Raw genomic sequence first — 72,089 nt, 5'->3', positions numbered from 1 at the left:
CGGTATATATTTGAATACATTATTCCCTATCTAATGAATGTCTATAGCGAGGAGCTTGTTTGCGATAGGAATACCACGTTACACCAAGTAATTTAAATAAATCGGTCAAATCTCAACAGTGGAACAACAGTAGTAACAGCAGTAAAAGAATACTCGTAAATCGGTTTATTCTGTAAAAAGTCTCTGCCTAGCGCTAACTTTGAAACTGTAAAATTTTTCGGCGAACCTTGTCAAGCTTGGATGAAGAACAATTTACGATTGTAGATCATTCATTTAAACTAATTTAATAAATATATTTAGCCACCTATATAATCCAAATATTTTTATTTATTAAAATTGTTTTATTGTGGCCCACTCGGATACAAAAAAAAAAAACATTTTTCTTGTATTTTTCGAACCTTAGTCTTATCATGGCAACAATGTTTTGTGGCATACTGGAATTGTAAATAATAACCTTAAGACTTCAAAACATTTTTCAAAAATTTGCGCGCTACATAATTTGTAATTACTAGTCAATGGTAAAAAATATTAGTCAAGGATTCGCTTGCATTTCTTACAATTTAAAATGTAAGAAAGGATACACTTATACCAAAGACACTAGAATTCTAGTGTCTTTGCTTATACACTTTTATATACAATATTCCATTAATTCTACACATGTATATGGTTATTATCAAAGACACTATAATAACAAGATGCGTACCGCCATACAATTTTGTGGCACACGAGTTTTTTGGCGTTGCTCTAGAGGTGGCTCCAGGCTCTCTCGAATTTATGTTCAAGGGCGAGAGAGCGGAGAGCTCAACAACGAACAGCTCTTTTCTACGCATACAATGACAGCAGACAACTGTATGTGTGCTCACGTATGCTCATGCATTGCAAATTTGACAAAATATGCCCTTCACCTTAGAAGTTCTTAGACTTTAAATGTATATGTCGGAGCACAATTATTATTATCCATTTCGCGCAGCGAGTTTCGAACGCACCGAAGATCTACACACAATTGATTTGTGTCACTCACTTCTTCTCCGTGCTATCCTTCGAACCACACTCGGCGACAGCGACCACACGCTGCCGCCGCGCGCTGTAACGGGAGATGCCAAAGCTGCAAAAATACAGCCGACCAATAGAAACGCAGTATGCAAGAATGATTTCCCCGAAATGATGAAATTACTGTACTTCTGGAATATTCTAACACACAATACAATATGATGACATACCAATGATTTCCCCGAACTGATAGAATTAATATTCCTGTGAAATATTCTAGCACATCCACCAGCTTACAAATGTATGCGCCGACACGGCCATCCTGACCTTTACACGTCCTCGTGAAATATTACCAAAATGATTCGTTCTCTATAATTTTATTGTAAAACTATTTTTACATCATTTTAAAAAAAATATGAGCCCATTGACAAATCAAATTTCCAAATTTAAATTTCCAATAAAAATTTCTTTTCTTTAACGTAATTCATTTTCTTCTTATTCATATGTAATGCGCAACACGCCATGATCAAGACATTTGCCTTGCACTTGTGCTTACATTAACATTATACTTAAAAATTTCATTATTAGCCCTTCAGGCATCCATACTGTCTCTTTCAACAGCTTCAATAATTTCGCTACTGTCTCTTTCAACAGTTTCAACAATTTCACTACTGTCTCTTTCAACAGTTTCAACAATTTCACTACTGTCTCTTTCAACAGCTTCAACAATTTCGCTACTGTCTCTTTCAACAGCTTCAACAATTTCACTACTGTCTCTTTCAACAGCTTCGTTACAATTTTCAAATTCTGCTTGTACTTGCCAATTTGGCATTTTCCTTATGTCATCGTGAGCATATTTATATTTTCTATTATTTGTCAGTGACCTGAGCATATACCTGTCTCCGTCTAACAATTCAGTTATTTGATAAGGCCCTCTGAACTTCGGGCTTAATTTTGTTTGATGCCTCTCCTCATTCTTTAACAATACAAAATCTCCGACTTGACATCTATCAACTTTAGCTTTGTTTTTATCAAATTGCGCCTTGTTATATGCTGCTGCAGCTGAAATACTCTGAACTGCACGTGCTCTTACTTCTTCTAGATCAACCTCATCTACCTCATCGCAAGGTGGAACCAACCCCAACGGCCGAGCAACTTTGCCAATAAACAATTCTAAAGGGCTTGCCTTTGTCACTCGACTAACAGTACAGTTTAATGCTAGCTGAACCTCACCCAATGCGTCTTGCCAAGAGCGACTGCTAGTCTCGACTGCGGTTAGTAAGTTTTTTAAGGTGCTCATAATGCGTTCTACTTGACCATTTGCTCTACTTGCACCAGTCGCAATCAAGTGCAAATTTATTTTCTGTTGCTCACAGAAATCACTAAATCTACTGCTGGCAAAACACCTACCCTGATCTGCAATAATGCGATTTGGTACTCCAAACAGAGATATAGCCGACGTCACTGCACTTACGCAATTCTCTGCGTCAATTTTATGCGTGTGAGTTAAATAAACAAATTTAGTAAAGGCATCCACTTGAACGATGATATACTCTTTCTGATCAGACTTGCCGCTTAACTTTCCAGTTATGTCGATGTGAACAGTGTGCCAAGGGATATTTACTTTTGGTATTGGATGAAGGCTAGCTTGAATTTTGCCCGAGGAGGTCTTTGACATTTTACACGTAATGCAGTTTTCAACGAATTTTCGAATATATTTAGACATGTTATCGAACCAGTAATAGTCATAGGCCTTGTCTAACGTCTTCTCCCATCCCAAGTGCATGATTGACTCATGAATTTGGTTTATAACAGACCATCTAAATACCTTGGGAACAATTGATAACGATCGAGTTCTACCATTTCGCTGAATTTTTCGATATAATATTCCTCCTCTTAACTCATAAGTTTTTGCAACGTCCTCAGCCAGGGAATTGTCTTTCAATTTATTTACAATATTTACTATTTCGATATCTTGACGCTGTTCAGCCAAAAGCCAATTACTTGATATTTCAGCCAAATTAATTCGTTTTTCAAGAACTTTGGGAGTTGTAATACTCAAATCAGCTGAAGGCACATTTCTTGAAAAGAAGTCAACATGCGCCATTCGTTTGCCTTCCCTATATTGTAAATCAAATGTAAATGATTGTAAATAAGACCACCATCTCTGTACTCTAGGAGATAGGTCTTGTTTTGTCCTTGAGGCCTTAAGAGAGTTACAGTCAGTAAAGACAACAAAGTTTCTACCCAGTAAATAATGGCGAAAATGTTTCATTGCTAAAACAACAGCAAGAGTCTCCAGTTCATATGAGTGGTAACGTGACTCAGCCGGAGAAGCTGCCTTACTAAAATATTCAACGACATGAGGCTTGTTGTTAATTTTGTGTAATAAGATGGCACCGTATCCACGAGAACTTGCATCTGTATGCAACTCGATGGGATGCTGTGGATCAAAAATGACTAAAACTGGCTTCTGGGTAAGAATAGAAATAACCTTTTGTCTTATTTCTTCATGCTCTGGCTTCCAAATAAATTCATTCCTTTCTGAAGTCAAAAGATATAACGGCTTCATAAAACAAGAAAATCCTTGCATAAATTGTCGAAAGTAAGACGCTAATCCTATAAATTGTCGCAAAGCAGGGACCGACTGAGGAGGTGGTAAAGCAGTTAACGCTGCAATTTTAAGCGAATTTGGCCGGATTTCACCTGCACTCACTTCGTATCCCAAATATTGAACCTTTGACTTTAAAAAAGAACATTTGTTTATATTGAATGAAAATCCAGCTTTTGTGAGACAATCAAGAGTAATCTGCAACCTTTCTAAAGCTTCACTTTTCGTTGAAGCAGCCACCATTACATCGTCCATATAAACGACTACAAATTTATTTGCAAGGTCTCCGAGAGCTTGCATCACTGTACGCTGGAAAACAGATGGAGCATTTCTGAGCCCAAACGGCATTGCCAAGAATTCATATTGTCCATCTGGGGTGACAAAAGCTGTACACTCTACTGAATCTGGGTGTAATGGAATTTGATAATATCCACTTGCCATGTCCAGACATGAAAAATATTTCGCTCCATGAAGTCTCGCTATTTGGTCTGATATAAGGGGCAAGGGGTATCTGTCTGATACCGTAATAGAATTTAATTCTCTATAATCAACACACAAACGATGAGAGCCGTCCTTTTTGTTGACTAACATTATGGGACTTGCAAAAGGTGAACAGCTTGGTTTTATAATGTTACACTCTAATAATTCATTAATTTTGTCTCGCACTAATTCCCTTTCATTTGGGCTAAGTCTATATGGTCGTCTTTGAACAGTTCTTTTTGGGTCAACTAATTTAATTTTCATTTCCCCCGAGCTAACTCTGGTCAATGGAATTCCGGTAATAAAAGATTTTGAGTATTTTTCCACTAAACTTTTTAGTTTATCTCTGTCTTCACCAACAAGATCAGTATTTAACTCAGAAAATTTCTCATCATTAGAACAATAGTTTACAGTTTTTGATCTGACAATTTCAAATTTATTTTAGTTTTTCAAATATATGTCATTCAAGACATGAAACAATATTTCAATACAATGATTGTTAATTATTACGTTACTAAGTATCTGCAATGTGCTACAAATACTACCATTGCCAATACCTTTTAACATCACTACATTGTTAATTCTTTTACCAACTAATTTGCTACTTAGCTTTTGTTTAATTAAAGAACATTCCGCTCCAGAGTCAAACGTTGTTGAAAATGTCTCGCCTTGATGAATCATCTCTCCCTTGGGTTCGACAACCTCGCATAGCTCCAACCTCTTCACTTGATGAGTGCCTTTGTCCTTTTTGGGCTTGCTGCAGTGTGTTGAAATATGACCGCGCTCGCCACAATTAAAACAAGTCACATCCGGTTTTTGACGGTGAGCAAAAGGGTTCCTGTCGTTGCTGTCCTTGGCATTAGACGAAAATTGCTGCTGCTGTTTAGCTCTACATTCGATCATCTTGTGACCGAGTTTTCCACAGAAATGGCACTTCACTGTTGAAAGTCGCTGGCGCTTTATGTCAGCTGGAGGCATTTCTTCTTGCGGAGTTTTCTTTCGTTTATTAAACGTAAATGCTTTAAGCTCAGTTTGTAATTCACTTCTTGTGCGCACATTTGAAGTAAATGTTAAACGTTGCAGCCTGCTATCTACATGAGCCAACTTAGCAAGCGTCACAGAAACAGCTATTTCCTCCACATCCATCTCACGCCACTTCGTAATAAGCGACGTCATCATGCGACTAGCATAATTGGAGAGACATTCGCCGTCAGTTGGGCAACCAGCTAGCATTGCTAAAAACATAGCCGCTGGAGTTTCCACACTAGCAAAACGTTGCACGAAAAGTTCCTTAAACTCGGCCCAAGTTATTTCCGGATAGCATATTTGAGCAAACCACTGCGACGCGCTTCCTTCCATCGCTGCACTTAAAGCCATAACTAACGCACTGCCTTTTATAGTTGATTCAGCCAAGATGATATTTGCCGTAGAGCACCGCGCCGTTGCGTCTGCGCCATCAAGGTCCGCGTTGAATTTAGGTAACACCACAGTATTTTTGTTTGTTGATTCGGATGCCGTTGATTGTATTGCTTTAACAAGTTCGATCAAGTTTTTATTTTGCATTTCCATTAAAACGCGCCACGGTCCATCTATGGTGTTAGGCAGCGAGCCAGATCCCACTTCTGATGTCGGAGCACAATTATTATTATCCATTTCGCGCAGCGAGTTTCGAACGCACCGAAGATCTACACACAATTGATTTGTGTCACTCACTTCTTCTCCGTGCTATCCTTCGAACCACACTCGGCGACAGCGACCACACGCTGCCGCCGCGCGCTGTAACGGGAGATGCCAAAGCTGCAAAAATACAGCCGACCAATAGAAACGCAGTATGCAAGAATGATTTCCCCGAAATGATGAAATTACTGTACTTCTGGAATATTCTAACACACAATACAATATGATGACATACCAATGATTTCCCCGAACTGATAGAATTAATATTCCTGTGAAATATTCTAGCACATCCACCAGCTTACAAATGTATGCGCCGACATATATTATTTTTGATCAATGGGCACCATTTGAAAAATTATTGTTTTGCATTTCTTTAACGTTATTATTATTTAAATATAGCTTAGAAATAGTAATACCCGAATCTATGTACATAATATACCAAAACAAATTTCAAAAATAATTTATATTAGAATATTTGTCACTAGAGAATTCAGCTTGCGACGTGTGAAAAATTAATAAGGCAATGATTGTTGAGTGTTTTTGTCCACACTTCGTACCACTTTTGCAATAAACAGTTTTCATATTTTTATTTATTTTATACATTTTTATTACTTAATAGACTCGGACTTCGGGAAACAAAAGGCACCAACTGATCTTTTTTTAATATTTGTAATATACACATTAAAGTTTTTGAAAAATATTTAAAAATAATAAAAAAACAAATGTGTATAAAAAATGTATTGTTGAGCAATGCATTAAGTGCACTGCCCCACAGGGCAGTGTTCACGGACCGCTACTATATTCCTTGTACACTGCTGATATCCCTTGCCCGAGTTTCGAACACATGGCAGCACCGAACAGGACTCTTATTGCAACCAATGCAGATGACATCGCAGTTGTATATAACTCTAGGGACAGCAGAGAGGCAGCTAACGGACTACAAGAATATATTAATGCTCTGGCAGCCTGGTGTAAACGGTGGAACCTAAAAATAAACCCACTGAAAACAACAAATCCATGCTTCACATTAAAAACGCTTATCCCGAACACCCCTCCAATTCGGCTAGAACATTTTCGAACAGAAAATGTTCGAACAGAACACGTTCGAAGAGAACAAGTTCGAACCGAACATGTTCAAACATATTCGAACAGAACACGTTCGAACCGAACATATTCGAACAGAACATGATCGAACCGGACATGTTCGAACAGAACATGTTCGAACAGAACATGTTTGAACAGAACATGATCGAACAGAACATGTCCGAACAGAACATGTTCGAACAGAAAATTTTCTAACAGAACATGTTCGAAAAGAACATGTTCGAACAGAACATGTTTGAACTGAACATGTTCGAACAGAACATGTTTGAACTGAACATGTTCGAACAGAACATGTTCGAACAGAACATGTTCGAACAGAACATGTTCGAAAAGAACATGTTCGAACAGAACATGTTTGAACTGAACATGTTCGAACAGAACATGTTTGAACTGAACATGTTCGAACAGAACATGTTCGAACAGAACATGTTCGAACAGAACATGTTCGAACAGAACATGTTCGAACAGAACATATTCGAAGAGAACATGTTTGAACAGAACACGTTCGAACAGAACACGTTCGAAGAGAACATGTTCGAACAGAACATGTTCGAACAGAACATTTTCGAACAGAACATGTTCGAAGAGAACATGTTCAAACCGAACATGTTCGAACAGAACATGTTTAAACAGAACATTTTCGAACCGAACATGTTCAAACAGAACATGTTCGAACCGAGCATGATCGAACAGAACATGTCCGAACAGAACATGTTCGAACAGAACATGTTGGAAAAGAACATGTTGGAAAAGAACATGTTCGAACAGAACATGTTGGAACCGAACATGTTCGAAGAGAACATGTTTGAACAGAACACGTTCGAACAGAACACGTTCGAAGAGAACATGTTCGAACAGAACATGTTCGAACAGAACATTTTCGAACAGAACATGTTCGAACAGAACATGATCGAACAGAACATTTTCGAACAGAATATGTTCGAAGAGAACATGTTCAATCCGAACATGTTCGAAAAGAACATGTTCGAAGAGAAAATTTTCGAACAGAAAATGTTCGAAAAGAACATGTTTGAACAGAACATGTTCGAACCGAACATGTTCGACAGAACATGTTCGAAGAGAACATTTTCGAACAGAAAATGTTCGAACAGAACACGTTCGAAGAGAACAAGTTCGAACAGAACATGTTCGAAGAGAACATTTTCGAACAGAAAATGTTCGAAAAGAACATTTTCGAACAGAAAATGTTCGAAGAGAACATTTTCGAACAGAAAATGTTCGAAGAGAACATTTTCGAACAGAAAATTTTCGAACAGAAAATGTTCGAACAGAACACGTTCGAAGAGAACAAGTTCGAACCGAACATGTTCGAACAGAACACGTTCGAACCGAACATGTTCGAACAGAACATGATCGAACCTGACATGTTCGAACAGAACATGTTTGAACAGAACATGATCGAACAGAACATGATCGAACCGGACATGTTCAAACAGAACATGTTTGAACAGAACATGTTCGAACAGAACATGTTCGAACCGAACATGTTCGAACAGAACATTTTCGAACAGAACACGTTCGAAGAGAACATGTTCGAACAGAACATGTTCGAACAGAACATGTTCGAACAGAACATGTTCGAACAGAACATGTTCGAACAGAAAATGTTCGAACAGAACATGTTCGAACGGAACATGTTCGAACAGAACATGTTCGAACAGAACATGTTCGAACAGAACATGTTCGAACAGAACATGTTCGAACAGAACATCTTCGAACAAAACATGTTCGAACAGAACATGTTTGAACAGAACATATTCGACAGAACATGTTCGAAGAGAACATTTTCGAACAGAAAATGTTCGAACAGAACACGTTCGAATCAGCCCCTGAATCAGCCCCTGCAAGCAACATATCTAGGTATCACCCTGGATAAACGGCTCACCTTTGGGCCGCATCTCAAAAAGACAGTAAAGAAATGTGGTCACAGATCACAACAGCTGAGATGGCTCATGAATAGAAGGAGCACTCTTTCGATGAGGTGCAAAAGAGCTGTGTATGCGCACTGTATCGTACCGATATGGTTGTAAGGGATCCAGATTTGGGGAATTGCAGCCAAATCGAATTATAATCGTATCCAGGTGATGCAAAATCGCGCATTACGACAAATAACCAACTGTCCCTGGTATGTAACTCTACACTCCACAAAGACCTCAATATTTACACAGTTGAGACACAAATTGGGAGACATACAAGTCGATATAGTGACAGATTACTGAGCCATAGCAGTCTTCTTGCAAGACGTCTCATCCCCGCTCGACCTCTGAGACGACTCAAACGGCAAGGCTTCGCCAAGACAATTGGGCAACAGTAAAAACTCTTCATTTATGTTCCTACTTCACTTATTTTATTTTTATAGTGTTTGGTAATTCATAAGAATATTTCTCCACACAGTGATGTTAAGATACAATATTATGATGTACTTCACTTAATAGATATTAATAAAAAAAAGTGCTTTCTCATTAAAATTTTATGTAAATAATGAATGTTATATAGTAACGTAATTATGCCTTCCTCATAATTTACTTATACAAAAGACCTACAGCGGTGGTCCTCCGTATTGATTCTCGATATTGCGCATCCACTCAAGCCGTAACCAAAACCATAGCCACGTTGTACATAAAAATTCATTTTCCATAAAACAGTAAACAGCCCACTTATCCAGTACATCTAAGATTTTATCACACCATTTGTTTGAGTCTTAAGCAGCGACATTCAATCAATAAAACGCAAAGCGGATTCAATCGGAGTTTTTATTTATTTCGGCGTTGATCTTAGTTCTCCAGAGGAGTCAATGTCAGATCACAGACTTATCCGTTTTAACATAGGGTTAAATCTGGAATGTAGCGAGCGTAGGTGCAATCCCAGGAATACGAACTGGGAAGGGTTCAATGCCTCCTTACTGCGGAATCCAGCTACTAGGGTAACCAGGAAACTCCGTACCACTCTAGAACTGGAGGCCGCCGTAAAAGATATTAACTCGTGTCTTACTAACGCATTTGAAGAAAACTGCTCCCTTGGCCAAGCCAAGAGGGAAAAAGATGCTCCATGGTGGAACGACCAATTGGAGAAGTTACGGAAAGCGACCAGGCGTCTCTTTAACAAAGCAAAAAGAAAAGGGAACTGGGATGCCTACCGGAATAAAATGACCATGTATAACCATGAGATCAGGAAAGCCAAACGAAGGAACTATAGAACCATCTGTGAGGCAATAGTAAACACATGTGAAGGCGCAAGACTTCACAGAGCAATCTCCAAAGGAGTGCCAGAATCAGGCACTACGAAAGGAGGATAACTCCTATACTATAGGAAGTAAGGAGAAACTTGAGCTACTACTGGCAACTCACTTTCCGGGAAGCACGCTTCAAACAGATGGGAATACCCCGGTAACGGCACAAAGTAGACCGTGTGCTACTGATTGGGCCAAAGCAAAATCAATAGTAACAACGGAGAGACTAAGATGGGCAATTGGTACATTCAAGCCCTACAAATCTCCTGGTCCAGATGGAATTCAGCCAATCCTGCTACAACAAGCGCTAAATCAGCTCGCAGTGCCGATCAGGAAAATACTGATCAGCTGCCTAGCCTTAGGACACATACCTACTGCCTGGAGTATAGCAAAAGTGGTCTTCATTCCAAAAGCTGGAAAGAAAGACATCACTGATCCGAAGTCATTCAGACCCATCAGCTTGACATCGTTTTTGCTAAAAACGTTGGAAAAGCTAGTGGATGTCAGCATTAGAAGCACTCTGCTTGTAAAGCATCCGATCCAACGAACGCATCATGCCTACAGGGCGGGCAGATCAACTGATACTGCCCTTTATCACCTGAAAAGCCTTATTGAGGATTCACTTACTCATAAGAAGGCGTTATGTGCCTTCTTAGACATACAGGGTGCTTTCGACAATACCTCCCATAAGGCTGTCAACGCATCCCTGGCAAGATGCGACAACCAGCAGATGGATCAAGTCACTACTGGCGTCTAGGCGAACCATGGCCACTATAGGAGGACAGTCATCCACAGTATCTACCACAAGGGGTTGCCCCAAAGGGGGTGTCCTCTCGCCTCTCTTGTGGAGCTTGCTGGTAGACGAGTTGCTGGACAGACTGACCCGCAGAGGTATACTTTGCCAAGGCTATGCTGACGATATTGTATTTATAGCCAGAGGTAAATATGAGGAAACACTCTGCGATATCATTCAACTGGGCTTCAATATGACCAGCGAATGGTGCAAGGAAGTAAGCCTGTGCCTAAATCCTAGCAAAACTGTTATTGTTCCTTTCACTAATAGGTACAAGCTACAGAGAATAAAGGCAATAACCTTGTCAGAATGTAGCATAGAGGCCAGCAAAGAAGTTAAGTATCTTGGGATAACCCTCGACTCCAAACTTAGCTTCAAAACTCATGTCGATAACACAATTGATAAGTGCACCAGAGCACTTTTCACGTGTAGGAAAATTGCTGGAAAGTCGTGGGGAACCTCACCACGCATAATAAGATGGCTGTACCTCATGGTAGTCAGACCCATACTAACCTATGGGGTAATAGCCTGGGGTGAAAGAGCACGCCTTAGCACCACTAAGGTGAAACTTCATAAGCTGCGAAGAATGGCCTGCATATGCATGACAGGGGCAATGCGTACCTGTCCCACTGCAGCCCTCGTCATTGAAATGAAACGGAAAGCCACCCTAATAAGAATTGAGGGAGCAGGAAATGACTGCAACCTTACAAGTAAGTATGCTGAAAGCCTAAAAAGGGGTATCTCTTTGCTGATGCAACCAAGGGATGAGATGCCAGCTGAGCACAGGTTCGCTCAGAACTTCAGCAAGTACAAAGTACACCCTATGAAACCACAAACAATAAAGTGGTATACAGACGGATCCCTCACCGACGATGGAAGTGGGCTGGGGGTTGCAGGCCCCAGGTTAAAATACCACGAATCAATGGGCAGATACACCAGCATTTTTCAAGCTGAAGTCTGTGCTATTGGACGCTGTGCGGAGTTTAATCTGCAAAGGAACTACCGTGGCAAGGACATTGCTATACTGTCTGATAGTTAAGCAGCCATAAAGGCGCTCAGCAAAGCTAAGATAACATCTAAACTAGTAAATGAATTGGTGACAGCCCTAGACAAACTAGGAGCTGGTCCCGGGTGGGACCCGGGACACAACAACATCTTGGGAAATGAGCTAGCGGACAACGTAGCCAGGAAAGGGGCAGAGAACCCTCTAATTGGGCCCGAACCATTCTATGGTGTTGGTCACCACAGAGTACTGGGCTTACTTAAGTCAATAGAGGAAGAAAAACGTCTGTGCTTCTTGGAACACCTACCAGGACTTAGGCAGTCTAAGATTCTCCTTCGTGAATATAACCATAAAAGATTCAAGACTTTAATGACACACGGGAAAAACACCGTGCGCATTTTTACCGGCCTTCTTACGGGGCACTGCCGACTTCGCAGTCATTTGCATAAGATTGGCATTGCAGACAGTGAACTCTGTCTGACTTCATGTGACTTCATGGCGCTTTCCATCGGGAGGAACAGACTCCTGGGCATGTATGTAGTCCCACGAAAAACAATTGCAGCCCTGAACCCCAATAAAATTCTGGCATTTATACAGTGCATTGGACTTCAGTGAGATCTTTGAGTCATGAAGGGGTAGTACATAAAGATCAGAATGGGTCGCAGTACACATAGAAACCCACTTAATAATAATCGTAGTTCAAATACGGATCATTTATTCGACTCAAAACAAAAACTATTTTACTATATATATTACACATAATTAATTATCAACATAAATATAAATATGTATTTAAACGGTAGTTAATTCGAGGGGCGATTTTATCAAACGAATTTAAAAATCTTTAAAAGTATAATAGTCATATTGCTACGAAATTACATCACAAAATAATTTTCGAAAATGACTTTATATTAGAATACTTGTCATTAGGGCATTCAGCTTGCGACGTGAGAAAAATTAATAGAGCAGTGATTGTTGAGTGCTTGTGTCCGCACTTCGTGCCTCCAGATATGACTTTTGCAATAAACAGTTTTCATATTTTTATTTATTTTTTATTAATTTGTATTTTCTACTACATATTATTTTTATGAAATATTTATTTCTCAATGTAATGTCTTCTTTTTGGAAAATTTATGTTTCAAATTACAGTAGCTAAAATAATTTCCTTTGTATTTGCTTTAATTATTTAGTATATTTATTAAGTCATTTGACTTAATATGATGTATGTAAATAAACCATTTTTATTATTTAAAATGCGCATTAGATTCAGTTATTTTTCAGTTTCAGTTTTTTTTTTATATTCCAATTTGATATTTTAAAAAGTGCGCAATATCATCATATTGCTACGAAATTTTCCAAAACTCCAAACGTGTAAATTTGTTTCTTCGATCAGAATTGATTTCGGCCCGAAAATCGTCTTCTAGCACACAAGCAAGAAAATTATATTTTTAGATTTCTTACACTCTCAGCGTAAGCGAGCGGATAGAGAGCAATTTCGTCCGTCACTAAAAAAGTGGCTGCATAGTTCCAAACCAATGTATGGCCGTTACGCATCTTGTTATGCTAGTTTCTTTGATTGTACTCTATGTAAATATGTACTCTGGTTGCCACGCCAGTAGGTATCACAAGGGGATCAACGCGCCACCAACGGTGGTACGCGCCTATTATTTAAAATGCGCATTATATTTAGCTTTCAGTTGAATTTGGTCTATTCCAATTTGATATTTTTAAAAAGCGCGCACTTTTGGGTGGGAAGAAAAGCGTGCCAAATTTTTGGTTTTTCCTTTTAATTTCCCTTAGCCCGTTTGCTTAAAGTTGTCTAATGATGAACTCCAATTAAGAACACAAGTCCATTTTAAAGAATGCAGCCGTCGTGCTGACTTTATATTTATTGAATTTATTCTTTTGATTTTAGAGTAGGCAGAAATGGTTCTGCCAGCTCAACGTCTACAGAGTATCTGATTTTACAGTTTTGAATATATTTGGACTTAGGCTAATCCGCGTAGCTGCGCTGCCGGGTACGCCAGCGGCGGAGCGGCGTTCGTATGTATATCTTATATATCTAGGCTTATCGGGAGAGCGAGCTAAGTATGTACGTATGTAATATGCATTTGGTCGGCGTGTGAATGCTGACCATGCACTTATACTTTTGGCCTTCAAGTGGGCAATGCACTTATACTTTGTGGCCTTCAAGTGGGCGATCATGTTACATCCGCCCTGGGCCTAACTGCGTGCATAAACATAAACATAAACATAGCAACAAAGTGCTGCCATATGTAAGTATGCTATTTTATTTAATTGTTCTTAATATTGCATAGGCACATACTACAGTTGACTATACGCAGAGCTCCTCGATTTTTTGATCTTTTCGCATATAATCGAGTTTATATTCAACTTTTTTTATTTTATTTATTTATTTATTTAGAAGCGATGAATCCCTACAATGCAGTAACAGTAACATAACAGCGTAATTAACAGATAAATAATAAAACCAAACCTCGCGCACTAAGCATGTGAGGACTTTCAACTATGTCTCATATTTCGAGGGGGTAGTTTATATTCAACTAAAATCGTTTTGTTGCAATAGTGAAGTACGGAAATATAGTTCGAGCGGCGATTTTAACAAACGAATTTAAAAAATCATATTGCTACGAAATTGGCCACAACTCCAAATATGTAAATTCGTTGCTTCGATCACAATTGATTTCGGCCCGAAAATCGTCTTCTAGCACACGTACGCACACATATACATGTTCTCGTCTATTGTTTTTACTCACACAAGCAAGAAAATTCTATTTTTAGATTTCTTACGCTCCCAGCGCACTATGGGGCATTTGGCCTGTTTTTTTTGCAAAAATGTGTTTTTCACAAGTATGCAAAATTGAAGTATTGTAGTATTAATACATTGGAAATACGTTAAACTATTATGTTATAGACGGCAAAAGTAATTTTAACAGTGTACTGTTATAATAACAGCTGTTAAAGTCGGCTGTTACTAATATAAACGACGTGGCTGAAATGCGCGCAGAATTTAGCTTAACTTTCAAAGTGTTAAAATTTAAAAAGAAGACGAAGAAGAGTATAATTTGAAATTGATAATCAATCTTTAGGTTTTTATTATGTGTTGCTATTAATATATTGTTTATTGTGTGCGCCTATTTCCAACAATTTGTACATTTAGCAAGTGGTGTCAACATGTAGTTGTTTGAAACAAATTTGAAATTGAAAAATATATCCATGTTTTAGTGTGTTCAATTCCTAACTCATACCAGGTAGTCTCTATGTGCGTTTTTTGCGGGTTTTTGAGAAATTTCATTTTTTAGGGAGCAATATCTCGATTGCCAATGCTGCCCTGCTGGAAGTGTGGCGCAAGCAAAAGGGTGTTCGTCAAAAGGAAAATTCTTTTTGCACTTTTATTAGTGGTCATTTTTCTGATAGCAAGCTAGACTTTAATGAACGATTAACGAATAGTAATAATAACGAATGTTTTCAGTCAATCTTTTGCGAAATTGGAGAAAATGCAATCGAAAAATATATGAACTTTCGAAAGTTTTTTTAAAGTGGTTAGAAGAACACCTAGTCCTGAAGGTAAAAGAGAAAACTAAAAAGGAAAGGAAATTAGCTGGATGCCCGAAAACGTCATATTATTTTAAAAGTTTGAGTGGCCGAAGACAGCAAGTAGATGAACTCGTATGGGCGCAGAACCACAACGAACGTGTTTTGGGTCAAGCTGCAATGCTAGCTGCACGGAAGCGCGGCCTGCTGGATCTTGCAGACATACTTAAAATTCTTTTTTTGAACCCAGCCAAGTCAAATAAAAATAATATCCCATAATATCATCAATAAATATAAAGAGGCGCGTTCGAAAACATAAGCGACTATCTCTTCCACCAGAAGTCATTCAAAATTTGAATTTCAAATGTTAGCTTGCGAATTTGAACCTGACACCGATTCTTTAGACTCTATTGATTGTAAAGACGAAGACGAATGTGAATTTGTATACAATATTAAAATTAAAAATTAACTTTTAAAACTTAATATTAAAAAAAAAAAAAAAAAAAAAAATTGGGGCGGAGTTGGGGGCACGCCCACTTTTCCAAAATATTCCTGGGGGCATATGTAACACATAAAAAAAAATTCATCCAAATATCTCCCATAGTTTAGGAGTTATTAATTTTTGTAAAAAAAACAGGCCAAATGCCCCATAGTGCAGCGTAAGCGAGGGGAAAGAGAGCAAATTTGGCCTTCACCAAAAAAGTGGCTGCATAGTGCCAAACGAATGTGTGGCCGTTACGCATCTTGTTATTCTATTGTCTTTGGTCTAAATAACTGTTCGATAAGACGCCTTTCTCAAAACAACATCTCCTTCGAAATATATAAGTTTTCACACTTATAAACAAATTCATTTTATATTTTAGTTACAATTCTATTTCTACAGAAATGTGTGTAGACAAAACATGGTTTCGGTTTGTACCCAAATATGCATGATTGTAAAAATATGAGCAATCGACTAATTTCGTGTTTCTTATTTTCCTTTAAATATTTAATGCAACTAAATGCATTACAGTAAAGCACGAAGAAGCCATCTATTTAATTCTTCTAATAAAATTATTTGTTCTTAAAGAAGTGGTCCCTGTTCTGTGAGAAAGAAGCAGTCTACAATACTTTTTTTTAGACCTGTAAGGGTATTCTAGTTTAAGGTAAAATTGAGGAGAAGCCTCAGTGTCTTAAAAATATGTTAGTGTATTTTGGGAGATCATTGCTCTTGAATGCCCTTGGCGCTGCTTCAGAGACAGCACGCAAAACTGCTTACATAAGCAAGGCTTTAAGATGTTTAAGTCGATAAGTGCCGTTGCCAAAGAATTACTTATTAGAACGCATACAGCGCTGAAATGGAATGTATGGAAAGCAATTAAGTGCTCTATTGTTTGTGGTTCTGCCATATGATTGAATTGGCAGGTTTGGGTTGGACAAAGGTTACAATTATAAATTTCAGTATTGAACAATTATAAATCTTTAATGTTAGACGATTGTATTTTTGTTTTATGTAAACAAATTTTGTGCTTACATAATGTTTGTAAGCTAAACTAGTAAAAAGAAGTGAAGCGAAATTTAGTGCTCTTAACAATACTTACCTTTTAACCCTCTTTCTTACAGTCTAAAATAAAATCGATTTTTAGCCATGTGCACTCTTAATAGCTTTTTAAGCTGTCCGAGTTGTCAGTTCCGTACATCTAAATGCTCCTTTGAGACGTTTGACATTTGATATATAGAAGTTGATGCCATAATTGGACACCTAATAATTCTCAAAAAAAGTATATAAAACAGGAGCAATAGCCCTGCTCCGCTGATTCAAGATGCATACGTTTCTGGCATTGGGCCTGCTGTCCTACCTTTTGGGATTGCTAAACAGTACAAGGCTGACTTTTATTGCTAACGATGAGTCAGACACTGCAATAGGTTTGTACACAAGTTATTCTCATTTTTTGTAAGCAAAAAGTTTTCATAGCCTTTGTCTTCTAGCGCTCACCCAAATTATAAGAGGCTTGCAACAACCTTCTCTTGCTATATTGGCGCTACCAAGCCTCGCTCTTTCTGACGGAGTTTGTCAGAAAGAGCGCAGCGTTTATCTTGACGATTTTCTGCAGCGTCTTCATCGCAGTAACTACAAGTCGGTGGTATTCAGCCAGACGGAGCTTTTTTTTCAACACATTGAGGAAAACCTTCAAGGTGCAAACGAGTGCATCAGCCTGATTTTGGACGAGCCCAACCAGCTGTTGAATAGCCTCCACGATCGTCATCTTGGACATCGCTTAAGCCTATTTATTTTCTATTGGGGAGCACGCTGGCCACCCAGCTCCCGTGTAATTCGTTTCAGAGAGCCGCTTCGAGCGGTAGTCGTAACTCGTCCTCGCAAGAAGGCCTTCCGCATCTACTACAACCAGGCTAGGCCTTGTAGCGACAGTCAGTTACAGTTGGTTAATTGGTACGACGGCGATAACCTTGGTCTGCAACGAATTCCCCTTCTTCCGACTGCATTATCCGTGTACGCCAACTTTAAAGGTCGTACCTTTCGGGTGCCTGTATTTCACGTAACGCTTTTAGGCTTGAAACAACAATGCAGGTCCTAATCTATGCTATATTTGATTGCAGTCTCCGCCGTGGTTTTGGGTAACGTATTGCAATAACAGCTTCGAAGAGGACGAGGAGTTGAACAGCCTAGACAGCATAGAGAAAAGAAAGGTTCGGGTCACGGGTGGTCGCGATCACCGCCTACTCATGCTGCTATCTAAGCATATGAACTTTCGGTTTAAGTATATCGAAGCACCCGGTCGAACCCAGGGCTCAATGAGGTCAGAAGATGGCAAGGATTCCAACGACAGTTTCACAGGAGGCATTGGATTGCTGCAAAGTGGAGTAAGTGGTTCTGAACCTATTCTTAAACAGTTAAATTAAGATATTTTGGCTCAACAGCAAGCAGAATTTTTTTTGGGAGATGTCGGTCTAAGCTGGGAACGGCGGAAGGCCATCGAGTTTTCTTTTTTCACACTGGCTGATTCAGGAGCGTTTGCTACACACGCTCCCAGACGCCTTAATGAGGCCCTCGCCATTATGCGCCCGTTTAAGCAAGACATCTGGCCCCATCTAATCCTTACGATAATTTTCTCCGGACCTATTTTTTATGGCATTATTGCCCTGCCTTATATTTGGCGTCGACCATGGGTAAACTCAGATGTGGAACATCTCGGAGAATTATGTATCCACATGACGTATTTAAAAGAGATAACCCCACGCTTATTAAAGCTCAAACCCAGAACTGTGATGTCTGCCTATCAGATGCCCCACCAACTTTTTCAGAAGTGCATATGGTTCACTTTACGTCTGTTTTTAAAACAATGTAAGTAATAATTATTTTTAAGATAATATTTCTTAGGTAATCAATTTAATTAATCTATCAGCTTTGTTCCGAGCTTTAACTCTACAGTTATAGCTCCCGTTACTCAGGCAGTGGGTGTGTGAGCAAGAACGATCAACGAGTACCTAAAGGCTTGTACCTAAAATGGCAAACTTGAACTCTAGAAAGGCTAAACTATAAACCAAACTAGCAAATACTATTACTTTAAGAAGTTAAATTCGAACCAAGCGAGAATGTCTCTTTTTTGTAATGAGGGGTTCCCATAGTGGATAAATTGGTTTAGCACCAAATGATTATGTATTCATTTTCTAAACTTATTAAACAAAATATATCACTTTATACTTTACCACCAGAAAAGAAAAGGAAATTCAACAAATGAAAGCTACAAATGTCGCTCTGAAGGGTATTGTGATTGTTCATAATCGCCACTGAAAGGTTAACTTTGTAATTGAAATTATTAATTGAAAGAACTTATATTTATCTTTAATTCCGTTAATATCTATAAATGCATAAGGCATCTCCTTCTTTGTGTTTTAAGAGTCTGATTCTATAATAAAACTGTTTATTATTTTAATCTTTTAATTCTTTTTAATCATCTTCAGTTTATGTTGTAAATAAATGTTTATAAGAGATTCCTTCTAAGTTAATTAATCCTCGTTGTTGTCTCTGTGACGAAACTAATACCTTGATTTCATATTTTAAATGAAGTAGTGGTAAGGCATTATCGGAAACGTTCTTTAACTGGTTTTCGTGCTATTTTAAATTTTGAGATGCTTCAAATATTTTCTTTTGATTAATTTTCATCATATGATGCTGATAGTTTAGAGGTATTTCTTTCCCTGTGTTCAAAAGTAAATAACCGTTATTCCAAGTTATGGAAACAATACTAATTTGTTATTCTCTCGTCAATGATATTTTCGCCAACTTCACTATTGCTTTTAATTATAAAAGCAGAATTGTCAGATTTCCTGCATTGGCGTGATAGAATTTCTTCCTTCGCGTTTTACAGCCTAATGATCTCTATAAGTGCTAGTGCCTTTCGCCTTTTTGTTCTAAAGGTCCTGTATTTCAAAATGGATTTATTACATAGCTTCTGTTTCATATCATTATAGCCGTTACTAGTAGAGTAAGAGGGTATACTATATTCGTTAAAAGTATGTAACAGGCAGAAGGAAACGTTTAAATTATATATAAATTAAATTACGTATAAATTATATGTATATTCTTTATCAGGATCAATAGCCGAGTCGATCTAGCCATGTCCGTCAGCGCTGTAAAAGCTTCAACCTTCTAGTTCAGAATACAGATTCTAGATACAAAGACGCAGCGCAAGTTGGTTGACTCATGTTGTCACACCGACTCTATTTTTTTTCACATTTCTATAAATCTTGTAAATTTCTATCGATTTTCCAAAAACTTTTTGACACGCCCACTCTAACGCCCTAAAACCGAACCAAACTGCCACTCCCACATTTTGACAAAATATTATTATATCAAGATCTTACGTTACCTTATTCCAGCCATACTCCTACGCGGTATTAAATTCGAATTTAATATTTTGTGCCTATGTAAAAATATTTTTGATATACTTATCCGCAACGGGACTTATTTTGCACCAGCAATGATTGAGAACAGGTATCTTCGAACAGGTATCCTGATCATCCCTCCAGACAGGGTGGTGGATTCTGTGCGGAAGCCTTGAGCAAGTCTCTACCCAAGCTATTCTCTAAATTGTCGGATATCCCTAAGCTTTTTGAAAATGTTATCACTCCTTATTTGTAGCAATTATATCGCCATGTTATAAACATTATAACGGTAACTTCCTTTGATATACAGGGTTTCAAAAGTAATCTTCAAACAGAATTCATCTACGCTGACGTAGTAATTTGACTCATTGATTGCATTTGACTTTGTTAATTATTCTCTTCTAGTAAGGAAACTTGACTTATTATTCTTCACTGTTGAACTTCTAAATTGGATATTGAGTTATCTGAATGACAGTATCCAACGGGCCCTCTTCAAAAGTTATCTTTCTTGTATTCTCCGGGTCACATGCGGTGTTCCACAAGGGAGCCACCTTGGTCCGCTTATTTTTAGCTTATTTGTTAATGACCTTCCTTAGTAATAAGTCATTCTCGTGTACTTATTCGACTATTGTCAAAAGGTCAGTGCTTGGTTTTTTAAAAAGCTGTTCAAAGGAATTTGATGATCCTGACATGGACAAAACCTTATTTATTTCGCTAGTCCGTCCGATTCCTGAGTATGGATCACCTGTTTGGAGATCTCAATCCGTAGTTAACTCGGACCGCATTGAATCGGTCCAAAAAGCTTTTTACTGTTCGCCTTGCGGCGCCCAAGTGGGGATGCAAACCTTATGTTACCTCCGTATTCCAGTAGACTAATTTTAATTAGTTCCATTCCCTAGCTAACCGTAAACCTATGCTTGCAACAGCCTTCACTTGTAAGCTTATTCGTGGTGAAGTTGATAGTCCCGACTTGGTAAGGTAGATGGTAAAGTAGCCAAGTATATTCACTAGAAACCACATACTCCCAATCTTAAATCATTGTAGACCTAACTATGTGGTCAGATTGAGACGCCAGACAACTGGCGGTAGCACCAAACCGAACCCGTCGGATCGTCTAGCTTCAAATCGAATGGTTATGTTTTTTTCTGCGCTCCGAATTTATTTTTGCGTTTGGTAAATCCAGCTGCGTTTTTTTTAATAAATACTTGTATAATATTTTCTAAACATAATTATAATTATGTTTTCTAAACATACATAAATATTTCATTTCCGTTAGCTTCGCGACTGAATCTCTCTTGATTTGTGAATTTGTCTCGTGAGTTGTGAGTTTAAGCAAACTAACTAAATTTGTTGCTTTTCTGCCGTTGTGTTTTGTTATGTCTCTATTTCTTGCGTTGTTCGCTCTGCTTTTTTGTGTTGTTTTTGTATGCACATAAACTGCACTGTGCACCCACTCTCTCGCTCTCCCACAAAAAATCTGAAGATCTAAGCGTGTAAACTGCTCTCTTGCGGTACTTTTAACAGCTCGCTTGCAAGTTTTCCGCCAAAATAATCTCTGCTTCTACATACTCTGCCCGGTTATACCAAATCCATAGCTTGCGATCAGTTTGACACCTGTTATGTTTTTATGCCTCCTAAAAACCTCCTCTTGCATAAGAATAATTCGACTGGCGGGCAATATACTTGGGCATAGGTCTCTGTCACATGAACTCCCACAGGTCTACACGCTAATTTAGCTTCTCTGACTTTATTATACGATGGATAAATGTCGCTAAATTGTGTTTTGTTCAAAGCTCTCATGTCGTTGTATTGGGCTTTGGTTAGAGAGCTGTCAATCAAATTGGTGTGAGCTGTACTGGCTCTGAGAATATAAATTTCTTTCTAGACGCTAGAATAACAAGATGCGTAACGCCATACGATTGGTATGGCGTATGGTATGGAGGTGGCTCCAGGCTCTCGACTTTTTGTTCAAGGGCGAGAGAGCGGAGAGCTCAGCAACGAACAGCTCTTTTCTACGCATACAATGACAGCAGACAACTGTATGTGTGCTCACGTATGCTCATGCATTGCAAATTTGACAAAATATGCCCTTCACCTTAGAAGTTCTTAGACTTTAAATGTATATTATTTTTGATCAATGGGCACCATGTGAAAAATTCTTGTTTTGTATTGCCTTAACGTTATTATTATTATACAAATATAGCTTAGAAATAGTAATAACCGAATCTATGTACATAATATACCAAAATAAATTTCACAAATGACTTTATATTAGAATATCTGTCATTAGAATATTCAGCTTGAGACGTGAGAAAAATTAATAAGGCAATGATTGTTGAGTGCTTGTGTCCGGACTTCGTGCCTCAAGATATGACTTTTGCAACAAACTATTTTTATTTATTTTATACATTTTTATTACTTAAATTTTTTATACTTCGGAAAACTAAAGACACATTCTGATCTTTTTTAAATATTTTAAAAAATAATAAAAAACAAATGTAAGAAAATTGTTGAGCATTAAGTGAACAAATAAAAGTAGTGCTTTCTCATTATGGTTTTATGCAAATAATGAATGTTATATGTATATGTATATTACACATAATTAATTATCAATATAAATATAAATATGTAAAGGGTAGCTAACTCGAGCGGCGATCTTAACAAACGAATTTAAAAAACTTTAAAATTATAATAGTCAGGGCGTGAATTATTAATTTTAATTTTTTTCATCATATTGCCAAAACTCCTAATATGTAAATTCGTTGCTTCGATTGATTTCGGCCCGAAAATCGTCTTCTAGCACACGTACGCACACATATACATGTTCTCGTCTATTGTTTTTACTCACACAAGCAAGCAAATTCTATTTTTAGATTTCTTACGCTCTCAGCGTAAGCGAGCGGAAAGAGAGCAATTTTGGCCTTCACCAAAAAAGTGGCTGCATAGTGCATATGGCCGTTACGCATCTTGATATTCTAGTGTGTTTGCTCAGATATTATTGCATATACGGGTACGAATTTCCGGAAATATCCAATGAGACCCAAAAAATGCCGCACTTCGGTGATATTATTTGGCTTTTCAAAGTCTGCCATGACATTAGTTTTGACTTCTTCGGGACTGATTCCATCAGGGTGTATTTGATGACATAGAAATGTGATTGACAACAACAACTCACATTTCTCTAGATTCAAAGTCAATCCGCAATCTCGCAACACTTACTGAATATTCTCTAGTTTGTCATACATCTCATCAAAAGTTTGCCTGTCATATCATCGATGTAATCCATCATTTCCCCTTTCTTTACACGCCTCCGTAATAAAATGATCAAATTTCGCGTTCGCCCTAGCTAAGTAACGGGTATCTGATAGTCGGGGAACACGACTATAGTTACTCTCTAGTTATGTATTCTTTATATAATCTGTTTTGGGTTTAGGCATGACACGGCTTAAGACAACGGAATCCAGAACATTTGGAAAGCCAATTACAAATAATTACAAATCAAGTAACGGTTGAACAACGAAACTGATTTTTTTAGCTTTATTCCATCTCCATCTGATTTTGATCTAAATAAATTCTATGTTGTCAAAATACAGGTGTATTCCGAGTCAGAAGATTTAGTTTTAAAATATTAATTTTCTGACAGTTCCTTTGCCATCTACATAATATAGTCAGCCGAAATAATTTTACAAATTTAACAGACGCCAAGCATTCAGGTGTATCTTGAATATTGGGATTTATTGTTTTAATATAAACATTATTGTTCTTAACTCTTACCCTTCTAATTTAAGTTTGTTCTCAAGCGCTATCTAGAAGTAGCAAATGTTGTTATGCTGATATCTATCGATATCCTAGAAAATGATGAAATTTCGCGTTTGCGTTTGCATTTACACTAGCGGAGTAACGGGTATCTGATAGTCGGGAACCATAGCATTCTCCCTTGTTTTATAATATACTTATTTACTCGTTTTTGTGTTCTTTTCTATATCTTCATGCGAATCGAATTGTTCGATACAGGGTGCCGCCCGCCGTACGGTTGGACGGGTGGTGTGGCCGTGGGACTCGCGCACAAAAAAATTCATCTGCAAAAAAATGTTCTGGTATTTGCGGTCATTTTGGTGACATCTGCGGCGATGATATACCGAAGCCTGAGTTCGAGCAAAAATAACTATAAATTCCTCTGAATGGTCGATCAAAGTTTCACGAAGCACCGTAAGCTTAGTCAAGCACCTGGTACCATGACGTCAAAGTAAAGACGTCCAGTGTCTCATTCCACTTGGTTTTGGTTTGTTGATCACACTTTTAAAGATGACGTAGATCACCAACCCTAAGATCGAGGACTGAATGGGGAAGATGCATTGTCAATGAAGCTCTGTAACTGCTGGGTATTGGATGGGATGACGCTACCGACTCCCCGAATATTAGAGCTGGCTTAACATATGAGACTTAAATTTGTCCCATTGTCCGCCATTTTTTTCCAGAGACTGGAAAGGCTCTTATAGCCTTATATAGCGGAACGAGCAAAACTAAGTGGAAAAAGAACTCAAAATAGGTAACGGTTTTTTTAGAAATTTGGGGATTCCGATTTCGGCGACAATTGTTTGCTTTCAAAATGCTTATCGGCTAAGCTCCTTTGGTAGATCCGTCGAGGTTTTTTTAAAAACACATGACCCACTTGCTTACTGCATTTTTTCACATAACCGAGAAGAGTCCGAGGACCAGTGTGCAGGTTGCACTCATTGCTTGAGTTATGATGGCCTTAGTAACTATGTTACCCTGCGACTGGATGATTGGTTGACGGACATTGAAATCTATTAAAAAGTTCTACAGCTGATGAAGTCCAACTTAGTCGATATCGAATGAAAGCGAGACAAGATTTTATAAGCAAGACTTTTCGACGACGTTTTAGCACTGGTGTTTCTGTTAAGACTGTGGGTAGCAAATCAGCTACCGGGCTATAGAAATTACCGTCCATTCCTTAGCGGGTCAATGTTTGAGCTGCACCGAAACAGCTTGCTACAAAGACTTTGTATATTCGTGGCTCGTCCCAAATCCAAGATCTTAGAGTCGCTTCAGGTAAAGAATTTTCCTTTGGATATGTTAAGTTAAGCTACTTCCGATAAGGCAAGATAAATGTTAAGGTCCGAAAAACTAAAGTTTTAGTACTTTCAGGGTTTTTAAGGGCACTGGAATTGTCCACTAGAAACGACAATTACACACGCTCCATAAGCATCAATGCATCGCAAAGCTCATGAATCTTCAGTTCAGAAAGAGGCAATCGAGGAAACGTTTACTAATCTGTCTAAAACTACTGAATCTATTATAAATCTTGTGCCAAATGAAAGCCAAAGCGAGTGCTAAAATTTGCTAAAATCGCGTCAAACTTTGAGTAAAATTCATTACCAACAACTGAATTATAGTATTTATTTCTGAACAAGAGTGCGGAAGTCGACTGCATTATGTTAATGGCCTCTTCCTTGGAGCAGGCTCAGATATCAAATCATAAACATAAAAGTCACTTCGAGGAGTCACTTCTCTCATAGCTCGGTAGAGGCGAGGCTGCGTGCTATACATAACAGTATCCAACTTAAAAATTCAGTGGTTGTCTTGAGGATAATCCTTTCCGGACACAGATGTACCGTGTGATTGCGACTGGATACGTCGGAAATCAAAGTAGAATCTGGAATACCAGATTGAATGGACCAGCCATTCAAATCATTGATTAAAGATTATGCAGAAGAAGTTGACGCTGATCCAACAAAAACGATGCGAAACTGTCCTTTTCTTTTTCATGACTCAGTGAGGAGGCAAAAAAAAAAGAGAGGAACTAGGTTCCTCTGCCGGAACGGCGGTTTTTGTCAAAAACCAAGAACCTTTAAAGAGCTTGTTGGTAGTACTCCCTTAAAAGATCTAATCTGAATTTAGCTGGCAATCGAACAGAATAACCCCTAGCAGGCAAACGAGTGATGCCTTGCATCAGTAGCTTGTACGATAGCCTCGGCGCAACATTCTACCTTTCAAAACTTCTAAGGCAGCACCTTAAAACTATCGATATTAACGGCGATTAGCTTATCTGATGTGTATTACTTCCAATGCTATAGCATATCTATCATCCTAAATTGCGAAAGAGTCAATGGATTCCATCGTTTTTGGTGCTAGGATGGGAAAAAGGGTTGTGGGTGAATGCTTTTACCAGGCGCGCTTTGAAATCTCCCCCGACCTGAGTTGTAGCAAGAGAAGACGGTATAGTCGAGTGACTCGATACTCGTTACTCAGCTATTGGGATTGCACCCTATAAACTTCAAAGTTACTATTTAATAAGCTATAAAAACAACAATAAAAATTAAAAAAAAAAATCGAAAAATTTTTCAAAAGTGTGCGCTTGGCATTTTTGGGCAGATTGTGGCTGTTGCCGTGATCGTGACAACATCGCGAATAAAAATTACGAAACTTATGCTGCGTAAATGTCTTAAGAATCTGCATAATTAGACTAAACTTTCTAGCTTTTATAGTTCATGAGATCTCGACGTTCATACAGACGAACGGACAGACAGTCGGACATGTCCAGATCGACTCGGCTATTGGTCCTGATCAAGAAGATGTATACTTATATGGTGCCTCCGATGTTGGCATGTTAAAAATTAATCAATTTAAAAACTGCTGTTGACTGCTAGACTCGACTGAGATATTTGAACAAATTTTGTATCGTAATATATTGGGAGTATCAGCTAAGAAGAACGTATTCAAACTGTAAGTTACTTTTAAACATTTTATGATTTTTACAGCATGCAATGAACTACATAACGGATACCGAGCCAAGTTTTTGACCATAGTGTATTGGATAGCAGCGACCTATGTATTGGCCGATGTATATTCAGCTCAACTGACCAGCCAGTTTGCACGACCTGCTCGCGAGCCACCAATCAATACTCTTCAGCGCCTGCAAGCAGCGATGATTCACGACGGTTACCGGCTATATGTGGAGAAGGAAAGTAGTTCGTTGGAGATGTTGGAGAATGGGACAGAACTGTTTCGTCAGCTTTATGCTCTGATGAGGCAGCAGGTGATCAAGGACCCTCAAGGATTTTTTATTGACTCTGTGGAAGCTGGAATTAAACTAATTGCAGAGGGCGGTGAGGACAAGGCAGTACTGGGAGGGCGTGAAACACTATTTTTTAACGTTCAGCAATACGGATCAAGCAACTTTCAGCTCAGTCAAAAACTTTACACTCGTTATTCGGCTGTGGCCGTACAAATCGGATGCCCCTTTCTAGGCAGCCTCAATAATGTGTAAGTAAATGAATTTCGAATAATATGTCTAAAAGTATTTCGTAATAACGTCGTCGTAAAGTGATAATTTTTTGCTTCATCGTAACGAAAAGAATGTGACTATTTTTTTTTATACCCGTTACTAGTTGAAAAGTATGTAACAGGCAGAAGGAACCGTTTCCCACCATATAAAGTACACTTACATAAGAGTAAGAGATCTAATGTGTAATTATCAGTCGATATTTGGAGATAAGAAGAGTCGGTCATCGCCACGCACAAACATAAGGATTCGCCTCATCTAGTGCAGACCGCATTAATTCTATTATAATTTGTATACTCACACAAATAAATATTGTCTAAAACATTAACCGAAATTGGCGCCCAACTAAACCTAAAACCTACGATTTCAAAAGGAGGCAACTAAATCTAAAACCCACGATATTAAAAGGAGAAACATAACAGCTGGATCGCACCTACTCAAGCGGAAATTACAATAAAAAATTATAAAAAAGCACAAAAAACATCACACAAGTTTTAAGTATAATTATTAAATTATTAAAATAAAAAATTTTTCATACACACGTGAAGGTTATAAATAACACATTGATGAGTGGCAGTGATAAAGAGATAGACGACTTAATATCAAGTTGGAATAGAATATTAAAAGGGACTAGACAATTAGAAACCGCAAGCGAAAAAAACGTGAAATCAGAAAACAAAACTAGTGAAATGGAGTTATCAGCAATTAAACTGAAAGCTTTAGTAGAAAGTGCCGTTGTAGTTGCCCTTGCTAGTCAAAAATAATTATTTAACAAAGAATTACAAACGATTATTGAGCGCATAGAAAAATCTACAGCTAACACCCCAGAAGTTGAAACTTACTTCTTCTTACTTTTTTTTTTAATATTATAAAGAGTTGAAACCATACATTCTAAATATCATCTTAACAACACATATCAAAAACAAATCTTAAAGTACCAAACCACTCACGAGGATTACAAGCAGGCTGGACAATTCACGAATCGTCTTGCTGAATCCCAGTCTTTTAAGTCGCTTAAGCGGCCTAGCTGGTAGCAGTCTCCTTGCAAGTATAACAAGTCGATCGTTGTATCTGCTGGAATGTCAACAAGTCTGTTCTTCGCCAGTGGGTAGATTGAGATCACGGTGAAGTGTGGAGCCACGCACGTACCAAGGACAGTTAGTTATCTGCCGCAGGGTTCGGTTTTGCATTACTTTTATCCGCTTATAGTTAGATTTGGCAGCAATCCCTCAGATCTGCACTCCGTTGTTGCTGCATTCTTTGGCCACACCTTTTGGTTATTGTTTTTAGGTGAGGCCCAAAAGTAAGGCGCTTATCTAAAATTATGCCGAGGTATTTCGCTTGACCTGGCTGTTCCAATGTCTTACCTTCAAATTGTATTGCTGGAGTATTCATTACAAGCCTTTTAAGTGCGAGACACGGATTCATTGTTTAGAGTTTGAAGATATCCTTGCAACCCATTTGCAGCTTAAATACGGCATTTGGATCTGTAAAGAACCGAAATGTCATCGGCGTAAGTCGCAATGATAGCCTTGAAGGGTATTGCATATTCTCGTAAGTAGGTCTAGGTAAGTCAGCAGTATATAAAGAATAGAGCAGCGGGCCAAGGACGCTGCCCTGCGGAACTCCATCTAACATTTGGCAGGGAGCAGAGTAGGTATCCCTGTACCTGACCACAAACTTCCGTCCATCCAGATATGACCGCAGAAGGCCAACGTAAGGTGCTGGCAACAGACTTTTTATTTTGAATAAAAGTCCAACATGCCAGATCCTATCGAATGCTTGCTGCATATCGATAAAGACTGCATTGCAATATTCAAGGTCATTAAACGCCTGCAGTATATGTTGTACCAGTCTGTGAACCTGTTCTACGGTGCTATGACCCTCTCCGAAGCCGAACTGATGTTCCGGCATGTTGTTAGTTTGGCTTATGACTCAACTGATACGCTTGGCAATAAGCCTCTCCCACACCTTAGAAATTGAGGGGAGCAGACTTATTGGCCGGTATGATCCGGGTCCTCTTCTGGTTTGCCTGTCTTATGAATCATATAGATATCTGCCATCTTCCACTGTCTTGGGAAAAATTGGACGCGTAGCATAGCGTTGAAGATCGAGCATAAGTAGATAATTGCTCGAATTGGTAGAGCTTTGAGTGTCGCATTGCAAATCCTGTCGATGCCAGTAGCCTTGTTCTTTGGTAAGGATTTTATGACATCTACTACCTCCTCTACCCTAGCTGGCGTATTGGGTAAAGCCATTTGCAGCGGTGTCTGTTGGCTGTCACTTATTTCATTGAAGATGTTGAGCAAATGCGTTTGCCTCACTGTCCAGCGACGTCAACTTTTGCTCAAAAAATTCGTTTCTTAGTCGTTTTAGCTGATTTGCTGTCCGGTAATATCTAATTGAATGGAGCTGTCTAAAAGCTGTTTAAATGCTGTAATGTTGGTCGCTTGGTAACTAGCCGAGGAGACGGACGCGTGGTAAGTCCAGCCGTTTGTATTGTATACCGTGATGCAATACAAAATCAATGCAGGAGGGCGTATGACTTTACACATGTGGGTACCTTGTTGGTGATCCTGTAAAAAAAATATTAGCCCCACAGCTAGAAATGGCTTTAGCTAGTCACCCCTGGGTCAGTTTTATCTATCTCCCCACAGCCAGTGTCGCGCATTCCAGTCACCACCTACAAAGTACCTTTGTTTGCAAGCACGGAGTAGATTAGTGAAATGTCTTTCTTTTATTCTGTTTCTTGGAGGACAGTAAATAGCACTGAACTCCGTGTAACCAATGCCAGTTGCGACCTTAACTGATGACATCTGAGTGGTTTGCGTTTCAGCATAATCTCATTTAAGATAAGAATATCGACGCTGTTGTCTTGCGCGAAGACCTCAATTTCTCTGGCTTTGCATGAAATGCCATTGACATTCCAGATAAGAAACTTAAGGTGGTTCATTGCGAGGCCAAAACGTTGTCATGAGACTGGTGATTAGCTCCAGCCCATTGTTTTATATTATTAGCTGTGGCTGCTGTTGTTGCCAGTGCTGAAATTGTTTTTGTTGTTGCTCCAGAAGGGATTGTACATGAAGAAATCTGTGCTGTTGATTACTGTCTTCTCGTTGTTGCAGTGAATTTTGCGTCTGTATAATATCTAGACGGCGCTGAGCAACTCTAACGTTGCCTGGCTTAGAATTTTCTTTTGCTACTGCAGCGTAGGACACCCCTGTATTGCCATTGGCCCTGTATGACGGTTGTTGTTGTATTATACATGTGTTGTTTCTTTTGAGGCAGTTGCTGTGGCCGCTGCTGTTACAATTGCGGTTGCTGAAAATTGTGCCGCGATGCCGATTTTCCAGCCTTAATGCTACGGCCCATTTTCAAGGTAGGAAACTGTTGCGGCTCTCTACCATTTGTAGTCGGATAAGAATTGTCTACATGGGACATTGCAGAGGAGCGATTCGACCTGGTTGTATTTTTCACGCTCTTGGTGGTTCCCATTGACCGGCGAAGATAGTTTTGGTACCATTCACAAGCTTTATAGCTGGCCATGTGGTCTCCTTCGCAGTGGATGCAGTTATGATGCGCTTCAGGGGAGCGTCCACATTGTGTAGTGTCATGATCTTCTCCACACCTGGCGCAATTTGGATGCCGCCGGCAGTATTTGGCTGTGTGCTCATACTGTTGGGAGCTATGACATTGTGCGATTTCCGTTGCTTTTCGCATCCTTTCAATCTTCACCATCTGGCGGCAAAGATACTTAATCTTATAAATTTAGTTTTTGCGCAGGGCTTAATATTAGTGAACAAAATATTGAGTTTTTCCTTAGTATCCTTAGATGAAGGATTATGAATATGAAGATCATCGTATCCAACTGCCTTCAAGCTATCTATAATATCTTTGTTTATATCTTCATATGTATCTTCAAAGTGTAGAGGTCTACATAACAACCTCTACTATTTGAATTTGGTATGTATGATATTCAATACCCACTTCTTCAAAATGGTTAACAATTGCCGTGTAGGTATCGCTAGCCTTGGCAAAGATTCTGGTCGTTTCACCTTGATTGGCCTTGGTCGTAACGTTGTCCAGATTGGCGACCTCTTTTATGAATTCAAAAAGGTCATTTGCAACTATTTTTGGTTTTTGGCCCTTAAGCTGTAAGTCTCCGTTAGTTGCATCGTCTTCAAAATTGTGATCAGGGGCAGAGACACTAAATACTAGACAATGATTTCGGATTCTTTTTTCTTTTAATCATTCGTTGCTTTTGGGCATCCATCAATATATGGACAGCAGCGCTGTTCATTGGCTCTTCAGTGTCAGTGGAACATGTTGGTTTACGGCCAACATGGCTATCAACACGTCTGCCGGGGCCAGAGCTGCTGGGTATTACAGTGGCTACAGTATAAGTGGGATTACTAGCCGCACTATTAAATGTTAGAGTCGTAGTGGTCGTGCTATTGCTGATGTGATTTTCAGTGCACAAAAGTCATTGAGTTTCTAGTCGGCACTCAGCCCTTATATCCGAAGGTGTTTTGCCAATTGTTAGAAACATTTTCTTATAAACAATCTGCTTATTTCTAAGCTGACAGTCATGAAAAATGTTCTCCTCCATTTTATCATTATTTTATTAATTATGTATAATATATTTTTGTTATATCACTGATTTACTTTAGCTATCCTGATTTTGCTCTTGATGCGAGCAAGCAAGACAAAGTACGATGAGCTTAAGAGATAAGCAAACTTTTAATGCCCCTCTTCGCGGCTGCACGCGGGGTGAGGGGCTCAATGGGCAGAGAATGCAAGCTTATCGCACCTCTTCCACTGTTGTTTGTTGTTGTCCAAATGCGGTCTCTGCAAGGCAGAGTCCAATGTTTAGAATGCGTGCTGTTTTCCACAGCATGCAACGGTAAAAGCAAAATAGATAAGCTTTTTTTGTGCACTAGCGTGACACAACCGATCTCCACGAATGCAGATTTGCGACTCAGTGTGTAATGAATCTCTAGACATAGTATGGTCGCTGTCAGACTTTGAGGGCGAAAGCGAAACCTACATATGTGTCGTGGAGAAAATCGTCTTATGTCGCTTTTAAAGTTTATGAATCATACGGGGGGAGTTCAAAATATTATCATTCCCTTGGTATTATCCGAAATAAAATTAAAAACAAACAAACAGCGAACAACGTGAATGCTTCGTTTAGCACGCCGTTGAATATTAAGGCAATAATTAATCGCCTTGTCTTTACATACGCTGACAAAGGGCCCATCTACCTAATTGAGCAAGAGTTGTCGACGTTGAAACAGGGTGATATGGCACTTACCGAATTTTATAATGAGGTAGAGAATGAATTGACTCTGCTTACAAATAAAACTATAATGACGTGCGATAAACCCTTGGCGATGTCACTCAATGAAAAGTATAGGTCTGACGCGTTACGTGTATTTATAACAGGCACAAAGAAGTCATTGAGTAATATCCTATTTTCCATAGGAGTCAAGGACTTACCAACAGCCCTTGCTTAAGCACAGGAGGTTGAGTCATATAACGAGCGTTATCAATTCACTCTGAACTAATCAAAAAATTTTCAGGACAAAAAAAAAAACTAATAGGGATAGAAGCACTAATGTGCAAAAACCCATATTTTAATAAGCGCCCAGTTTTGACAGCCAAGCAGGTCAAATACCAGTCCAGGCTCCGACTCAGCTGTTTGATACTGACGATATCTATGCGAACCATTTGATCAAACCAATTTAGGCAAGCACAAATTTTGAACCAGGGTAACTTACCCCAACTTTAAAATGTTTGGCCAATTCAACAATTTGTTCAGGCTCAAATTGACTATTAACATATAACCCCAAAATACCAAATAGTGGCAAAATACCAATTAGTGCCAGGTTTACACGACCGAAACATTAAAGAGTGAATCATTTAGCCCAAGAAGAAGATCTAGAGGAGTCAGATGAAAAAGAGTATGAACAAGGGGCAACAGCAGCTGTTAAGCATATTGACCAAGAACTTACAAATTATGACAATGTGCATGTTTTAGCCACTGGTCCTTGCTACCGTTTATAGTAAGAAAGATACCAGGGAAAACCGACACCGGTTATTCAAAAAACTATATACAGGACTCAAGAACTTAAGTACATAACGCCAGTACAAAAAGACGACTTTCCGGCATACAAAAAAGATGGTGACCGATATTTATAACAAAGAGGAACAAAAGAAATCGTAGCCATTGAACAGAGCGCACAGGGCAGAGCAAGTAAATGTTAAACATATTCTACATGATTATTTTTTTCCAAAAATGTCGCAGCTGGCAGGCAGTATAGTATTTCAAAAAGCCAAATAGATACGTCATCCGCAAAAACAAGTCCTTGGGAGAACGCCTCTTCCTTCACGAATCGGCGAGACATTACACTTTGATATTTTCTCTACGGTCAGTAGATATTTCTTGACATTTATAGATAAATTCTCAAATTTTGCAGAACCCATAGGTTCTTGAACGATAGCCGATATAGAGCTTGAAATAGTACAGTTAATGAACCTCTATCCAAACTCAAAGACAAGATTTTGCAACAATGAGTCAAACCGGTCACTCTTATCAAGTCAGTTCAATGTTCAAGTGGAAAATTCACCACCCTAACATAGTACCTTAAATAGACAGGTGGAAAGGTTCCACAGCACACTGTTAGAAACAGCACGATGCCTAAAACTAGATAAAGGCATAGTTGATACGGTAAATCCCATACATCAAGCAACCGTGGAATAAAACAAAACAGTACATTCAGTCAATAATAAACAGTCGATCGACGACTGGCGGCTGGCCTCATGAATATGCTTGGTGGAATTTGTGACGCAACCATGCTACGAAAGATACCTAAAACTAGATAAAGGCATAGTTGATACGGTAAATCTCATACATCAAGCAACCGTGGAATACAACAAAACAGTACATTCAGTCAATAATAAACAGTCGATCGACGACTGGCGGCTGGCCTCATGAATATGCTTGGTGGAATTTGTAACGCACCACCCGTGTATTGGTGGAGTGCTGTTATTAAAAGAGTGGCGTTGGGTAAACCTGACATCTTCAGGATCATGGCTAGGGGGCAGGAAGGAATAATGCGCAATAGTGACCCTGGACGTAAAGAACGCCTTCAACACCGCCAGGTGGCACACAGGTGACCTCCAAAGAGTCCCTAAAGTACCTGGGTGTAATGATAGACCACAGACTATCGTTCAAGGATCACGCGAATTACACCAGCAAGAAGGCAGCAGTCACACCCTCTTCACTGGCTAGACTACTGCCCAACGTCGGTGGCCCTAGATATCCGGCCAGGAAACTGCTGGTGGGGGTAGCAATGGCTTCGCTGCTTTACGCTGCACCAATCTGGAGCATTGCCACTAGCAGGGTTCATACCTGAAAGGAGCGCGCTCGGTACTACGGTCCATGGCCCTCAGGGTTATTAAAGGTTTCAGGACCATATCCGAAGACGCGGCGCTAGCACTGGCAGGCCTGCCGCCAATTGATCTGTAGATCAAGGCTCTCAGCCTAATGCGGGGTGGCGCTTCTACTACCATCTTACCCAGTTCCTCACGGACCACGGCTGCTTTTGGGCCTATCTACTCTGGTTCCGCCACGTAGAGTCAGCCCAAAGAATCAGCTGAACATGTGCTAATGCACAGGTTTACGGAGGAGAGGTAGCAGATAAACACGCTTGCAGGTACCCCGTTCAGCCCTAGTGGCCTGTTCTCGGCTATGTTGGCGAACAGCGAGGCATGGGAGCTGGGTCACAGACTAATCATTAATATGATGTAGCGAGTCCGATCAGACGGGATGGCCAACAATGTGGGTGGCTAAACCCAAACAGTCGTCCCGTGTGGTGGCGGGCGAAGAATACTACCTCAGCGTACCCAGCTTGTTGTAAAAGGCGACTAAAGGGAGGAGGCCCTCATTGACTACACTGAAGGAAGAAGTGCGACTTGACCTCACATCCTGCTCATCTAAGTCATACCCGGTGAGCAAGCAAGGACTGAAGAGCACGCGGAGGTGTTTGCTTTAGTACGTAGGCATAATCCCAATAGAGCTTATGAATCCTGCATGCCACCTACGGACGGTAGGTGGTATCTTTAGAAGATTTTAATTTTCCTACCGTAAGTCGAATGATAAAAAAAAAAAACAGCAAATCGACATAACTCTTGCAACGCCCCCAAAATTTGCAGAGGAAATCTCAGAAATAATTGACAGAGCACAAGAAATGCAATTAAAAGGTATTAATAAATCATTATTATTATTAAGTGAGTTTCTATGTGTACTGCGACCCATTCTGATCTATTGTACTACCCCTTCATGACTCAAAGATCTTCCTGAAGTCCAATGCCAGTCCAGGGCTACAATTGTCCCCCGAGGGACTACATACATGCCCAGGAGTCTGTTCCTCCTGATGCAAAGCGCCATGCAGTCACATGTAATATGTGCGGAGCTCTCCTCCTCCATGCAGCATAAGCGACAGAGTTCACTGTCTGCAATGCCAATCTTATGCAAATGACTGCGAAGTCGGCAGTGCCCCGTAACAAGGCCAGTTAAAATGCGTACGTTGTTCTTCCCGTGTGTCATTAAGGTCTTGAATCTTTTATGGTTATATTCACGAAGGAGAATCTTAGACTGCCTAAGTCCTGGTAGGTGTTCCAAGAAGCACAGACGTTTTTCTTCCTCTATTGACTTAAGTAAGCCCAGTACTCTGTGGTGACCAACACCACAGAATGGTTCGGGCCCAATTAGAGGGTTCTCTGCCCCTTTCCTGGCTACGTTGTCCGCTAGCTCATTTCCCAAGATGTTGTTGTGTCCCGGGTCCCACCCGGGACCAGCTCCTAGTTTGTCTAGGGCTGTCACCAATTCATTTACTAGTTTAGATGTTATCTTAGCTTTGCTGAGCGCCTTTATGGCTGCTTAACTATCAGACAGTATAGCAATGTCCTTGCCACGGTAGTTCCTTTGCAGATTAAACTCCGCACAGCGTCCAATAGCACAGACTTCAGCTTGAAAAATGCTGGTGTATCTGCCCATTGATTCGTGGTATTTTAACCTGGGGCCTACAACCCCCAGCCCACTTCCATCGTCGGTGAGGGATCCGTCTGTATACCACTTTATTGTTTGTGGTTTCATAGCGTGTACTTTCCCAAGGTTTGTCCAACTGTTTTTATTACTGAGATGAGTGCTGAAGTTCTGAGCGAACCTGTGCTCAGCTGGCATCTCATCCCTTGGTTGCATCAGCAAAGGTATACCCCTTTTTAGGCTTGTGAGGTTGCAGTCATTTCCTGCTCCCTCAATTCTTATTAGGGTGGCTTTCCGTTTCATTTCAATGGCGATATGAAGCGGCGTTACCTCCATTAGTACTTCTAGGGCTGCAGTGGGCAGTTCAGGCCATTCCTTGCAGCTTATGAAGTTTCACCTTAGTGGCGCTAAGGCGTGCTCTATCACCCCAGGCTATTACCCCATAGGTTAGTATGGGTCTGACTACCATGACGTACAGCCATATTATAATGCGTGGTGAGGTTCACCACGACTTTCCAGCAATTTTCCTACACGTGAAAAGTGCTCTAGTGCACTTATCAATTGTGTTATCGACATGCGTTTTGAAGCTAAGTTTGGAGTCGAGCGTTATCACAAGATACTTAACTTCTTTGCTGGCCTCTATGCTACATTCTGACAAGGTTATTGCCTTCATTCTCTGTAGCTTGTACCTATTAGTGAAAGGAACAATAACAGTTTTGCTAGGATTTAGGCACAGGCTTACATCCTTGCACCATTCGCTGGTCATATTGAGGCCCAGTTGAATGATATCGCAGAGTGTTTCCTTATATTTATCTCTGGCTATAATGACAATATCGTCAGCATAGCCTTGGCAAAATATACCTCGGCGGGTCAGTCTGTCCAGCAACTCGTCTACCAGCAAGCTCCACAAGAGAGGCGAGAGGACACCCCCTTTGGGGCAACCCCTTGTGGTAGATACTGTGGATGACTGTCCTCCTATAGTGGCCATGGTTCGCCTAGATGCCAGTAGTGATTTGATCCATCTGCTGGTTGTTGCATCTAGTCCTCTTCTTGCCACGGATGCGTTGACCGCCTCATGGGAGGTATTGTCGAATGCATCCTGTATGTCTAAGAAGGCACATAACGCCACTTCCTTATGAGTAAGTGAATCCTCAATAAGGCTCTTCAGGTGATATAGGGCAGTATCAGTTGATCTGCCGGCCCTGTAGGCATGCTGCGTCCGTTGGAGCGGATGCTCTACAAGCAGAGTGCTTCTAATGCTGACATCCACTAGCTTTTCCAACGTTTTTAGCAAAAACGATGTCAAGCATGATGGGTAGCACACGGTCTAGTTTGTGCCGTTACCGGGGTATTCCCATCAGTTTGAAGCGTGCTTCCCGGAAAGTGAGTTGCCAATTAATAAATCAAGATATGACAGAACTTGCCAGGTCGGGGACACTGTCTATGTAAAGCAAACCCAACGACTCGGAAATAAACTTAACTTAACTTATCATCATTACTAACACAAAAGGTTCGTGTCTAACAATACGCACCTGGCAATGTGGATAAAATGAAATTAGTTTTCGCGGTAATAAACCTATGGACAAGTCCAGAATACTGGCACATATCGCAAATAGTGACCCCCCAAGTCACTAACAGTGAAATAATAGTGAAACTAAAACATTTTCATTCAAAAATACAAAGTTAATTTACTCGAATAGGGGCTCCGCTGCCCAGCTGCCACGCGATCGCACAAACAGCTGTTTGCGAGCTTAAAGCTTTTCTATCCCAGGGTTCAAGTTTTGGCTGGAACCCTGGTGATTTGGTGCACTTTTCAGTATGAACTCTTTAAATGAATCCGCTGCGGCTGATGAATCATTGGATACTGCTGTTCTCTCGAGCCCCCAATGTTCTGCCCCGCAGCGCTTTCAAAAAATAAAGCGAAAGTCTCGTGTTTCTCCGGAGACTGAAAGGAAAAAATCCAAATCAAGCATCGGCAAACAAGGGGAAAACGCTTCGTCTACAGAACCTAGATATGACGGCAACTCAAACCGATTTGGTTTACTTGCGCATCTCACAGCCGACAAACAAGTAGGCAATGAAATTGGCGATCTGTATGACCAGCCCAGTACCAGTCATCAAGCTGCTACTGCTGCCGCTAAGCGGGATGCAGACTCCGCTGGTACCACTAGCTCACTAAACAAGGCGCAGTCCAAACCACCTCCTATAGTAAAGGAGGGAGTGGACGACATATGCCTGATGATGCAGAGCATCGAAAGTATAGTGGACCTAGAAAAGGTTGAGGCTAGGGCGTCAATGAGCGGTGTCTTAAGGCTTTACGCGGCTGACGCTAATACACTTCGCACCATAGTGAACTGCCTCGAGAGCGAAGAGTATGAGTTCCACTGTTACCAGCTTAAAGAGCACAGGCCTTACAGGGTATGCGTGAAAGGCCTGCACCACAGTACGCTACATCACCAAATCAAGGATGAGCTGGAAAAGATCGGGCATAAGGTTCTCGATATTCATACACCGCTTAGGCGAAACGAACCGGGTACCTCAAAAATACTGCCGTAAGGCCCACATTTGTGTGAAATGTGTCGGAGAACACCCAGCCAAGGACTGTACTAGGCCACGCATCGAGCTGTGCACTTGCTACAACTGTGGCAAGGTAAGCGAGCGACCAACTTCACGGGGCTTAGCTGGAGGTAAGGAGATCCCCTCTTCTTGAGGCGGAATATCTTATGCAGATGTGGCTAGAGGGTCCGTTCACCACAAGCAACCACTGAGCCTGACGCGCCAACAACAGAAGCAACAGCAACAGCAATGATGGAAGTCCCAGTCGTCAAAGGAGGCGCAGCCGGACAAGGACGTCTAGGGGTACACTTCAGCGATCGACGGATGCTAACAGCAGCATTGAAGCCATCCTGCAGACGCTAAATGAAAACATTAATTCTTTGCGCTCGATTCATGAGAAGCAGATGGTATTAATGATGATGATGATGAAGCAACAGAAACAACAGTCACAGCAGCAGGGGCAGATTATCAATCTGCTCACTGCTCTCCAAGCGCGTCAAGCGCCATAATGATGCCGCTGCGCATCCTAGTGTGGAACGCCGACGGCATATCCACGAAGTTGCCTGAAGTAGAGTGCTTCGTGCGACGTCACGAAATCGATGTATTACTGCTCAGCGAGACACACTGCAAGGGGGCAGAGACGCCTAAGCTATTCGGCTTTGTAGCTTACACTGCCAATGTTCCGAGTGGTGGCAACGCCAAAGGCGGGGCAGCTATCTTAATCAAATTTAGCCTTGCCCACTTCCCGCTAACACCAATAGCCACTGCCAAGGTGCAAATTGCGCCGGCGGTTTTTGAAACGGCACTTGGTCCTATAAGCTTTGGAGTGGTCTACTGCCCACCGAGATTTGCATGGACTACGGACGAGTTTAGGGACATTTTGGAAGAGTTCCAGACGAAGTTCATTGTTGAAGGCGATTGGAACGCGTCCCACTGGCTCTGGGGTGCGGGAAGGAGCTACCAAAGAGGCATTGCATTAGCGAATCTTGTCCTAAATTCGAAGGTGGACTCGCTAGCAACAGGAGGACCAACAAGATACCCGTACGGCAGTAGAGGCTCACCAAGGTACATCGATTTTGCACTGACAAAGGGTGTGCTGGGCATCCACGCTAACATAAGTGCCGTTGTTGAGCTTAGCTCCGACCACCTGCCTCTGGTAATTACGAACAGGCATTTGACAGAGTCTGGCACCCTGGGCTCCTGTACAAAGCGAAGAGGCTGTTCCCGCCGCAGCTATATTTGGTTGTTAAAAGTTTACTGGAAGAACGCACATTCCACGTCTCTGTTGATGGGTACAAATCGTCAATCAAGCCAATTGCAGCTGGAGTTCCTCAAGGAAGCGTTCTTGGCCCAACCTTATACTCAGTTTTTGCTTCGGACATGCCTACTCACACACCAGTCACAGAGGTAGACGAAGAAGATGTGCTCATAGCCACCTACGCTGACGATACTGCTGTGCTCACGAAAAGTAAAAGTATCCTGGCTGCCACTTCTGGTCTACAGGAATACCTGGATGCATTCCAGCAATGGGCTGAGAACTGGAATGTGCGCATCAACGCTGAGAAGTGTGCCAATGTGACGTTCGCCAACCGAACAGGTAGCTGTCCGGGTGTCAGTCTGAATGGGAGACTGATCAGACACCATCAGGCTTATAAATACCTTGGTATTACCCTCGATGGGAAGCTCACCTTCAGCAGGCACATCACAAATATTCAGCAAGCGTTCAGGACCAAGGTTGCTCGGATGTCTTGGCTCATTGCACCACGCAACAAACTGTCGCTTGGCTGCAAGGTCAATATTTACAAGTCCATATTGGCCCCCTGCCTGTTCTACGGCCTGCAGGTATACGGCATTGCTGCGAAGAGTCACCTTAATAAGATCCGGATCTTACAGGCGAAGACCTTAAGAAGAATTTCGGGGGCTCCTTGGTATATGAGAACAAGAGACATCGAACGCGACCTCAAGGTGCCCAAATTAGGAGACAAGCTCCAGAACATCGCCCAAAAATATATGGAAAGGCTTAATGTACACCCCAACAGCCTAGCAAGGAAGCTAGGAACTGCAGCTGTGGTCAATGCTGACCCTCGGACTAGAGTCAAAAGAAGACTCAAGCCACAAGGTAGTGTCCTCGGCCCCCTGCTCTACTGCCTGTATAGCCACGACATGCCGCAGCCGGATATAAGCCTTTACGGGAAATCAATGTGTTGGCCACATTTGCCGATGACGTGTGCGTCACCTACAGGTCCCGATGCGAGCACGACGCAGCCGATGGTATCCAGGACTTTGCATACCGGTTCTCGGAATGGGCAAGACGTTGAAACATTGGCATCAATAGCAGTAAATCCAACAACGCCTGCTTTACTTTAAGAACGCCACCGCCCGTCTACATCGAGGAAGCCCCCGTACCACAGCCGAACGCAGAAAAGTACCTTGAAGTGCTTCTGGATCGCAGACTCACATTTTCCAAGCATGTGACCGACCGACAATTTTCAAACAGATCTCAACACCAAACTGGAAGTATGGGTGCCAAATCTGGGGCTTGGCATGCGACAGCCAAATCAAAAGGATCCAGGCTATTCAAAATAAGATAGAAAAACTTATCACCGGCTGCGAGAGACCTGAAACTCGCAACGGTATTTGACGAAATAAACCAGCACTCGAGCAGATACCATAACAGGCTGGAGCGCCGCAGAAATCGGCTGGCCAGCGCTCTAAACAGATCCCGCCCACCAAGGAGGTTCAATAGAAGGCAACCGAGGGATCTCATTACCCGATCTCCTTTGACAAGGGTCAGCAGAAGCTGACGCTTATCTTAAATCCTATTAATATGTGATTGTTATGTAATTGTAGTAAAATTACTGTAAATTTGAAAAAGCGAACTATAGTTAGCCGGCGATCCCAAATGGTCTGAATTAATAGATAAAAAGGACACAAAGGGGCTCCAAGACTTCCCCGTATGCCTTAATAAATTACTTATAAAAAAAAAAAAAACTTACCCGACGCTACAAAGAAGAAAAAATTGAAGCAGGCGGTGGGACAAGTGTCTTTATAAAGGGGAGGATAAGGAAGGAAGATAATTTACGTTAGTATTATTATTTCTTTGTTTAAGTTCGTCATATATATTTTATTAGTGTCAATTGGCCAAATGTTTATTTACCTAAAAACTTTTTAAATTTACACAAGTACTCCAAACTTTTAGTACAATATAGGAAATCGTTAACTCCTTAGGTACAGCCTAAGAGTGAATCTTAAACGATCGTCTCTAATGAATTCAAAAACTTTAAATTCACGCAACAGGAACCTTTAGACTCAAAAATTAAGCAGCAAAACAGCAATAGACATTACAATTAAAAAGAACAGCTTACAGAACAATAACTCCGAATAAAAAACAAAAACCCATTAGTGTTATTGATGGCCTTCTATCATAATAAAAAACAAATTTCATCAACGAGTGTTGTTAGTGTTATATATTATCACTATTATTAACTTGAGGTTAAACTTTTTTTGTATTCTATAATAATTTAAGCAAAGCGTTAAAGAAAGCTCTTAAATCTTACTGGCATAAACGACATATCCGATTGCGGCAACTGGAGAGAAAAAGTCGACAATTCAATCACCAAAATACATTGAGCACCCCGTCACCAACTACTCTATCCAACGTGCGCATTGTGGCGCCACTACAAGACCGTATAATTTAAAAGGACTGAGAACAGCCTTCATCTTAGTAAAGGAGAAGTTAACTGGAGTCACTTACATATTGGTTATGCCCGCCTTAATGTAAGAGTATCGGAGCTTTCGAGAGAAGAGCTATGCTTTGCTAAAGAACGTCGGGTAATCTTAAGAGATCTAATTTGTATTGATCAGTCGATATTTGGAGATAAGAAGCGTCGGTCATCGCCACGCACAAACAAATGGATTTTCCACATCTAGAGCAGACCGCATAAATTTTATTATAATTTGCATACTCACACTAATAAATTTTATATATTCTTCTTAAGGATCAATAGCCGAGTCGATCTGGCAATGGCCATGGCCATCTGAACTATCTTGATCTCAGGAACTATAAAAGCTATTAAGTTGAGATTAAGCATTCTAGAGACAAAGACGCAGCGCAACTTTGTTGACCCATGTTGACACGCCCACTCTAACGCCCACAAAACTGCACAAAACTGCCACGGCCACACTTTTAAAAAATTGATTTAATTAAATATTTAATTTTCATTAAATTAAAATATTTAATTAAAGTCACCAGCACACAATCCCAAATACTTCAGGGCGGGCAGGGTAAGGGGCAGGGTACCAGTGTCTGTGGACTGGTCCATATATCGCAGGACTATGATATAAGTTCCTCTGAACCAGGCCAGTAGAACATGATACCGGCCCACCAGCAGCAATCGCAGGCATTTTTAAAAGCACATTGAAAGTCAGCAAGCCGCAGGATGGATGTGTCAAGACGTACGGTACGAAGAAAGTCTTCGAATTATGAAACAGGATGGCAGAACACGGTAGGTGCAGGGGCCAACACCAATTAAGACGTTGGTCTGCCGTTAACCGGGCGAACCCGACACTGCTTGAACAGGCGAACCCTATCCCAGCGTAACTCAGTGTGACAAAAATGTGGCGAAGAAATTTGAATAACAACATGCGTAACTGCTATACATTGGTTTTGCACTATGCTGCTACTTTTTTGTTGACAGCGAAAATTTCTCTCTCGCCGCTGCATCGGGGGGATACGGTAGAACGAATGGTGGCAATTCGGCTCGCAGAGCATCTAATGCACCAGAGATTTTCGAGGAAGTAACTGGTATGGATCTCAAAATATAAAACTTAAGAATTATTCTTATATGTTTATCGTGTCAATTGCCCATAAACGTGATAACATTTCAAAGCTCCTGCTATAACACGGGAGAAATTATTATAGATAAATATCCTTGGGTACCTAGGACCGCAAGGGTATATAAAAGTCCTCGTGCACGCTAGTGATATTATAGAAAATACAACACATCCAGTGGGATATATTCAAGTGATATTCAAGTGATATTATAGAAAATACAATACTTCCAGTGGGATATTTTAGTGAAGAGGGTGCTGAGGCCATGATGAGGCCATCATGCGAGGAAAAATGTCGGTGTAACAATTTAAAGGACGTATTTCACAGATCTTTGGATACATCAGATCCGATATTATTAATATATTAAATTAAATTTATAAATGTAGTAACACAATACAAAAAACAGAAACTAAATATCTTTCTCCGTTTTGAAGTTCCTAATTTTGTCCACAATAAGTTACCAATCAGCCTTTAGTGCATCCCTTGCGTCAAACTGAGACCGTAAAAACCTAAAAACGGAATGCACTTATGTGTGTAAAAACAATAAGCGAGAACGTATATGTGTGTGCGTTCTTGTGATAGAAGACGATTATCGGGCCGAAATCAATTTTGATCTAAGAAACGAATTTACATATTTAGAGGTTTGGCCAAATTCGTTGCATTATGATCTTATAAAATATTATTTCAAAATTGATGCCCTGGCTACTATTTTATTAAAGACATTTTTTAAGGACAAATAGTTTCTTTTGAAACACTTTTAATGTTTTCGAGTTTTTATATCCCTGACGACAAAATTCAACAGAGGACTGTGAGCGGCAATCTGTGGACGCCGAAAAATGAATATAGGCACTCAGTCTTTTTAATAATTTCACAATCTCTTTAATCGACTTTTCCCTTCAACTCCACGCCACCGAATGCCGCGTCTCGCATATTCCACTTTGCTTATGCTCTCTCAAATCTGTATGCGTTTGTGGGTGAGCTAGGTATACATTCTTATCTCTTAATGCTAGCTTATAAGTAAGAGCGAGATGACAATAATATTCTTATTCCTAACGGTGATATGATCTTATGCTACTACATGGTACAGTGGGCCTTATGAGTGTTCATCCTACCACAACTCGGCCGTCCTGACTAGCTGATCCCCTGATCATGGTTTACATTGATTGCTTAGTTGTATGATGAATTCTTTTACCTTATTTATACATATGTACATACTATATTAATCTGTTATTATATTATTATTATTGTTTAATTGTGTCTTCGTTTATTTTTCTTGTTGCCTATCCAATGCTTAATATTTTGGATGCTCCAGACACCTTGGTATGGGTTACGAGATATCTGAAAACCTTCTACGTCTTTTAACAAGAATCTGTCGTTTCTTAATACCTTAGATATCACATATGGGCCTTTACACTTTGGAATCAATTTTCTAGAGATGCCTGCTGTACTGTCGAAATTTTTAACCATCACATAATCTCTTTTTTTGTATTCTGATGGCTGTCTGGCGGTCTTGTCATAATGTGTTTTATTATACGCTTGAGCCTTTTTTTGATTATTTTCAACTTCATTTCTAATTTTTACCAAATCCCTACCTTCTTCAGTATTTTCTAATTCCTCTAGTTTTTCTTTTAATTCGTCTACTATTTTTCCTCTTTGCTCTAAACCAAAAAGAACTCTGCTTGGAGTTTGCTTGATGCTGCGGTGCTGTGTATTATTTAAGACGTGCTCAACTTTATCTATTACTGTGTCCCAATATATGCCTTTCTCTGGTTGTACCAGTTTCGCTATCATTGGACCTAGGCTTCTATTGACTCTTTCAACCTGTCCGTTTGCTTGGGGTGAACCAGTCGCAATCTTCATATGCTTAACATCGAATTCTAACATAAAGTCATCAAATTCCTTGGATGTAAAACAACTTCCCCTATCTGAAATTATGCATTTAGGCTAGCTGTATGCTCTAAAATAGTCCTTCAGGGCTGTAATGACTTCCTTTGTATTAGTGGTCTTTGTGGCGTATAAACGTACGAACTTCGTAAAACCATCGATGACAACAAAAATGTGTTTTTTGGATCTGCCTGAGTCGACTGGGCCGTAATGATCGATATGTATTAGTTCGAACGGTTTGCTGCCCTTCGGAATGCAGTGCAGAAATCCTTCCTTGCCTGTCTTAGGGGAGAACGCAACACATTTTAAACAATTTTCTATATGGCTCAAACATTTGTCTTTGGCATTGGGAAACCAATAAGATTTAGAAATAACATCTAACATTTTGTCTCTACCTATGTGTCCGATCTCATTGTGATATTTATATAGAATATGATCTTCCATGTCTGTGGGAACATAAAATAAAAGTCTGCCGTCGTTACATTTTCTATAAATTAATCCGTTTCTCATTTCGAACAACTTATGTTCATTTTTTTCCAGCAGTTTCTTGATTTCTTGAACTTTTTTATCCTTGCCTTGGCAGATTACTAAATTGTCTTCAAACGTATTTGATTCCACTATCAGAATATTCGTGCATCTACTAAGAGCATCAACATGCTGCATCCTTTTACCCTCTCTATGTATGAGCTCATAATCGTAGTTCTGGAGCTCTAACGCCCATCTAGCTATTCGCGGATTAAGTTCAATCTTGTTAAGCGTCAAAGTAAGAGAATTACAATCAGTTATAATTTTAAAGCGTTTTCCGTACAAATATATTCTAAATCTTCGCAGTGCGTGAATAATTGCCATTGTTTCCAATTCGAAACTGTGATATTTTGCCTCAGCGACTGTTGTTCGCTTTGAAAAATAAAATATTGGGTGTAATTTTCCATCCTCTTTTTTTTGACATAACACCGCACCGAAACCAAGAGCACTTGCATCACAGTGCAGTTCTATTTCGTCTTTGAAATTATAAATTGCTAAGACCGGTGCCTGCACCAGCTTTTCCTTAAGAGTTGAGAAACAGCTCATTTCCTTTTCCCCAAATTTAAATTTTTCATCTTTTCTCAAAAGGTCATATAAAGGTTTCGCTAATGTTGAAAAATCTTTTATAAATCTACGGAAGTATGAACATAAGCCCAGAAAACTTTGAACGGCTTGTATTTTGTCTGGAACTGGAAAATGCTGTATGGCATCTATTCCTTTGTCATCAGCCCTAATGCCTTCACCATTTATAATGAATCCTAAATATTTAATATTTGTCTGAAGGAACTCACATTTATCCATTCGTAATTCCAATTTGTTTTGAGCTAATCTGATAAACACTTCCTTTAAGGTTTCTAAATGCTCCTCCGAGTTCTTGCTAGCAATCATGATGTCGTCCATGTATACAATTACTTTGTTATCCCTTATAAGATCCTCGAAAATTTTGTTTACAAACCTTTGGAACACCGCCGATGCAGTTTTTAGGCCCATTGGCATTCTGAGAAATTCGAATTGCCCTAACGGTGTAACAAATGAGGTGTATTTGACTGATTCCTTATTAACGAATACATGAAAATAACCGTTTTTTAAATCAAGTTTCGAAAAAATTTTTTTGTTGACTAGCTTGTCTAAAAGGTCATCGATAAGCGGTATCGAATAATTATCTTTAATTAAAACTTTGTTCAGTTTTCTAAAGTCTATACATAGTCGTATGTCTCCTGTTTTCTTTTTGACTAAAACAATTGGTGAAGCATATTCTGATTTACTAGGTTGAATAATTCCCTCTTTTAAATAGTCATCTAATAGTTTTTGTAATTTTTCTTTTTCTGAGTAGGCAAGTCTTCTTGGGGCGCAGCTAAATGGTTTTGACGTTTCTAAACAAAGTTTTATTTCGCATTTGACTAAGGGCTCGGTAGGCTTATTAACGCTTAAGTAGTTGCGTTTAATAATCTCCTTTAACTGACTGTTTAAGGCTTGGTTATTGTTTTCGCCGCATATGAAGTTCATTTGCTCATCCTCTAAGTGATCAATGCTACAAATTTCTCTAACAGCTTCTTCATAACTGGGCACAACAGCAGCATAAAGTCCGGAATCCGTCGTGAAGTTGGCTAAAGGCATAACTGTTTCGATGACCGTTTTGCTACCTGCTTCGTTAACAGTTTGACTAACTATACTACTCGCTTCGTTGGCTGTTTTACTAACTGTCTTATTAACTGTTTCATTATCCATTTGACTAACTGTTTCACTAACTGTTTCGCTAACTGTTTCACTAACTGTTTCACTAACTGTTTCACTAACTGTTTCACTAACTAATTCACTAACTGTTTCACTAACTAATTCACTAACTGTTTCACTAACAATAGAACTGACTGTTTTACTATTTGCTTTTCTATATCTTTTACTATCGACTGGGTTGACCGTTATCCTTCCCAAGGCGTCTGGATCCAGTTTTAACTGGCACGCTTCCATGAAATTTCGCCCAAGAACTACATTATGACTCATAGACTCGTCTGGGACCACGTACAAATAAAAATAACATTTAACTTTTTCTTTTATAATGTAACATAAGATTTTTTCATGTATTGTCAGTTGGATTTTATTCAGCCCGAAATAGGTTTCTGAAGCGGATTCTAAATTAATTTCCTTGGATACATTGCTTAACTTTGTAAATGATATTGGACTCCCTGTGTCTATGAGGCATTCTGAAATTAATGGGATTTTATAGCTATTGTGAAAAAAAATCTTGACAAGTCTTACATAATTGTTGATATTGGCACTCTTGCGCTCCGGGCATTGTCCGACGAAGTGTCCAAATGCCCCACAGGCATAGCAGGATCCGGGCTCCCTCTTTGGCTTGAGACACTCCCTGGCGAAGTGCCCTTTGGAGTTGCAATTGGCACAACGTAAGTCCTTATTGGCTGCACCTCCTCCAGTAAGGCGCTTTGATGAACTGCTTTGATGAACTGCTGTTTTGTGCTTCGGCAGACGGACTTCCGAGAAAGCCCGCAGAATTTGCATCGGCTCGGAGAAACACTGTATGCGCGCCTGGTTGCGCAACGCTGGTGCTGGGATTCCTTCAATGATGTTTTCCAGGAGCTCCTCTAGATCGATGTTGATGTCGTTGGCCAGCATCACCTTGTCCTCGAAGTAAACAGCAAATTTCTCATCCGGATGCCATTCGCGTTTTTGAAATGCGTTCCTCAGTTCCCCTTTTGACATCTTGACCTCGAATGTCAAGATTAACTGTTCGCACAGCTGGTCGGTCGATTCTAGGATGCGTGTGGCGCTTGCGTGCAGCCAGCGCTGTGCGTTTCCTTTTAGTTTGGCAATTAGCAGCATGTGCATGCATCCGTCGTCCAAATTGTAAATCTTTCCGATGTTCTGAAACTGCGTGACCCAATTGCGCGCACATAAGCTGCCGTCAAACTCCATCGTTACCTCTTTTGCCAAGGCAAGCGATGTTGCAGGATATTCCAGAAGCTTGTTTACATTTCGACTCTGGTGCTGAACAACACTACCAGCGGTTTTATTTCCAACACTGGTATGTCCTGTATCGATGTTATCAGCGGCGATAGTCACCTTGGTGCTGTTAACATTGGCGTCGGTGCTGTTAACATTGGCGTCGGTGCTGTTAACATTGGCGTCGGTGCTGTTAGCGCATATGTTAACATTGCCGTGGTTTCCGTTGCTGTTGTTCTTGATGACGTCATTGATCTGGCGAGCATGAGCAGACTTGCTCTTGTTCGCGTCGTCGATATCCGCTTGGATCCTCTGCAGCACAGCCATGTTTGCCTCTATCTCGTCCCGAAGCTTTTTTAGAGTGGCTCTCTCTGCATCCACCAACGATAGCTGATCCAGATCGAGGTTCTCCGGGGATTCTGACTGCAATGACTGCTCGTCGAACGGGATCGTGCGTGTGTCTCCACTCTGTGGTTCTCTCTGCTTTGGCCAGGCTGCAGCTCCATCCAATTCTTCCACCTCTTCTGCTGCTGATCCGTTATTTGGCGGTGAATCGCCACGCGTTTCTGGGGAAATGGCCTGCAGACGCACTATTAATTCCGCTTTAGTGCCGGAAGTCTGGCGTCCAAGGGCTTCCAACCACTTCTTTAGTTGGAGCACTGAAAATTGATTCCATTTAGTGTCAGGCATAGTGGGTAATGACCACTTCTGATGTTGTGGACGCCGAAAAATGAATATAGGCACTCAGTCTTTTTAATAATTTCACAATCTCTTTAATCGACTTTTCCCTTCAACTCCACGCCACCGAATGCCGCGTCTCGCATATTCCACTTAGCTTATGCTCTCTCAAATCTGTATGCGTTTGTGAGTGAGCTAGGTATACATTCTTATCTCTTAATGCTAGCTTATAAGTAAGAGCGAGATGACAATAATATTCTTATTCTTAACGGTGATATGATCGTATGCTACTACATGGTACAGTGGGCCCTATGAGTGTTCATCCTACCACAAATCTTACAGCACTAAAATCAATTCCATCATTATTGCAACTGCTTGGTTGGTGTATTTGGTTATGCAGCCCGCAGCCTGCAGTAGCTCATCATAAATTTGAGTTATTTTATTTTATCACCCTTATACATTTCTCTGGGAAGCAACAGATTTTGCATTCCCCTTTGTGATATGTTCTTCTCTCTAAATAGAGAGCGAGCAAAACTGTTTAAATCATTATTTTGTGAAACTTGCTCATTTGCCTTCTGCATAGCAAGGTCAGTTACAAATTAAGTGTTGATCATCACTGCAGTGATGATGAGTGGCGGCACTGCCGCCGCTCTTATTATACATTACAGCCCTGTGTGGCAAAATATATATTGAAATAAAACTGAAATATTAATTGAAACATTAACTTAACTGTGCTTATAAATTGCCACGCCACTTCTCCAAGTCAATGAAAAAGCTCATTGCCTTAACATTTGGTGACCCGGACGTGATCGGGAACATTTCTTTATCGTGAACTAAAAACAGTTTAACTAATTTCCGTGCACTACATAAGTGGATGTACTTTTCGCCCTAGCTACTTTTCGTTTATCGCAGCATTTTCGCATAGCGGCAGTTGCACCCGTTTTGCTTGCTCTCGTTTCGTTTTCAGTTTCATAGCTTACGCACATAAGCATTCACGCGTAGCGGCAGTTTAACCCGTCTCGCTCGCACTCGTCGGTTTCTTCTTTGCCTACCGCCAAATTCGTGTCGTTTTGACTCTGCACAAAGAATTGACTTTGTGCATAAACACACACATCATTGCTATTGTAAGTGCAGTTTGGTTGCCGGTGCAAACACAGTGATTGTAAAACTGTTTACCATTGTGCGTTCATTTAACATTGCCCGGTTAAAAATTCAGTGCTTTAAATATTAAAAAAGAAAAATTTTAAAGCAAGGACACATTCAGTTTGCCAGCTGACAGAACAACATTTTTAAAGCGCAAGGAAAATTCCACATTTGTCGACGCTAAAAAAATTGCTGCATGTTTAACCACCGAATCGGTCACTTGCCTTAATGATGATGGTCTGCATTTAAAGCTGGACTTAATAAGCCAAACAGAGATTTCGTTCAACTTGGCTCACGATTCCCTGGAGTAACTGCATCTTAGTCAAATGGGAAGCGAATTGCGTGACCAGTTCAAAGACATTGTCTTTGAAATGCGGTATGTTGTACAAACGGAACTCAGTAGACGGTAAGTGCAAGAGATTGATTGTTCAACTATGCGTCAAGATCCAGGAACTAAGTGGCCTTCTGGATCTCTATTTCGACGATCAAATGTGCCTAGCCTGAATCTACCAACCTGTAGTGGAAATTATACTGAATACAAAGATTTTATGTCGATGTTTTCCACTGTTATCGATAAAAACCCAATACTGGTTGACATGGTTGACATAAGCTTCAACACCTCAAGTCTTGCCTAAAAGGTCCCGCATTGGATGCAGTTGGTGCTTTAAAGGTTGCAGATGCAAATTACCCGGCTGCCCTGGAGTTGTTGGATAAGCGCTACAACAATAAGCGGCCTCTTCTGTAAAGCTGCGTGAACTGTCCGATCAAATTAATTTGCGTTTACGGGCACTTCACAAAATGGGCACCCCTAAGAAAATATCCGAGTTTATTCTCGTTTATTGTCTTCTCCAAAAGGTCGACCGTGAAACACAGCTATTATGGGAGGATGCTGCTCCCACTGAAATGCTTCCCGTCTGTCGTGAATTTGTTAAGTTTTTGGAGACAAGAAGCCAGAAATTTGAAAACATCGAACGTACCAATGTTGCGACAGTTTTCTGAAATGTGGGCAATCAAAAATTATGTGGTCACAGCATTGCAGACCCCTGTCACAATACAGAAAACTGTCGCCTCAAGATCGCTTACAGGAGGCAAAAAGGTTGGCTTTATGCCAAAACTGCCTTAAAGGTGGACATCACCTACGAAATTGTAATGCCGATCGCTGTCGTATTTGTGGAAGTAAGCACAAGAACTTTCTACATTTTGTCTCAAGGCCTTCGTCATCTCGCTCCCAGCCTGCTCATTCTCAGCTAACTTATGATGCTCATTCCAACGGATTGCAAGTAGTGGCACAGGAATCATCACTTGGTCAATCTTCTTCCTTAGTGGCTCAAAATCTCGGAGCAGACTTGGCGTAGTTGGCCACTGCCGTCATCAATATTAAAAAAAATCAGGATCTTGGGTTCGTTGTCGCGACTTGCTTGACTCCTGCTCGCAACTACACATAATCACCTCTCGTCTGGCACACACTTTGCAATTGCCCAAGTACAGGTCTGCAGCTACAGTTTCTGGAATTGGTGAAGCCAGATTTAGCTCAGATGATGACATCGTTGCCAACATCGCAGCTTTGGTAGCTCCTACTATCACGGACAACCAGCACAAATTAACTGTAAATTCTGAAGGAAAATAGGAGGAAGGAATACTGGAAAATATCAGCTAATCTTCGCTTGGCCGATCCCCAATTCTTCAGGCCCCAAAAAAATTGAATTGCTGTTAGACGCTAGTCTTTTCTTTGACTTCCCATTCTCCAAAATACTCGTTTCGGATGGATTGTCACTGGTGCTGGCTCCAACCCTAACAAGGCTTCATCATTGACCGTTCAATCAAATCTGTCTCAAATGCCTGATGAGGACATCCGTCTGGAGCAACCGGTGCGCAAATTTTAAGAGACAGAAACCATTGCCGAATCTGCCCATAAGCGCACAAAGAAAGAACTCGACTGCGAGGCCCACTTCAAGTCTACATTTTCTAGGCTTCCATCTGGAGAATATTAAGTTCGACTTCATGCAAAGCCCGAAAGTGTTGGGATATTTCTATCGACACGCCCATCGCCGTTTTTTAAATCTCAAAGAGAAGTATTCAGCCTTAATTCACGAGTAGTTATCTTTAAATCATATGTCTCTGGTACCATTTGACTCCCAGAAACTATTCAAATTTTATTTGCCGCATCACTGCGTTTTAAAGGTAGACAGCACAACAACTAAGCTGCTTGTAGTCTTTTATGGCTCTGCCAAAACTTCTTCTGGATACTCCTTAAACGAAATACTCATGGTAGGCCCCACTTTGCATCCCAAACTGTTTCACACTTTGTTACAGAGTCGAATCTTCCCTTTTGCTTTAACTGGTGACATCTGCAAGATGTACCAATGTGTACGGGTCAAGGAACCGGACAGCTATTTACAATGCATTTTGTGCATTGACATACCCCAGGAAAAAGTACAAGTATTCAAGCTTGATACCGTCACCCACGGAACAAAGCCAGCTTCATTTCTATCTGTCAAAGCCATGCAGCACACACTGTGTGCAGCTCACACTGGTACCCAATAGCGTAGTCGAAATGCATGGATTCAGTGATGATAGCATTGACGCATATGGAGAATGCATCTACATAGTCTCTATGTCTCAAAGTCAACGTGAAGCCCACCTTTTCTGCGCTAAATCTCGTGTTGCCGCATTGAAGACCCTCACGGTTTTCAAATTGGAATTTTGCGCGGCAGTATTACTGGCTCAACTAGTGCGGGAAGTCCTGCAGCTTGGCTGACTATCTTCAAGAAGACAAATCGCACTGGTCAGAATCTAGTCTTGCTCCAAAGGTTCTCCCTGATCTAACGAAGAAGGCCCTCATTGCTCTCCATGCCGATGGCACATCTTACCGAGGACTATTATGCCCTGCTCAACAGTCGACAAGTAAAATCATCGAGCTCAATTGCAGCCCGCGCACCCATCATTGACAACTCTGGACTTATGAGAGTTGGTAGCAGACTGAAGCACTCATCGTTGGACTATCACGCACAGCATCCATTAATATTGCCACGTCAGCACCCAGTCACTCGTGCCATTACACTCGACTATTATCGTCGCAATCTGTATTCTGGACCTTGCGCACTACTCGCTTCCATTCGACTGCAGTTCTGGCCCATTGGCGGTCGCAAGACAACTGCAAGTTGATGGTTACATTATGGGTGATCTTCCTGAGGACCGCGTAACAGCTTCACATTCCTTCAAGGTCATTGAGGTCTGCACTTTTGCGGCCTATTTTATTACAAAAATCCTGTTCGGAACAAAGCACCCATCAATTGTTATACCTGCATCTTTATCTGCTTTTCTACAAGGCTGTTCACCTTGAGCTGGTTCAGGATCTCTCCACTTCTGCATTTCTTAATGCATTGCGTCGATTTATACTGACTCGTGGAAAGCCTGCACGCATATGGTCGAACAACGCCAGCCATTTTTTTAATGTTTGAATTTTTAAAACATAATTTTTTTGTTGCTATTTTTTAAGTGGATGCTGTGTGTGTCGTGGTTCTTAGGCGTGGCGCGTTGTTACCGATCGAAATCTTATTGAACAATGAACATACTCTTTATTAATAGTGGCGGCAGGCTCATTTCTCACTAAAATGATATAATGAGATATACATAGTCGGTGGATTATTTTTGGCATCATATTATCGTTTTGCTTTGGCTCAAATATTATCGTTTTCAATATTATCGTTTTCTTGGAGTGCCCAAAATGCTGCATCTCAGGACATTGTAACACCTCTTTATTGCGGCGCGCGTTACAGTCCCGAGAGGGGGTATGTTAACTCGCGCACGTTCTGCAGTGACTGCAGAGTATTGAAATGTCGGCTCAGCGAATCTTCAGTGTGATACTGCCCCATTTGCCATCCATTACGGCGCAAGTATATCTTGGAGGAATATTGTTTTAAGTATCCGCTCAAAACTGAATTCAGACAGTTTCAATGTTCTCCGCATTTTTGAAGCAAGTCAAATTTTTTCCTAACACCACCAACATCTAATTCGATAACCTAGTTAATAAAAATGCTTATTATCACAACAGTTTTAACTGTTCTACACATTTAAATAATTATTTTCTCACTCTGCTTTTTTAAAAGGTTAAAAAGGTCTCATACCCATATGGGTATGGGTAGATTAAAATTATGACCGGCCGGTTCGGCGGCTCTGGGGCGTTAGAGTGGGCGTGGCAAAGAGTTTGTTGGCAAGTCCATAGATTTTTACAGAACTAATAAAATCATGTAAAAATATCGAAAAAATTACAAGACTAATAAAATGATAAAATAAAAAAAAAATGGTAAAAATATCGAAAAATGGTTCAAAAATGTGGACGTGACAATTTTGGGCGGTTTTAGGGCGTTAGATTGGGGGTGTCAAAAAGTTTTTTGGAAAATCGAGAGAACTTTACAAGACTAAGAAAATTAAAAATATCGAAAATATAAAATATCGAAAATTGGCTCAAATGTGTGGGCGTTGAAGTTTTGTGCGGTTTGTGGACGTGACAACATGGGTCAACCAACTTGCGCTTCGTCTATAGCTAGCTTCGTATAGCTAAGTGTAGAACTAAGGAGTTCTATTTCTTTTTCTCCTTTCTCCTTTTTTAGGGCAGTCAATGGCCGGCTGTCATGTGCTACAGTACCTAAGCTTAAGTCAACATATTCTGTGTTTTCCTGCTCTTCTGTTCTGAGCAACAGCACAGCTCTTTTCTTTATCGCACAGATTACATTTCTTGTTCACATCCGTATGTCCTTCCTTATCTCCCGATCTACTCCCTTACTATTCCTATCCAAATATCTGTTCGCCTTTAACAAATCATTGGTTTGAGGTAACCAGCCGTCATGCCGGCCCCTTGCATCTAAGATCATGGTATTTATTTGTTTTTTTTTATTTTTATTTATCCTTTATTAAGGCATACGGGGTAGGTAAAAAACCCCTTTGTCACCTAGGTCTATATTAATTCAGTCCTTGCAGGCGCGGCGACTAACAAGAGTTAGCTTTACAAAACAATAATACAAATAATAACATTATAACAGTTATGAGATCATCATCATCTCCTGGTTCTCGTCAAGGGGGACCGTATGGTGAGGTCCTTGGGCTGTCTCCTGTGGAGCCTTCTTGGTGGGCGAGCTCTGGACAGTGCCTTGGCTAGGCGATTTCTGTGGCGCTCTAGCCAATCGTGGTACAGGCTAGAGTGCATGTTGCCTCAAAGACAGTGGCTAGCTAGAGGTCTTTGTGCAGGGTTGTGCTCCTTACGTACCATTCGCAGCCGGTAATCGTCCTGGCGATTTTGTTTTGGGCAGACTGAATGCAGCGAATTTGGCTGTCGCAAGCCAAACCGCAAATCTGACAACCATACTTCCATATTGGCGCTATAATTTGCTTGTCATTTAGATTCCTTGAATCTTCTAACCGGAAGCATCGACCTCTCCCCATTGTTACTTGTCAGCTTGGTGATCCCCCGGTCCCCTCAAAAGATATATTAGTGTTAATGGTGTTGGTCCAAGCCCAACGCAATCCTGGACCCAACGCAATGCAATATGGTGTCAGCCTCCTACTTTAGGGCAAGCCACAATAATTCCACCTGTAGGTATTATACCCCTCAATCCTGAGCTACTTCTTGGTCTGGCTCCTATCATCCGCCGGACGCTTTTGGCCATTGTTTATATGGTCTATATATGGACCTGGCTTATGCCGTCGGCCACACCTACAACGATGTCAACTCGGTACCCAATGTGAATGTAGAGAATTTTGACTGTATCTTATCCGTTATTCTTAGGATCTTCATCATCCTATTTCACCCTGGACAGCTCTAGACTGCGAATACACTTTTTCTGACTAATATAAATGTTCAATAAAACGATCCATTATCCATTGTGATGAACTATGCAGTTCGTGCGGCTAGTTGATATTTACATTACGTAATCGCCCGGTGTCCAGTAAGTACACTTTGTAGTTTGTACTTTTAATCGACTTTATTCTTCCTCGTGGTTCTTGGAATGATTTGTCCGATCCCGGCTTACTGACGGTACTGCCGCTGCCAGTCGGTATTGGTGCCGAGGAGGTGGAATGTTGGACTTAGAACTAAGCGTCTCACATTTACCGCGTTCTGCTTTCAATGCAACCTGTATTTCAAATCGGTGATTTCGTCCCAAACGTCTCGTCGCAGAGACCCTGCCTCTTACTGACTTTCGTAGGCGTATCTCCCTTGTTATTTACATGCCTTACGTTGTGGGTCATCATTCCACATTGAGCATTTGTGGGGAGTATGATGGTTTTAAGCATATCTTACGTTCGCTCGATATTTAAACAGCTCCGCAGGGAAGCCAGATTGTAAGCTGATTTTTTCAAAAATTTAAATGCCAAGCAGCACATATGAATTATAAGCCAATCCAAAACTATTAACTACATTTATCCATCATTTTCACTGTACCTTGCAAGATAGCTGAATGACCTCAATAACCTTCAGCCATTTTATCACACGGTCGTGAACAATTAGGATGCTCGTTAATCTTTACCCCAAATAACACATATTTTCATGATAAAGAGTTGTGTTTTCATGCTAAAACAGTAATAAATAAGTGGAATAGGGTTAAAGTATACTTTAAATAAATGTGTTAAAAATGCTTTTGTTATCTTCTGCAACAAACACCTTTTTGAATACCAAAAACACATATTGTAAACAGTAAATAAAATTAGAGTGCTTGTACCAACTGACAAGCGATCTAAACATACAGCAATTATTCCACTACATTATACATTATAGTTAAGTTATTTTTACACATAAGTTTGGATACGAAAACGCCATACATATAGAACCGCGGGGAAATTATATTTAATTATATAGTTAATATTAGTCCATAAAATTATTGTTTAAAAAAAAACAGGTGATTAACAAATTTCACAATTTTTGTAGCTTGATGCAGTTGTTTGAGAGCGGAATCCTAGATAAGATGACCGCTGCCGAATACGCGAAGCAGTACCAGGAAGTAGAAGCCACGAGAATATACAAGGGCAGCGTGCAGGCGAAGAACAGTGAGGCTTACAGTCGAACCGAAAGCTATGACAGCACTGTTATAAGTCCGCTTAATCTGCGAATGCTGCAGGGTGCTTTTATCGCTCTCGGAGTTGGTGCATTGGCTGCAGGTACTGATCTATATTATTAAATGATTCCAAAACTCTATAGGTATTTCTTCTGTGCAGGTTTAATTTTGCTACTAGAGATAGTATTTATTAAACTGGATCAAGCGCGATTGTGGATGCTATGCTCACAACTGCAATGGATTAGGCATGATAGGGGAGTGTAAGTCAATGCATTTAATTAGCATAAGCCGCTTTAAATAATAAATGTGGAAACCTAAAATTCGAGAGACAAATACAGCTATTGAAAGAGTTTTTATTTTTCTCTTGATACAAGACAATAGTCGAGCTTTCCGACTATCAGATGCCTGTCACTCAGCTAGTCGAAATGCGAAAGCAAAATTTTATAATTTTCTGTGATATCTATCGATATTGGGGAATAAATAAGAAGCAAAGCCAGTTTTAGAAGATTGCCTACTCAAACGTTAAAAACCGGAAATCGTTCCTAGCCAACCGTAGAATGGTGCTTAGAGCGGCCATTATTTGTGTTGAAAACTGTTTTTTAATGCTGGTTTCCGAGTATTAAACAACCGAAACACCCGTCATGCGACCTAATTTTTGTGCAAAGCGTAGGGAAACAACGTTCTTAAAGATATTAGCTACGAAAAAAGGTTATTAGCAACGAAAGCCTATGCAAGTCTAACTGGAGCAACACCAATTGAAGCTGCAGAAGGGCTGGCTTATGGGCTACAATTGAGAACTGTGCATAATCGTTTGTTTATCGTTTCGTTTATGGTATTCATGCGCCAGGCTTGAGCGCAACTGGCTGTAAGCGAAGCTCGTAGCGACCGAAATCTTTAGCACATTGACGAAATAGTGAGTGCATAGTGAATTATAGCAGCTGCCGTAAGTGTTCGCAAACGGCGTGCTTGACACATCGCTTATAATGGTTTTAATTTAGCGAAAGGGTCATTTAGAAACGTAAACCAAACACCAAAGATTGGCAGGAACAGCCTAACCAAAAAATTCAAACTTTGTAAACTTTTCCTAAGGGAGATTATATAATCTCCTACAGCACGTCGTTAACCCAACATGGAAAGGCCTTTATCACAGTTGGAGCGACAGCGTAAGTGCCATTTACTGTACTTTTGTTATGATAAGGATCATGGAATAGCTGTTAAGTTTAATAGTATAACTCAAGAATCAGTATGATATGAACATGAAGTAGGGATTGCCAAAGAAACAAAAGAAAATAATCAGGGAAGGATGTTAGGTTCTTACACAGGGAAGTCAAAGCACCGTGTGGCACAATACATTTGTAATCTTATTTATGGTGAAAATAATAGTCCCGACTTGTTTGGCCGGCTCAACTTTTCTGTGAACAAAAGGGAATGGCTTTATCAACACTTCGTTGCTGACTGACCATTAAAGCTTTGGCCAATCCCAATTTATTAAACAAAATATATATCACTGACAGAATTTTAACCAATCGAAATCTTCTGATCAAAGCTGGTGTCACTGTCACCGATAAAAGCAATAGTTATAAGAATATACATTTATTTTAAAGAACTGGCGCACAACTAATAGTATCGGGAGTCATATCTCATAAATTCAAATCTGAGCAGCTGTTGGAACAGTGTTAAAAGGCGCCCATGCAAAAACCACAAACCAAAATAATAGCAAAACGTTAAGACATTTTAAATTTTCGACACATTAAGCGCGGCAGAGCGACATCGTCAACGGGTTAAGCCAACGCTCGGCCTGGGACCTCCCTTGCCGAACACTGACTTCACTGTGCCTTTCAAACACGCCAAGTCCATGTCGGCTCATCCAATGGACCACCTGCCAGCTAGAATGGATTTAGGATGTTATGGGGTAGGATGTATCGCCCACTGGTTAAGGCAACGCTCGGCCTGGGACCACCTTTGCTGACCACTGATTCCACTGACCCTCTCAGCCCCGCCAGGTCCTTGTTTCTCCACTGCAAGGATCGATCTTCACCTCGTATTATTTGTCCTTCTGTGTCCTGCGCGTTTCTCACTGCCAACACTTTCACAGTTCGCTCTTCACTGACTTCTCCGCGCGTTCTAACTCACTGTCTCCTTCGCTTTCGGACGTTCTAGCCTACTCCACCTTCAGATTCTATTCCGACTCTCCAACTACGCCGCCGCGTCCTGACCGCGCGACTCGCACCGAGTATCTTCGCGTACGTATGGCTCGTCGCGTATTATGACTGACTGCCCCGAGCTGCGCTTGCGCCGTCCCTTTATAGGCCTCGGGATCCCGTTATTTTCCCATTTCGGACGGCCCGCTAATTTCCCGATAGTTCACGTCGCGTCCTCTTTGTGCATGTCGAAAGTCTTCACCGTTACCTTTCGACCTCCGTGCCCTTGGCCTTCTCTAGTCCGGGGTCCAGCGCGGTACCGTTAGTTCACGGTCTCTCCGGTTTACCGGGGTCCAAGGTCCAGCGCGGTACCGTTTGACCTTGCCGCCCTTGACTCTTATTGCATCGCAACCGTCTTCGCTGTTGCTAAGCCGCTCCCCAGCACGCAGATTTGTGAGGAGTTTTAAGACTCCGCACAGGAGTACTGTGCCATCATCACGCTAGACGTCAAGAATGCATTGAATACAGCGAGATGGCCCAATATCCTCGCCGCAATGCGCAACTTGGGCATCCCCGGTTACATACGAGGCGTAATTGGCAACTACTTCAGCGACCTTGTGTTATGGTATGTCACAGGAGCTGGTCCATGAAGTCCCCAAGTCTCCGCAGGTGTAAGGACCAGATAACCAACCGGAACGATAGATGAGGAGTATTCCCGTGTGATGGCGGGGCAAGAAACCTACGACAGTACGCCTAGCTGGTCGTAAAAAGGCGACTAAAGAGACAAGGAAGGTGCGTCCCGCTGCTGTATATCGCAAAAGAAGATGGAGTGCGACTTACCATCACTTCCTTCTCACCGATGAAATACTTTGACTGGCAGTCCCGGTGAGCTTGACTAGGACAGAAGAGATAGCGGAAGTTTTTTAGTAGGTTTAGTACGTAGGCATAATTCCCTATCAGAGGGTTATGTATCGTGCATGCCATATACGGACGGTAGATGGTATCTTTAGACGATTTCATTTTCCTGCCGTATCTAAAAAATAAAAAAAAGCAGGAAGATACCGCTTGCGCAGAAAGAGACCGTCGAGAGAGAGGCCTGATTCGCTAGTTATCACCCTATCAGCTGGGTTACCGTACAACGAAGTTCGGTCGCAGGTCACAAGAGGCCAGGACGCCAGGCTCAAGCCATTGGAGAAAATGTAACTAGGGTCAAGAGGACGGCCAAATGAGTACTGCTCCTCGAACTACGCGCCTCTGCCCAAGATTTAACGCAGAAACTCAAGGTGGGCATGGGGGCGGTTTTCGGAAACCGCGCCAGCCTCCGCACGTAACACAATTTTAAGACTCCTAACCCTAGCTAAGCCACGCGCGAGCTCCCTCACAACACAAACGAAAATATTTCGTGTTGCCGGCAACACTTCCATATATGAGCATACAAATTAAGAAGATTATGATGGAAGGGGGACTACCCTTCTTAACTGCTGGCCTAGGGACTCAGTCAGTTTTATTTTAATAAAAGAATAACGGCTATTGCCGGAGTTGTTCTCATGTGAGCTTGTGCTCTTTATTCAATGAGGCTTCAAAACGAACTGAAATATAAAATGATTCTTAAAGCTAACAAAAGAATCGCAGCGGCCACGCAAATATGCTGTGATTGCCGTCTGCGCACAAGTTTCCGGCCCAATGCCGGGTCAGCACTTTTGACGTTTTTATATCATATTTCGCACACTGGGCCAACTGTTCTAGTACGTTGGCTTGTGTTAACTACTCCCCCTTCAAGATTCCGGCCGTCCTCGGTTGGTCCTAACTCAGCGATCATCCCGTTTAGTTGGATTGCAGATCCACGCGCTCCGATGAACCGTAGACAGGTGATGCCGATACAAATCATTGCACAACAAATCGCTGCTGCGATGAGTATTATGCGATGTGAATGGTTAGTATCAATTTCTCCCCCGAACTCTTTGATGAACTCCAAGTTACGTTCACTCAGCTGGTGAAGGTAGGGGAGACTCAGAATATCTCTGTTGGCGGTGATATTCAATGATGGGGAACTTGCTACCCCTGGAGCTCTTGTTTGGGCCTTGTCGTGATTTATGAAGGTGGTGGCGTTTATCACGACACGATCGTTGAAGGTGATGAGATGTGTGCCACGTAGGTAGACTTCTGTTCCGTTGTCCACCGTGACCCTGGCTGGCCGGTCATTGATGATGATGATTCCCTCACCCACACGGGTAAGCGGGTGTAGGTCGCTTGGTTGCGACTCACAATGCGCTAGGACGCCTGCGTGTAGTTCCCTGGCGCATGAGCTTTCCGTTGATAGTTGGCAAAAGGTAGCCCCCGGTGTTGGGGTGCAATCTTTGATTGAATGGACCTCTTCTCCACACTTTGCCACCATGTTGTCAGTTATCCGCAGCATAACTCCTTTGCAAGTGACCGGGAAAATAGTGACCTTCTTGCAAGATAATTTTATTTTGGGAAATTTAATAATAAAGTGTATCATGTTGGAGGATTGTAGTATTTTAACGGACGATGCGGACATAAGATCCCCTATGGGGGTATCTGTGGGCTCTTTCAGCCAAATTGATTTTAAGTCTGCATGATCTAGGATATTTGGACTGACAATATTGACTTTCGCCAGTGTTACAGCCAACATTAAATTCTGTAACTCCATCATTAGTATTCTATTCCTAGCCAGCAGTGTCTCGTATAAATGGCCGGTGTCAATTTGGGTATTTTTATGAGTTTGTAGGATTTGATTTACAGTTGTTGTTAATTGGTTAATTCGATCTTGTATTCTAGTATTAATTCTGATTTGCCTATTGTTTGATTGTGTCAACTGCCACTCTGTGAATCTAATTCTTTCTAGATCGCCGGCATCCGGCGTCCCCGCTACTACCTTTAGCATTGAGCCTAGAAAATCTAAACTCCTTGCGATTCTATGGTGGACTTTCAACGAATCCAGCGTATCTCGAAGGTGCGAGATATCCACTTCTAGCAATCTCCTCATATGAGACTGTGGAAACATCTCGTTCATGCTGCTTGTTTCTTCTATTATGCGCATGTATTCCGAAAGATTTGCCGAGTGGGTCACATACGCGAACTCCTCCCACACCAGGATCTCTCCATCTATGATGGGGATATACCTTGTCTGTGAGTAGTTAGTGATGTGCGCTGACACCAATGCCAGTGAGAGGAGGATGAAAACTCTGCACCTGTGGAAATGTATTTTTTTTAGTCGCTTTTTCTTGTTCGCTGAGGTTTATCCCATCACCAATTACTTTTATCCTAAAACTAAAACATCGCGCCTTTGGCAACGGACTTAATGTCTACTAAATGGAGGTTTGCCAAATGGCTGGTGATAATAAAAAATTTAAAATTAAGCGAGAGAGTCATTTTAAGTTGTCCTTGTGGACCACCCTCCCTTCAATGAGGACCGTGGTCCCCAGGTCTGCTTGTATGGTTTTTTCCTCACACAAGGGAGTGAGTTTATTGCCAAGCCTTCTGTTAGTTTTGACCAAAACCTTCTCGCCCACTTCGAAGACTTTGCTTTGTCGAGAAGCATTCTCCCTATACCTTAGCGCGTCCTGGGCCCTCTTAATTTTGTCAGCAATCCGTTCTTGTGTGCCGTCCGTGTATTCTTGTATTACGTCGACTGGCCTCTTATCGGTGACCGAATGGATTGATTTGTTATATCTGGTAGTGGCTACCAAGATTATTTCCACGGTATCACTTAAGCCCTTGTCAATTTTTAGGCACCTGGCGAGCTCCAGTAGAGTGCTGTGAAAACGCTCCACTTGCCCGTTTGATACACTGTGAAGGGGTGGCGCATTGGTGATGCTGACGCCGAAATGGTTGTCTAGCATGGACGTGATCGTGTGCGATTTTAACGATGGTTCGTTGTCGCAGTAAATCACTCTGGCCTTTGGGAAGAAATTCATGACCTGTAACAAGGCCGGTTTCAAATCCTCAATTGTTCTTGACGGCACGTGCTGTACGACGGCGAATTTCGAAAACTTGTCAATGCAAGTGAGAAAATATTTTTTATCCGTCGAGAAAATGTCTATGTGTAGCATCTCTCCTATATGAGAGGGAATCGGTGACTCACCAATCTCTTGTTTCTTCGGATGCCTATCATACTTGGCTTTCGCGCATGTTTTGCAGTTTTGGACAACTTCATTGGCCAGTTTGGCCATTTTTGGGAAGTAGTACTCTGTGAGAACTTGTTTCACATTTTCCTGGGCCGACCGGTGGGCCCTATTGTGTTCTGCTAATATTATTTCCCTTCTTTCCTCGACCCCAAAAATGTCTGTAACACGGTTTTTGCAGTGCCAGAATTTTGTAGTCGGGAATCTCCGGACTAATTCGTCCTGTACCGTTGCTAGCGTGTGCAAATCGCAATGGAAGGCGTTTACGCCCCTGGGGACTATTGTATCCGCAAGGTCATTGAGTAATGACTCCCTATCGGTGAAGTTGATCGAATGTCGTTTCTTGTCTTTAAAGAGAACGAAAGAGCGTTTCAGCGGAAAGCGGGCCTCTTCAAGAACTAGTTGGTTCTGGAAGCAGTTTAGGGGCTTATCCGTTGTTTCTATGGTGTGAGTGAGGGAAATCTCACTGTGAATGGTCGCAACGCATGATTCTGCGTCCTGTTCTTCTATGGCATTAATTTGCTGCCTAGATAGGGCATCAGCAACTAAATTTTCTTTTCCCGGTTTATAGACTACCTTCGCACCCGTTTCCTCGATGCGACCCTTCCACCTTTTAATTTTCGCGTTAGGGTTAGAATCTGATACCGAGAATGACAATGGCTGATGATCGGTGAAGATAGTTATATCTTTCACCGCATATAAATAGTGTCGCAGCTTGGCCAACGCCCAAACGATGGCTAATAATTCCCTTTCGTTTGTGGCGTAGTTCATTTCCCTATCCTTCAATGTCCTCGAGATCATTGTAATAGGACGGTTCTCTTGTGAAAGAACTGCGCCAATACCGTAGGCTGAAGCATCCGTCGTTAGATGGAATGGCTTCTTGTAATCCGGGTATCTTAGCATAACATCTTCTGATGCCAAGATGTTCCGCAGTTTTTCAAAAGAATTTTTTTGCGCCTGATCGAAGTGTACTTGGATGTGTCGCGACCTATGTCTGCTTACACTTCCATTTTCGCCCTTTAAGATATCGGAAATAGGCCTTGCTATGGCCGCAAAGTCCTTAATGAAGCGTCTGTAATAGCTCGCGAGACCTAGGAACGACCTAACCTCAAATACTGTTTTTGGTTCAGGGAACTCTTTTATGGCCCTGACCTTCTCTGGGTCGGTGGTAGTGCCATCACTGGTGACTATAAAGCCGAGAAAGTTAACGCTTTTTTTAAAAAAACTTGACTTTTTTACTGAGACCCTCATATTTGCATCGCTTATGGTTTTTAAAACCCAATCCACGTGCTTGACATGAGCATTCTCATTTTCTGAGAAGATTATTACATCGTCGACGTAGACATAGCAAGTCTTGCCGATTTGTTCTCTGAGAATGTCATCAATGGCTCTCTGGAAAATGCTGGCAGCATTTCTCAAGCCAAAGGGAAGTCTCTTGAATTCGTACTTCCCTCCGTTTACGGAGAAGGAAGTTTTTTCGCGGTCATTTTCCGCTAAGACGATCTGGTGATACCCGGACTTGAGGTCCAATGTCGTAAAGAATTTGGCCCTGCCCAAGTTGCCCAGTATCATGGAGATATCTGGCATCGGGTATTTGTCTGGGATAGTTCTTTCGTTTAGTTTACGAAAGTCTATGACCAATCGTCTATTTTGATTGCCGGCCTCGTCGGTTCCTTTTTTATCAACCACCCATATTGGGTTGTTATAAGGAGACACCGACTTCTGAATTATGCCATTTTTAAGCAGGTCTTGGATTTCGTTGTTGACGAAATCTGCTGCCCCCATTGGGTATGGATATAATTTTGCGTAAATGGGCTCTTCACTAGTCGTCCTTATCGTGGCCACTACCGATGTGTTATATGGCAGGGCCTCGTTGGGATCTGCGAAGGCGTTTTTTCGGCTCCTTAACATCCCCAGAAATGCCTTCTTCGCCAAGGGTGGTGCATCTGTGCACTCCACGTTAGTGAAGTTGACGTCGGTGCATTTATGGAATGAAATCTTCTCAACTTCCTTACCCCACTTGAGTTGGGCGGAAGCAAGGCAAAGTGATGCACCGGCCTGTGTTAACAGATCGGCCCCGATTATCCCGTCAAATGTTGTAAGGTCTGGTAGAATGAAAAAGGTCGCTTTTAAATCAAAAATTGAGACGAAGCATTTTTTTGTAACGGTGGTTGTGCCGTGGATTGAGTGAATTTTGAAAGGGGTGTTCACCGGGCGGATATTCTTTAGCTCTTTGCGAGGTCGGATGAAATTTTTTGACGCGCCGGTGTCTAAAAGGAAATTCATTGGTACCCCCGCTACTCGTCGTCTGATGACGGGTAACAGGGACTTTCCCCTAAAAAATTGACGTAGTCAGAATCATACTCGGCAATGGCATCGTCGTCTATTTTCGATGCCGCTTTGGAGGCGGCGGCGGCATATGCTCCTGTGTTTTCTTCCCCATTCTGCATAATGAAGTTAATTTTTTGTTGTTTCCTCACAGCGCCTGTGCGCTCAGAGGTGGCTGGTCTTCTGTTCTGGTAGGCATTTGCCTGGGTCGGCTGCAGCAATTTGGAAAACGATGGATCGACCTCCATAGGCTCTGGTGTGCCGTTGCCTTTGTAATTTTTTGCACTTTGCGGGTCGGCGTGCACCTGTGCCTTATGCTGCCTACTAAAATATGGGTTTTTGGTGTTATAATGTTGTAGGTCACGGTGGTCGTACCTGTCAAGTTGACGACCCTGCGTTTTTGCAGCAGGTTTGCGATCTTTGTCTTCTTGACTTTTTGCAAAACTGGCTGCAAAAACGTACCTCTCGTGGTTAGATTCCACTTCTTGTGCTAAGGCCAAAGCTGACGGCATGTCTTTCGGCTTTGCCGCGAAAAGCACATCAGTAAGGTTACGTTTAAGTCCCGAGATGAAAATACGCAAGGCGTCCTCTCGGAACTTTTCGCACAATATTTTTGCCACCGATGGCTCGTGGGACATATAAGCTTTATCTGTGAGTAAGGTGAGTTTTTTCTCGACCTCATCATAATATTGTAACAGGGTCATGTTGTTCCCCTGTCTCAAAGTACTCATGTCCTGTTCAATGACATGCATTGGACGCTTGTCACTGTAAGTGAAATCGAGCCGATTTATAATAGCATCGAAATTCAGTACAGTGCCAAACGAAGATAAAACGTTATTGGCCGCGCCCCTAACCTTGTTCCTAATAATTGTCACTGCCTCGTAATGGCGAGAGGTGCCGTTGAAATCTTTGAATATGCGATACGCAGCAATCGCCGCTTGTCGCCACGAAACATACGATTCCTGTGATCCCGAGAATTCAGGCAAATATTTAACGGCATCTAAAGTCATGCTACATGGGGAATTATTAGTTATGTCTATGGGCTCGTATGTTCTAATAACTGGGGCCACTGCTGAGGTGGATGCGACATGTGTTGTTGCCAACTGGCTGGCCAGCTCTTGAATTTTCTGACACATTTCATTTCGCGCGAGTTCATTTCTGGCAGCTTCGTCCGCCAAAGTATTGGCCACAATTGCCTGTATCACAGCTTTGAGCTGTTCTGGGTCGATCGCCATTTCAGGGGGATTCGCGGTTACGTATCTTAGAGGGGAAGCTTGATTTTCGTTATCAGACTCTGAGTCTGTGGAGTACGGTTTACTATTTCTGTACCGTGAGAATGTGGGCTGCATGAGCAGTCCAATTCACTTGGATATGCAAAAGCTGCCTGTGCGGGTAGCAGTTGACCAAAGACAAACAACAACAAAAAAAAAAATAAAGACAAAGACTGCAGCGTCGAATGTCGCGCTTATATCGAACGGAAACAAAAACAACAATAACAAATGAACGTATGCGCTGTTATGAAGAACAATTATATTACTTTTTTATTCCCATTGACACGAGACCATGTTTCAGTGTACCTGCTGGTTATTAATTTATTTTATTACTAAAAATTTACGTTTCTGTGCAGACTTAAAATGCATTTAGCATCGGTTCCCACTCACATAATTTTTTCTGGTGTAGGTGTGTTTGTTTGATCACTAATTCCCTTCACTTTTCCCGCGCCGCTGTCGTAAATTTCGTAAATTTCTCGCTGTGTGCGCGGTGTTGGTGATGGTGGTGGTGGTGGGTGGTGGTTCCTACCACTAGTTGAGCGCCAATTAAGAAGATTATGATGGAAGGGGGACTACCCTTCTTAACTGCTGGCCTAGGGACTCAGTCAGTTTTATTTTAATAAAAGAATAACGGCTATTGCCGGAGTTGTTCTCATGTGAGCTTGTGCTCTTTATTCAATGAGGCTTCAAAACGAACTGAAATATAAAATGATTCTTAAAGCTAACAAAAGAATCGCAGCGGCCACGCAAATATGCTGTGATTGCCGTCTGCGCACAAGTTTCCGGCCCAATGCCGGGTCAGCACTTTTGACGTTTTTATATCATATTTCGCACACTGGGCCAACTGTTCTAGTACGTTGGCTTGTGTTAACTTACACACACACGCGCGAGTTACCACTTTCAGTGTTCCCCTGCAGACTTCCCGTACTACGCCTATGCCATCAACCGGGACTCTGAGCAGCACCAAGACACACAACTTACAGAAGTATGCGAGACAGGGACAGAGCGATCTACTTGCGGAACTATGTAGCAAAACACACACATATATATATAAGAGCTGCCTGTGAGCAGCACAATTATCACTATTAAAAAACATTCGTTTTGTTCACTTCAACCAACGAAGACGTGTTTAATTATAACAGTTTAAACATTCCATAACCAATACTACTATGAAACATAGTTACCCTAACCCACGACTGGTAACTGGCGCAGTCGGACTCGTCATTGGACTAGAAGAAGAGCCGAGGACGAAGACCCCACGCAATGCAGATTGAAATAATATTATTAGCAAAATGTATACAAGTTAAGTGCATCGCATAAGAACCAACTAGGTTCCCGAGTGAAACAGGCGCCTATGCCCATCCGCAACGAAATGTTCAATCAGCAAGTGTATTCGTTAGCCGTGTTCTATTTGTTCACACGCTATCCTCTATATGGCAGTGTGAGGTGCCGAATTCATATCGGTCGAATAGTTCGCTTACATTACAGTAGCTGATGTGAACATACATACAAAACGTACAAAAAAAAATACATATATACAAACACACATATAATACATACATACACATACATATAAGCATGTATATCAATTCGGCAGTTCTGCGCGACGACTCCGGCGCCTACCTAGCGTCGACGACGTCGCCTGGCTGGCGTTGCGAGTCGCCACCGCCGACTCACGACTAACAGCTAAATACAGCTAAGCCGAGAAACGGTAAATGTCGTCCGATCACGGGTATTACACAACTACTACCACAGGGTTTGCAACGGAAAAAATTAAAAAAAAAAAGAAAAAATATATATAATAAAAAAGTTTGGCGCGACATCTATGGCGCCTAAGCCAGCGTCGTCTACGTCGCTGCCACAGACCACAGCTATGGTAAGGCAATATTAAAATTCTTTAGATCATTCAAGAGTTGTCCTCCAGTGAAGCAAGATCGTTGTGAAAATATCAATTTTGTATGCAAAAACGCAAATCAAATATAAAAATATATAGTAACATTAATTGTGACACAAACATCTATACGCAAAAGACGTGAAAGTGACATTTGTAAATGCATTTAAGTGTTTACGCTAACAGTGAAACAAAGTGCACAAAGAAACTAAATCGTAAAATCTATACAAAATTCTTCGCCATTTATCACAACCAAACAACAAACCATATTACAATAAGTTAAAATCAAAATATACCATATTCGTGAAAAGGTAATAGCAATCAGTGTACAAATATTCAGACAAAAATTAATAATTTTTTATTTTAATAAAGATATACATTTACTCGTCACACACAAAAATATATATATATTATAAAAATAAGCATACGCATAAATCTATATATATATATATATATATATATAATCCCATATATATAAATCCCTAAATATACTCATATATATATATCCACATGTATACACATACATACATAAAAATTTAACGCACATATATAGATACAAATATTATATTAAGCATAGTACACTAAACACATACACATTTATTTGAAAAACATATACATACACACATATATATCCACACACATACACATATATAATATTTCACTACATCCGCATTACGATATCTACTTTTATCAATCTCATATAGTAATACATGTCAGCTAAACAAGGAAGAACCATACCTTTAACGAGAAACCAAGTTAGGGCAGCAGAAAGAGAAAGAGCAATTAGAAACTTGCAACTTACAGAACAAGAGGAAGAAGAAAACAATTTATCCCTAATAAACCAAACCACTATGACACAAAGAACCAATAGAGACGTGATGGACGAACTACAAATACCCGACGCAATAAAACTATTACCCACTTATGACGGAGACAAAGAATTACTAAACAAATTCATTACAAGTGTAGAACGAGTATTGAAGTTGATCACGAATATAGACAAGACAGCATATGGGGAATTACTATTAGGAGTAATTAGAGACAAAGTTATTGGACATGCAGACAAAATATTAATTCGAGAGAGAGTGCCGTTAAACTGGGATGACATTAAACAAGCCTTAACGGATAATTTTGGGGAATCGAGAAGCGAGGAAAATTTAATGGATGATCTCCGCGAGATTCCTTATAAAAAACTAGCTATTAAGAATCTATATCAGGAGATTGCAGGAATAAGAGTCGCAATGTTAGAAGTTTTAGAGAGAGATGAAACTAATATTGAAATAAGAAAAATAAAAGAAAGTTCGTATGAAAAAACTTACATACAAAAATTCATCGCAGGCTTAAAGAATCCTTTGAGATGGACAGTAAAGGCACAAAACCCTAAGACTCTCAGACAGGCTAACGAAATAGCAAAGGAGTTGAGAGATGACTACATAAGAGACAGAAATAGAGATGAGTACCACAACCCTGGAGGACGGGGACGTGGACGAGGACAATATAATAATAGTTATAGATATAATTCAGAACAACAACAATACAATAATACAACTAATAACGATGAACAACGAAACAATAATTACAAGAGAGGACGGGACAGGTCAAATGACGATAGTAATAGTAACAGAGGACAACACCAAAAGAGAGGAAGGTTTTCAGGTTCTTCGGACAGAGGACGGAATTATCAAGGATCAACTAGATCTGGAAATGGTACTAATTCTGACAGGAACCAACAATTTGGCAGTAGTGGACACAACAATATGTTTCACACAGAAGCTAGCAACACTAATCAAACTGAAAATTTTTCAGTAAATGCCTCGGAACCACAGACTATACCGAACAATCAAGATTCGGAAAGGAACTCCTTTATGTCCAGATAAATTCACCATTTGGTAGACAGGTGAGATTCTTGATTGATACGGGATCCACTATATCTATAATTAGCCCCGAATTCGTTCAGAAAGGTACTCAACAATCACTTAGAAAC

General features: G+C 40.9%; 2 protein-coding genes across 4 annotated transcripts; one reads left to right on the top strand and one right to left on the bottom strand.

Moving 5' to 3' along the window:
* The first annotated feature begins 17,128 nt into the window (after positions 1-17,128).
* On the top strand, positions 17,129-58,654 carry LOC6733132 (ionotropic receptor 40a). 3 transcript variants are annotated; one of them, XM_016180532.3, is made up of 7 exons: positions 17,129-17,368; positions 17,432-18,000; positions 18,062-18,325; positions 18,383-18,806; positions 27,133-27,637; positions 58,203-58,432; positions 58,490-58,654. In XM_016180532.3, the coding sequence occupies exons 1-7, from the start codon at positions 17,266-17,268 to the stop codon at positions 58,591-58,593; spliced, it is 2,199 nt and encodes a 732-aa protein (XP_016025841.1). In that variant the 5' UTR covers positions 17,129-17,265; the 3' UTR covers positions 58,594-58,654. The 3 variants fall into 3 exon arrangements, with proteins under 3 accessions (XP_016025841.1, XP_039147184.1, XP_016025840.1); XM_039291250.2 differs by lacking the exons at positions 58,203-58,432; positions 58,490-58,654 and adding an exon at positions 27,763-28,146 and having other exon boundaries at positions 17,136-17,368; XM_016180531.3 differs by lacking the exons at positions 27,133-27,637; positions 58,203-58,432; positions 58,490-58,654 and adding an exon at positions 18,868-19,167 and having other exon boundaries at positions 17,150-17,368.
* Positions 48,577-50,290, bottom strand: LOC120284253. The gene is made up of 2 exons (XM_039291251.2): positions 48,758-50,290; positions 48,577-48,702 (listed from the first exon to the last, which is right to left on the bottom strand). The coding sequence occupies exons 1-2, from the start codon at positions 50,147-50,149 to the stop codon at positions 48,691-48,693; spliced, it is 1,404 nt and encodes a 467-aa protein (XP_039147185.1). The 5' UTR covers positions 50,150-50,290; the 3' UTR covers positions 48,577-48,690.
* Positions 58,655-72,089: the final 13,435 nt, after the last annotated feature.

The sequence above is a fragment of the Drosophila simulans genome, chromosome 2L (genome assembly GCF_016746395.2).
Source record: "Drosophila simulans strain w501 chromosome 2L, Prin_Dsim_3.1, whole genome shotgun sequence".
NCBI lineage: Eukaryota > Metazoa > Arthropoda > Insecta > Diptera > Drosophilidae > Drosophila > Drosophila simulans.
This window is presented reverse-complemented; position numbering and strand designations above follow the sequence as displayed.

What these genes read in the sequence shown, in the direction of transcription:
- LOC6733132 (XM_016180532.3), top strand. Translation starts at nt 17,266, where the DNA reads ATGCATACGTTTCTGGCATTGGGCCTGCTGTCCTACCTTTTGGGATTG. An exon ending in TTGGATTGCTGCAAAGTGGA is followed by an intron (nt 18,326 to 18,382) that starts GTAAGTGGTTCT and finishes TTGGCTCAACAG; the next exon opens with CAAGCAGAATTTTTTTTGGG. An exon ending in ACGTCTGTTTTTAAAACAAT is followed by an intron (nt 18,807 to 27,132) that starts GTAAGTAATAAT and finishes TGATTTTTACAG; the next exon opens with CATGCAATGAACTACATAAC.
- LOC120284253 (XM_039291251.2), bottom strand. Translation starts at nt 50,149, where the DNA reads ATGCCTGACACTAAATGGAATCAATTTTCAGTGCTCCAACTAAAGAAG.